The sequence below is a fragment of the Molossus molossus genome, unplaced genomic scaffold, assembly GCF_014108415.1.
Source record: "Molossus molossus isolate mMolMol1 unplaced genomic scaffold, mMolMol1.p scaffold_m16_p_18, whole genome shotgun sequence".
Taxonomy (NCBI): Eukaryota; Metazoa; Chordata; class Mammalia; order Chiroptera; family Molossidae; genus Molossus; species Molossus molossus.
In genome coordinates, this window is record NW_023425353.1 from 43,584,518 (window position 1) to 43,656,606 (window position 72,089).

Consider the following 72,089-nt stretch of genomic DNA (forward strand, 5'->3'; position numbering starts at 1 on the left):
TTTTCTAAGAAGTAAAATATCTAATTTTTAATGAGAAAGAAATTAAAACATACCCCTTACAGTAAACTAAAAAAAAAAATTGGAGGAGGGCAAGCATGCATATTCTATTCTATTGGTTGAAATTCAGAACACTGGCGTTCTGAATTGGCTAAGATAGTTGTGATAAATCCATGAAAAGGCGAAATATACTGCCTTATTAAAGGGGAAAAATTGTGCTTCACTCAGGATACAGCTTTGAAAATATTAGAAACAGAAACAGTAAATAAATGTTAACATAAACATGTATGCAGGGGAAGGAAATTATTTGCTCTATGTGTTAGAGTGCCAAGGATATATCTGATTTACTCAGATTATCATTGCCACTAGAGTCACTTGGAAATCACCACTATAACTCATATTTACTAAGCAAAGCAGGAAGTTGAGAGGTTACAAATGCAATAATATAAATTCACCAAACCCTTAGGGGTTTGTTATCTCCAGTCAGGCTTTTGAATGCATGTATACTATTTGAAAAATATTAACCTATTTTCAGGATGAGAGATTTTTCATGTTTGTTTTTATTATTGCCACTGACTATTAGTTTAATAGAATTTCTGTTTATGATCTTCAAAAGACTCTTGCATCTTTATAAATGACTTCTCTCTTAACCCATTCCAGATTACACTTCCTTAGCAGCTAGTCATTTCAAAGAGCTTTGGGAGTTCTAGGTATTTTGAGGATGTTTCTTAACAGCGACTTTGTTTAAATTTGTTTTACCAAAATGATCTTTGTATTCTGCAGCAAAACTAGCCCCTACGTGTCTAAAGGCTTTGACCCTCCTTGTTTGCTGGCAAGGCTTTGCCCAACTTTCAAAACTCAATTAGAAGCATCACCTCTTTCGTGGAACTTTCTGAAGGGGACGGTGCTCCTTTTCAGGGGTTGCTCGGATGCCCATATTTTAAATCAGCGCCTAACCTACAAATGCGAAGATGCAAATTTTCTGGAAAGTTGAAATTGGGACATAATCCCTGTTCGGATCTCAAACTCAGAGATGGCATAGAACCAGAGCAGTGATGGCTGCGCTTGCTCAAGTGCAAATGCAGCAGGCAAAGTGACCAACAGAGGAGCAGAAGGCAGCCACTCTGGGTGAGACCCAGAGAGAAGAGCCAATGAAAGAAAGAGATTTGCTTCTTTAATTCTGGGTCACCTTCCAGAACACAGGCCACTGTGTTTGGAGTTGCTGTACTTTTGCCCTGGGTTTCATACAAAGTGCTTCTATCCATCCAATAAAATGTTTTGTTCAAGCTAGCTTGAGTGATTTTAATATTGAAAGCAAATTATCTCTCATCATCTATTACATATACAACCTAGTAGAGGAAGTGCTTCTGCAACTCTGCTATCTTAATAATCTGTGCTTTTCTCTATTACAATATCATGCTATAATTCTTCACTAGTCTTCTCTCCTATTAATCAATGGCATCCTAAAAATATCAGAGATCACATCTCATTCCTCTTATATTGTCAGCATCTATTATAGCACCTGACCTTTAGTAGGTATTCAATCAATATGTGTTGAATGAATGAATAAATGCTCTATTCAGTCTACAACAAATTTTGTGTTTGAAGAATAACAATAATAGAGGTCTATAATGAATCACAACTCTATTAACTCAGCAAAGTGGCAAAAAGCTTTTGAAAGTACTTACTCTTCTTCCCTGACTATTCTCAAGTTCTGAATGCTTATATAGTTGCTCAGTAGAATTCTTATTGTCCTTCTGTTGGTTTTGAAATTTCTGTGAATGAACTTTAGCTGTCAATGTTATCTCCTGAACTTCCTGATACTAACCCGCTTATGTATGCAACCTGCTTTTTTAAAGCACAGTGCAGAAATATGTATGGTAAAGACCTTGGAATAACAAAGGAGACGATAGATTGGTATGGAAGTCTCCTTCTGCATCCCTTTAAAAAACACAGTTCAGTGGAAGAGATTGGAAGTCTTCTGAAGGATGCAATATTTGTGTGAGCTTTTCTCTCTCAGGTGGGTTTGGCCTGGGACATTTTCTGAGGCTTATGACAGTGGGCAGGCCATAGACCAATAAAAATCTCGGGTTTTTATCAGATAAAAAGCCTGATGCTCCCATCCTCCTTTTCCTTTCTTGTTCCTCTTGTTTCTTCTATACTTATTATTGTAGTATAATATGTAAATATAAATTCATCTATATCTGAAGTGCAGAACTGAGTGACTTTTTACAGACTGAACACACTTGTATGACCAACATCCAAGAAGCCCTCCTCACTCTCTTCTTGTCGCTATTACCCTACCCTCAAAGGACAACATTCATTCTTCTAACAACATAGCTTACTTTTGCTTAATTTTGTACTTTATATAGATAGGATTACACAGTATATACTCTTTTGTGTCTAGCTTCTTTTGCTCGATGTTATGAGGTTCATCCATGGTCTGATGTAATTGTGCTCATTGCTATATATTACCCTTTGTTTGGATACACGGTAATTCATTTATTCTACTATTGATGGACATCATAGGGCTATTATGAATAATATGATATAAACAATTTTATGTGTTTTGATGCCTCATTTAAAAGAATGTATCTGCAGTTCCCAAAAGGCCTGAACACTTGAAGTCACCATAATAACAACTGTAAAGAAGACGTGAATTGGATAGTTTTCTAGAGTCTTCTGAGTGAGATTCTTTGATTAAGGAAAGCTTATATCTCATATCTATCTCAGTCAGGGAAAAATTGTGCTCTGACCTCAGATTCTAATAGGCCAGGGGAGGATTCTGCTACTGGGATATCACCCTTGCAGCTGATGTCCAAATTGATAAGAGACAAAGGAAGTGCTTCTTGAAAAGCCAAATTATCTGTGGTTGAAAAAGCAGCATATGACAGTTAGGAGGAATAGGGTTTTAGATAAGGGGATAATCTGTGACTGTTCTTTTTGCTACTGGAGAGGAGCGTGAGCTCTGTCTCCCTTCTCTGTCATTATCTCTCCAACTCCAGCCCCATGCATCAATGGGCTTCTGCAAAAACAAATAAGAACTTTTTGATGTTATCACACTTTGCTTATTATGAATCCCTCGTTCAGCCCCTAACTGGGTAGAATTTTAAACTCTTAGAATTAGCTTATGGGAAGAGGGTGCATTTAAAAAAGGAAAAAAACACAAATATAACATTTGAAGGTAGAGTCCTGCAATATCATTCTAAATGAGGTATTACAGCAGGGGGTGCTGGAGTTAAGTCTTTCTACAGAATCCTCTGGGCAATGTATTCAAGGTATAGATTCTGGGCTTAATTTCACGAGACAGGGCCCCCATGTTTCTAGAACTGTCCTCTACCTGCCACTGGGTCCTCTACTTCACCCAGCTTAGGCATCGCTAAACAACACTATGAGGAAGAAATATAATGTGAGCCACAAGTATGAGCCCTATATTTAATTTCAAATTTTCTCATAGCCACATTAAATAAAAACAACATTAATTTTAATAATATACTTTATATGACCCAATATACAAAATATTGTCACTTTAATATAAAATCAATATAATATTACTGATGAGATGATTTATATTTTTGTATTTGTAACAAGTGTTTGAAATCTGGGGTGTATTTTATACTTAGAGAATATCTCAATTCAGACTAATTGCATTTTAAGTGTTGAAGCCACACATGTCTACTGGTTATTATATTGAACAACATAGGTAATAATCTAATAAATAGTCTATATAATTAGATCAAATTATCAAATTAGTTGATTCTTGAATAAATAAGTAAATCAATGCAAGTAACTTCTCTCAGGTCCTGCTTTCATTATTTATCCTCTCTATATCCTTCTTCTTTTTTTTGTTTTTTGTTTTTTGTTTTGTTAATCCTCACCAGAGGATATTTTTTCCATTGATTTTTTTCAATAGAGTGGAAGGAAGAGAGGGAGGGAGAGAGAAAGGGAGAAACATTGATGTGAGAGAGACACATCAACTTGCCAGGGATCGAACCTGAGACCCTTCAGTCCGAAGGCCAACGCTCTAACGGCTGAGCCAAACCAGCTGAGACAATCTATCCTTATTTCTGATGTTTAGGTGTGGGATGTACATTACAGGTATGTGGAGGAAAAGACAATGACAAAAGAAAAAATGTAACCAAATTTTCATTCTTTCAAACTTCTCTAATCTGTTGACATTTTTTTCTTGATATTTTCTGTAATAAATTAAGAAAGAGAGAAAGAAAGATGTAAAAAGAAGAAAAGAGAGGAAGTTTCACTAGAATTGGAGGCAGACTTTATTTACTTCAGTTTAATGAGAGCAGTTGCTTTCCATGGGCAGTGTGCCCCTCGAACACCTGGGGAATGTACTGAAGTGCAGTGTTGTGAGCCCCAACTCAGAAAAAAATTGATGTAGTAGAATTGGGATAGGCATTTAAACAAATACCCTGGAAAGTTTTGCTGTAGATTCCATAGGGCACAATTTTAGAAACATTAGGTTAGAGATGAGCCCTAGGATTGGTCCACAAAAAATCATAAATCTTCATTTATGTTGGGCTATTCTGTGGTGATGGCAGGTGGCAGTCATTCTGAGTGAATTAACGAGCCACAGTCCGAGGGAGACCAACTGGACATGGTATTACTTGGGCAAACAAACCTTGAAGAACCAGATTATGCTTGTTACTGCCTTGCAAATGCACTCAGGAAGCAAAGTTTTTGGTGAGATATGTTTGCCGAAGAAATGTCCTCGGAGCAAATGCATTGATTCCATGGTCTGACAGAAGAATCAGGAGGCACCAACAGGCATCATCTTTCCTCTTTGGAAATCAGCGGAAAAGGTTTCGGTGTACTCTGGTCCTGGAAGTCTCAATCTGAGATATCAAAGGAAGAAAGCTCTGCACCTCCAAAGATCAATGAAAAGCCTGGACTTCTGGATGCCCACCAACCAACACTGGCTCCACACAGCCATGCACTTCATAAATGCACATGCCACTGAACTCACTCTCTGTCCCGCGAGAGAGGCAGCCAGTGGTGATGTTCCGAGGACAGGAGGAGGCTTAGGAAGGCTCTCTGGAGTACATCCCACTGGAACTGTGCCATGGGGGTTGAGAGAGTGCCATCAGGGAAAGACGGGGGGATGTTCCACGGAGAGGTTTGGCAATGGGGAAATGTATGACTATTCTCGGAAAGGCGGTCAGTGTTAAATGTTAACTCACTACGGGATAGTCATTGATTTCTGTCTTGAGTCCATATTTGGGTAAAGGTGTTACATATATAAGGAGACGATTTGTCCCAGACCAAGCTGCTTTGTGTTCCTTTTCCTGGTGAGATTATTAGTCACGCTCCCTTCGCTGTCACAAGAGTTCCAGTTCAGGTGTAAATTACATGGTCCCTCTACTGTAACGTGAGGGTTTTCTCTCTGGTGGTGACTCAGGAGGGTAGAAAGAGGGAGAAGCTGGTGACTTAGCCAGTGAGACCTAAAATACATGTAACACTCATATGATATGTGTATCTGCCCTCTTATCACCTAGAAAAAGGAGCTGATCCTTTTTTTTTAATCCTCACCCTAGGACATTTTTTTCATTTTTTGTTCAGATAAGAGTGGGAAGAAGAGGGGGGAAGAGAGAGAGAGAGAAACATCGGCTTGAAAGGTACACATCGAGCGACTGCCACCTGCACGACCCATCCAGGGCCGGGGACAAACTGCAACCGAGGTACGTGCTTGGACCGCAGGCCGACACTCTAACCGCTGAGCCAAACCGACCAGGGCAGGAGCTGATCCTGTTATAAACACTTTCCAAAGAGAAATTTGTTTAACTTCTGTGAATCAATGTTCTCATCCTTAAAGTTGGGATAGTGAGACTATTTCAGGCCCATAATCTCTCATCCAAAAACCTTGAGGAAAGGCGGATTTTGAAATTTAGCATTTGTCAGATTTTAGCAGGGTTATTTATAGATCCTCCCTTCCCAGGATATATAGCATCCTGCAATCATCACAGTTCTATTTCTACAGCAAACATATTCGCACCAAGTGGAATAAATAAGAAAGTACGTCTTTTATAGCTTCAGATCAGTTCTGGTCATGCTTTGCCACAAATAGGCTTGAAAGAAACTTGTTGGGACACATAGTTATTTTTTTTTGTTTTTAGATTTCACTGGATATCAGAATTGCTGATAAGGGGTTGGTCTCAGAATTGTGTTTCACTCACAGTGATAAATATATTAAATTAGATTTTCCATGTAGCGTGCTCATCAGAATGACTAAGGCATGTAAGCCACTAATAATGATGAGTAGTAGTATTTCCTAAAGAGAACAGAGAAAAAGTTGTGCAGGTTGACCTGCGGTGGTCCCCGGTGTTGAGTATCACTCTGTCTCGGCTCAGAATCACAGCCTTTCCCTCCGATGATCCCAGTCTCACGGCTACATCATCCATCAACCAGGACAAACACTGACCCTTCGTTGGCTCTGTGAGTCCAGACTCTCTAATGCGATAAAGTGAAAATAAATAAGGCCCTATGCAAATTTGATTAAAATCCAATCAAGGAAAATAAACTGCAGACATCTGCTCTTCTCTGTCAGTTCCATGTCATTTGAATACTTTCTCCTGGTCTGAAAGCAAAAACAAGCACAAAACAAAATAAAGAATTAAAAAGAAGACTGCCTATTTTTCTCGAGTGCCTGCCAGACTGGCGATGCAGCCCGTGATCCACTGAATTGCTGTTTGGACAAGAGCAGAGGAAAGGTACACAGTTAGTGAAGGGCACACAGGCTACATATTATATAGTTCTGTTTCTCATTCAGAATATATTGTTCAGGGAGCTCACTCTTCCTTCAGATAACAGTAAAAACAGTGCTTGAATGGTAGTTCAGCTACGCTTCCGAATGAATCAGTCATGATGGAAATAAAAAGTCCATTTTGAATGTCAAAAAAAGAGAGAAAACAGCCTGACTCAGTCTGCGTGGGTGAAGTAAACATCTGATCAGTTTATCTGTGGTGGCTTTTCCATCTAGGAGAGGCTTTTGTTCTGTTTCTTCTGAGTTCAGCCTGATATGGTCCTTGCGTGATTTCTTTAGCCTACAAACAAGCAGCTATCCAGGGATGTGTGGAAACTACAACCAGCCACAGAGCCGGGCATCAGAGTGGGAATCATGCCCAGTCGAACTTTGGAGGAACAACCTGCCTTAGTCAGTTTGAGCTCCTATGACAGAATACCAGAGATTGGGTGGCTTAAACAACAAGCACTTATTTTTTACAGTTTTGAAGGCTGAAAATCCAAGATCAAGGTGCCAGCCTGTTTAGGTTCTTAATGAGGGCCCTCCCTGCTTTACAAACGACTATCTTCTCATTATATCCTCACTCGTCAGAGAGCAGAGAGAGAGCTGACTCTCCTTCTTACAAGGACTCCATCACAGAGGTCCCACTTTTATTAACTAATTGCCTTCCAAGTTCTCACTTGCATCTATTACCGTTAGAGCTTCAACGTATGGATTTTGGGAGGACACAAACATGCAATTCGTAACACATCCCAGTTACCTTGGACCCAGCAAGCTTCTACATAGTGCTGGCTCAGTCATACTGGCAACTCCGAGCAGACTGTCCAATCCTGATTGGTTACTTCTGAGAAGCTGAACACTCTAGCCAGACTATGACCCAGAGATGCTGCTGTTCCAGCTGTATTGTCCATTCTGGGCTGAATCTCCATTCAAGACAAACTGACCACTTAGGTCATACCAATGGACCAGATATATAGACCAGTGTGTACCAGTCACAACTTTCCTAATTCCAATGTTTCAAACTAGTGAGCAACAGCCCGGACACACCCATCTCTGCAAACTGTAACGAACAAGACTGACGTTCTGATGACAGCCACGTGGACAACTGAGACACACACTATTACAGATACTCCAAGGATGTTGGCCCATCCCATTCTTATCACCAAGATCAATTGACACTGGGCACTCATCATTTAGACCCACAAATCACCTTCTCCCGTCTGCTCACTCTTTCACCTCTGGACTCCAGGAGACCTTTGCTAGTCCAGCCTAAGGTATTCCCTAAAGGGAAGGAATTGAGTTAAGATAATTAGGAGTTCCCAGTGGCTATATTCTCTTATTTACACACCCAAGACTCAGCTGAGATAACTGAACAAAATGCAACCCTTTATTTATAATACTTACATGAGCTACTCAGCCTGTCACAGGCACAGATGTGGACCATTTTGTATTTTATTTTAAGGGGTTGATCATTTAACACATTAAGTGTTGTGTCTGGGAAGAATGGGATTATGAATTATATTCATAATGAAATATAAATTAATGAAATGGTGATATTTTAATAATTGTTAGGACCTTCTCAGATGGCTTATGCTGTGCTGAGTAGAGCTAGTAAAATTTAATAACAGAATATGGATAAATCAACAACATAAAAACACCAGGATTTATTTAGTAGTTGGCTTCTGTTCTGCCCAAATTGTTAAATTACTTGCCCCAGTTCACCAACTGGCTTCTTCTGTGTAAACATTCTTTGTCAAAGCAAATGGTCTGCCAAATTGTGAATAGTTATAAATCCATGTAACAAAAATCCTCTGTGAGGGTTTAATAACTAGTTTCCCTGATTGTTCATGCCACTGAGGAGAACAGCCCTCTTCTCTTTCAGTCCTCCTCAAAGCTCTGATTTGGTACTGAGGGAGTGTATTTTGCACTCAGGAGATATCTGGCGATGTCTGGAGACATTTTTTGGTTGTCATAATCAAGGGATGGGTGAAGGGTGCTTCTGGCCTTTTACAATGCACAGGACACTCCATATAACAGTTATCTGGCCACCAACATCAATAGTGCCAAGGTTGAGAAACTATTGTACATAATGAAACAAAACATGTAAAATTCTTTAAACAAATATTCTGACAATGCAATGACCTCCATCTAATACATGGCCCTGAAGTAACTAGTCTTCTCAAAGCTAGAAAAGAGACACAAAAGAAAATACTGTACAATAGCAAAAAGTGTGCTGAGAAATTTGCAAACTCTCTCAATAATGCACATTACATCCCTGTGAGGAAGAGGACATTTATACCACCCCCCGAATACAAGTAAAGGAGCTGAGACTCAGGAAGATTAAGACACTTGCCAAAGTTTGCTGTAAGTAATTGGTAAATCCTGCTTTTTAAGAGCATGCCTTCACTCATTACACTGTTTTGCTGCACAAGAACAGGGAAGACAGAATTACTGGGCTCCGACAAGATGCATGATCGAGATGCTCCAATTTCCAAAGCAAAAGGCCATTTGTCTGATAGCCTATGGGATTATGAGTACTTACTTTTATTACTTTTATGAATGAGGAGGAATCAATAATCATATATCACCCTTTGGAAAACTCGGCCTAATGGCCAACATCATTAAAAATCATCCCTTTGCGCCCGGGCTGGTTTGGCTCAGCAGTTAGAGCGTTGGCCTGCGGTCTGGAGAGACCCGGGTTCGGTTCCCGCTAAGGGCACGCACCTTGGTTGAAGTTTGTCCCCGGCCCTGGTTGGGTTGTATGGGTGGCGACCACTCGATGTGTCCCTTTCACATCAATGTTTCTCTCTCTCCCTCCCTCCCTCCCTCCCTGCCTCCCTCCCTCCCACTCTATCTGAACAAAATGTCGAAGAATGTCCTCGGGTGAGGATAAAAAAAAAAAATCATCCCTTTGCTATTCTTTCCTTCAGGTAGAGTATGTGTACAGAACATATAGTATAGGATGCCATAAAACCAATTTCAATTCTAACTCTACTACTTATTTGACCCTGGAATCATGACATTTAACCTATCATAGTTAACTTTTTTTCTTTAATCTAAAAATGGGATATTGATGATAGTTTCTGACTCAGTAGGTCTGGGGTGGACGTTGAGAATTTGCATTTCTAAAATGTACCCAGGTGATAATGGCACTGCTGGTGAGGGGAATCCCACTTTGAAAGCTACATTGACTTAAGACACGAGGGCTTAATTCTACCACAGAACCTCAGCTGAGAACTCTGTAAATTCTAGCTAGATTTTCTTCAATACATTTTTACCAATCACTTTATTGTGTTTATTTCCTGCCTTATTGAAGACATTCGTTCAATACATTAGCCTCTAAAGCTTTTGTGGTTTGCATGTAAGGTGGCTGTGAATTTTGGAGTTGACGCTGCAATTTGTCTGCATGGTGCTGCCTATTTTAGCTTCAGAGTATTTCTCTTGTGTTGCTCATTACCAATATGGAGTATCTATGGTCTGCTTGCCAGGCCACCTGCATCTTTTTCATAGTGATTGAGGCTGACTATAGAGTGTCCTTGTATCAGTTGCCCAGTCTGCCTCCAACACTATGCCCAGAAGCCAAAAAAGCAGAAACTACAGAAGGCCTGGTCACATTTCAGTGCCATATATGTCTTTAGTGCCACTGGCCACCTGTTTTTCAGAGAGGAAACAAATTCCTCTTCTGTTTGCACTAATAATCCCTAAGTAGGGAAAGAAAGATTCATGCCAGAATGCCTTCCCTTTAGTTGCCTCTTTGAAAAAGGTCTAACTTGATGTGTTTTTCTGTTTTTGTTTTCAATCATAGGAAGGATTCGCTACTTACATGAGCCGTGAGTATAGAGAGAAAGGGCTGAGAGCTGCTGCTAAGACTACTCAACCTCTAATTTTTTTTTTCCTTGTCATCCACCCAGTCCTTCCAGATCCAGCAGCTATCCCATGATACCTGTATTAATTAGGATCTAGCCAGAAAAATAAAACCAGCATGCCAAGTCATTCAATAGAAGGAATGCCATAGGGGAATGAGTAATAAGGTGTTAGAAGAGCTGAACAAGCACGCAGGGAAAGAGAAAGCAGTGCAGAAAATAACAATTCCTAGAACTGGTATCAACTACAAGGCTGGAGGAACAGCAGGAGGTGGTATAACCATGGGTTACAGCCACTTGGCGGAAGCTGAAACTGTGGCGGACCAGCCTGATGGGAGCTGGAACTCAGTGCAGTCACAGGTATTAGTGGTGCTCAAAGAACAGAGATATGGTTCAACGGAGAGGAAGAGAAATATTCTGGCTCCTCTCTTCATTTCACATTCTCTCCCATCCTCCACTAACGAGTACCTTCCTTCCGGTGGGCCAACCTATGCAGAAAAGGAGTCTGGGAAATGTAGTTTGCGGGGTCAGCCCTCTGTGATGGAAAGTAAGGGGAGGATCTTAATGAATCTGAATGTGAACAGGCAAATACGTGTGATAATACCTCACCCTGTCAGACTTACATGTACCCCAAGTTAAAAGTAGCATTTATTATTAGTTATTTCATTCTGCCTTGTGATCAAGTTAACTGGTAACTTATCTATTTCCCGTTAAGTTTTCATGAACTACAGCAGCTCACATTTGGATATGAATTCCCCCTCACCATTTACTGGTTCTCTGATTTTGGTTGGAAGATCTGTTTGAGTCTTAATCTCACCATCTGTAAAACTGAAATAATACTATTATCTCTATCATAGGGTTATGAAATTAAATGAGATAATGTTTATCAGGCAGTTAGCACAATGTCTGGCACACGAGAGGACTTATTTTTATAAGTGAATGGACCTCATCCCATTCATTTTATGTCTCTTACAGCATCTCACGTATCACAAAATCTCAAATATTTATTGAAAACACAAGTAAATCTGTCTTTCTGCTTTTCTCACTATCTCTATTTGTTTTAAGCTATTTGATAGTTCCTTATTCAGAGAGGTTGGAATTCAAGCGCATCGAAATGTTTCCCCCGGTGCTTCAGAAATGTGTTACACTTAGCCATCCTAGCCCAACTTTAGTGCTAAACTTGGAATTTTTCATGGTGAGCTGGTCTTTGATGTGGAGCCTTTACAGCAGTTTCTGTGAAAGGTGCCACTTGGATACCAATTATGTTGTCATTGCTGTTATTACTTTAGAAGAAGGAGTCAATTTGCCTTTTGTTTGCCCAAAGAAGTGCCAGCAGGCCAAGTGGGTCACAACTTTGTGTTATTTTGTACGAAAAATCCACAGTGAGCCTGTTTGTGATGTAAAACTATGAGTGCTTCTAATTTCAGCATCTTATTATCTTAGGGTGTCTAGGGTCATGTCACTTAGGCATTTAAGGGTGGCTTTCAGCTTTAGAAAGGATTAGACCCCCTGCTTTACGTATACAGAGATACATTAAGAGCAAGAAGGATCGAGGGGTCACCTAGCCTTTGTTTAGGTTCTGGCAGATTCTAGGGTCCTCCATTTAGGAGCAGGTTGGAGAAAAAGCCAAACTACTTTTCTTGCTCTGTGGCCAATCATCGGCAGCATATTGGTAAATGGATGGGAAAATGTCAGTACAAAAAACAAAAGAGTAGAAGTTGAATTTTAGTTTGTTGAATTGCAGTTGTTTTAAGATGAGTGCTGTAGCTAAAACAATTTATTTTCATTTATTTTATCATATTCATCTAGGTCAAAGGCTTGCTTTTATTCTCAGCATAACATTTTTTAAGAGACATATTTGGCAGATTTAGAGAAAGGTCCTTTTCAGTTGAGATAACCTGCAATTTAGAGAACACACTGTGAGAAAGATACATAAAAGTACAAACACTTGATGCCTTGAATTTAAATCTAGTATTGTATTTTATATGTCATTTAGAGAGAGCAAATGCCTATATTTGACCTTTGAGTCTACAAAGTCACTCATTGCATTATTGTGTTGCCTTTTCAAATCTTTATGTGTTATTTTACCTCAAATAGACTGTCAGGTTCTACATGGTTTGGGTCCAAGGTTCACAAGGCTCAAAGTAGACTGAGTATGTTTTGGTTACTCAGGATGTAGATGGTGATGCCAGGAGTTCTGTTTCCTCTGCTAAATCATTAAAAAATTACCTTAGGGCGGGACCTTAGGGTCTTTTAGAGAATGCTGTACTCTTTTGCCATGTACAGTTGAATCAGTGGAATTATCTTCACCAGTGCCAGATACTCTTATTTTCACCAACATTGATCATTTAAGGCTTAAATTCTTCTGGGAAAATAATTGGCTTGTTCACAGGAAAGTTCACATTAAAAGGCTGTATTCCTTGGAAAAACTCAGTTTACCCTGTTTACCCTGTGTGTGTGTGTGTGTGTGTGTGTGTGTGTGTGTGTGTGTATACACTAATATCTTATTGGTTATGACTTAGCTGGTATTAGACTTACCAGAGCTTATGCTATACTGAGCATTAAGGCTTATACTTACCCTAAGTCTATTTAGCCCTTTACTGTCATGCATTTATTAATCTAAGCATTCACTCATTTACATGTACATTAATTAATTAAACAAGTGTTCATTGAACCCCTTTAAATGCCAAGTTCTCTAAGAGACTGGTAATAGACTTAGTATACTCTGCTTTTCAAGCAAAGCTAAACACTGTACCTGTCCTCATGAAGCTTGTATTATAGATGACATTTTTTTTCTAGACAATCACACATATGAATGTAAAACTATAGCTGTGATAAGTTCACAAGGAGATCTTTGTGGTTATAAAAACCTAGAATGGGGGAATGTGACCTATCCAAGGAAGGGAGAGATATTCTTACATGCTTTAGATAAAAAACAAGTGGGAGTGAGAAATAGAGTGTCTTGAGCATAATGCAAGACCTTGTAGTGAGGATAACATGTCTTGGTCAAGGAACTAAAGGAAAGTCAGTGGCTACGGCACCAATGATAACAGAGAATACTGGCAGATAATGATGGAAAGAAACACATGGGTATGACCAAGAGAACCTTGTGGACATCTTGGTAATTTTGGTTGTTATCCTAAGAACAATAGTAAGTCATTATGTGATTAAGCCAAGGGTTGTGGAGGGGGGAGCAGTTAGTGTGGGGTTAAGAACTTAGGAGGGTGACATATTTAGATCTATATAGTTAAACCTTGGTTCTTGAATGTCTTCCATCTCGAACAATTCACTTCTCAACCCAACAACCCTTTCATGCTCATACCTGTATGATCAGTCTTGTGTGTCTCAGGTGACAAAGGAGGCAATGTGCCAGTATGAGTCATTTTACCTCTAAACCTCCTGTTGTTAACATCTCAGGAAATTGTGCTGTGAATATTTTTGTGTTTTTTGCTTTTGTTGCTGCTTATTATTATTATAAAAATTTTCATTTCCTTTTTGTTAAATTTTCATTTACATTTCATATCCTTTTTTAAAAAAAATAAGTTTTTATTGATTTTTTTAGAGAATAAGAGAGAGAGAAACATTGATGTGAGACAGAAACATCGATTGGCTGCCTCCTGCAGGCCCCCTACTGGGATCAAGCCTGCAACCCAGGCATGTTCCCTGACTGGGAATTGCACAGGGATCTCTCAGTCAATTGGATGACACTCAATCCACTGAGCCACACCAGCCAGGCTCCTTTTTGTTTTTCAAGTGTTTATTTATAGATTAAACAGTACATTAGATATATTCTGTATATAAGAAAGGTTAGAGCAGAGAATCATTTGGATTAATTCAATTTTTATCATTTCTAATGGAAAAATATGATTTTGTTTTCAAACAGCCTTCTGGAATGAATTAAGTTCAAGAACTGAGGTTACACTTATTTCAAAAGGATCATTCTGAATGTAGTGTAGACTGTTACATCAATGTGAAAACTGGAGTAGTAGTGGAAGATGACAACTTGGATAATGTGGGGTGGGTTTCAAGAAACAAAACCATGAAGTAAATATGGTGAAGCAGGGAGAGGACAGAGTTAAGGATGTCTCTGGGGTTGTGGCTTGTATAACTGAGTGTGTGATGGTACCATTAACTAGGACAGATAGCACTGGATAAGGACTAGTATTATTCTGCTTGTCTGCCTACCCTGTCTATACGGTATATCCAGCCTAGTAGCATGTGCTTGTTTCTTTCTACAGAACATTAAAAAGGCAAATTCAATGACCACTGATGTACCATACAATTGAGACTCACTTGTTTCACTGGTATTGGTGATGCTGCTGAAAAAGAGTTTAATCTTCATAACTAGTCAGACTAATGTAGTGGAAAGAGCATGAGCTTTGCATTTTAGACATGTTTGGCTCTAAATCCTGGTTTGCCACCTCTTGTTTTGAAAGAGTGGACAATTTAATTTAAGGTCTCTCAACTTGGGCACTACTGACATTTTGGGCTAGATGATTTTTGGACATGGGGGCTGTCCTGTGCATTTTAGGAAGTTAAGCCATATCCCTGGCTTCTACTCACTACATGCAAATAGCCCTGTCCCTTTGTTATGATAAACAAAATGTCTCCAGACAATGACCAAGAGCCCACAGGAGTCCTTTAGCTGAGAAATCCTTTAACTCCTTTGAATAATTGTATCATTTGTAAAACAGCTATGATCTACAGTTTCTTGGCTGATCTTTTCTTGGTACATACAGAACTCAAAATACACAATTCAATATGAAAGCAAATATTTATACTAATCAAGTAATCATAACCTATACATTTTAAAATCTGACAAATATCATTAATATTAAAAAGGATAAAAATATTTTACTTTTGGTAGGGCCCCTTTCAGGACCTTGAAAAGAGGGTCTTTCACAAGAGAAGAGACCTGAAACCCCATGACCTTCACAGAAGGCAGGTCTCTGAACAGAACTGATCACATTTGTAGGATGGAAATGGGCTGGGAACACAAGTCATTGACACCAAGCCCTACATGGGTTCTCCCTAGCAGGGTTTACTCTTGACTCAGAGGTAAAAATGCTCTTCTATTCTTTTCCTCATACCGGGTGCTACCAACATCCACAGCAAAAGTCTTCTCATTATTACAAGTACTTACCACAAGTTAGGAGAGAATAAAACTTTTATTATCCAATCCGTCTTTGAAAAAGTACCTTTTGTTATTTTAATGCATTACCTAATTCTCAAGTGACAGTATAGGCTCGCCTTAAAAGCCTGTTGATTGGAAGATAGATGGTTCAGTGACTGAGGAAGCAAAGGACCAGGCTGAAAACATTATGGGCCTCATTCTAAAATTTATCACTGATGTTATTACCTTAGAAACAACTTCCTCTAAAGTCTCTTTATGGGATTCATTGAAGCAATAATTGCCTGTTTGGAAATCTATTGGAATTAGCACAGGTATCTAAAGATCTATTAAGAGATTAAGGTTTCAAGATCAGGCAGATAGTGGCTACCTTGCTTGTTTATGGAATTCATATGGTGAGAAACTTGGCTACCATGGAAATGACCTCTCTCTCTCTCTCAATCTCTCTCTCTCTCTCTCTCTCTCTCTCTCTCTCTCTCTCTCTATATGAGAAATTGTGCTTTAGAGTGTTTTTCCTTTAGATCTTTCTCCTTTTGGAACAGTAAGATTTATGATAGCCAATTGCATTAAAAATGTGTTTTGGCTCAATAAGATCTACAGTGAACTCCAATCTTCAGTTGTCATTTTAAGTTCATATAAAAATGATAATAGCTAATGTATTTGTTTGCTAGGGCTGTTCTACAAAATACTAATGATTGGGTGGCTTAAACAACAGAAATTTATTTTCTCACAGTTTGGGAAACTTTGATCTCAAGATCAAGGTACCGGCACGGTTGGTTCCCTCCTAGGCTTCTCTCCTTGGCTTACAGACAGCTGTCCTCTTGCAGCCTACTCACGTGGTCTGTGTGCTCGCCTCTGTATGTCCTAATCCCTTCCTATAGGGACACCAGTCAGACTGGATTAGGGCCTACTCTGATGGTCTCTTTTTTTTTTTTTTTTTTTTTTATCCTCACCCGAGGACATTTTTCCATTTTTTGTACAGATAGAGTGGGAGGGAGAGAGAGGAAGGGAGAGAGAGAGAGAAACATCGATGTGAAGGGACACATCGAGTGGCTGCCACCCGCACGACCAACCAGGGCCGGGGACAAACTGCAACCGAAGTACGTGCCCTTAGCGGGAACCGAACCCGGGTCTCTGCGGACCGCAGGCCGACGCTCTAACCGCTGAGCCAAACTGGCCAGGGCCTGATGGTCTCTTTTTTATGTAATTAACCCTTGAAAGGCTCTATCTCCAAATATAGTCACATTCTGAGATACTAGGGGTTAGAGCTTCAACATATGAATTTGAAGGGCACAATTCAGCCTATAAAAGCAACCCTGTAGATTTAGATGGACATTGACTGTTTATGAAATATGTTTGAATATATTAATTATTTTAATAGGATAAATATTTTAAACCTTTCAGCAATCATGACAGAGAATAAGTTCATGTTCTCTGCATTACCTGGGAAAAATTAATTACTCACATTCATGGTTTAATATAATGCAGGCTCAGGGCATGTGTCATGGAGCTGAATCTGTTTAGAGAATGTAGGCACTGGTTAGTTCATTCCTATGAAACACATCTAGTTGCCTGTTGTTCGAACCTGAGTTTTCATGATGAAGGCAGCTTGCTTTTTGGTTTGTGTTGCTTTGTGAGAGAGATGGATTTTGGTAGTGACATGTGAAGAGCTATTATGACTGCCCAAACTTAAAAAAAAGTAATCAGAGTCTGAACTTTTCAGGTAAAGGTAAAGGTAAGGTATGAACCTGATCCCTTGCAATCTGAACTCTCATTTTCTGGACGTTGGATACAATAATTTGCAAAAAAAATTTACTGGAAATTACTCATCACACAAAATAATCTATTGTAACAAATGTGTATGTGTACACTACTGAAAACATTTAAGTTGCACAAGAGTTCCAGATGAGAGGATGTAGAATGCATTAAAGTCTTAATTTAGCCATTTTTCCAAAGGGATTTAATGTCTCATTCTTTTTGTTCCAATCTAATGTACATTATTGCTATTATTCTCCTGTATTCACAGGACTATATCTTTTGAGCAAATGGAAATGCTTTTGCAGAAAGTAGGTGAGCCTAAGACACCTAGAAAAGCCCATAGCTTCAAAGGAAAGGTGGAAATGATAAGAGCTATGGAGAAAAGTGTGAACATAAAAGTGATTGAATCAAAATAAATCTCAAATCTTGCTAAGGAGCTTGGATTTAGTGAAGTAAACAGGGAAAGTACTGAAGAACTGTCAACATCAAATAGTGAAGGAATCATCTCTAGATAATCAGTCGACGTGATGTTCATCCTGGCTCCAAGGAGGGGGAAGATGATAAGCAACCCTTATTCAAATGTCAAGTTTTAAAACAATTTTAGGAAGTGTATACAAAATAGTTGTTGTTGCAAGTGAGTGCGATTGTGTCCTGAGTAAAAACATCACATCCAAAAGTTTCCATTGTGAGGGTAGCCATGTGTTAACAGTAGCAAATGGAACAAAACATGTCTATTTTGAGGGTTTGTTGGTTTCTTTGGCCCATTGCTTCATAAATGGCTTTAGTCAAAAATTCATGGCCATTCACTTCATAGTCTTCAGAACCAAGAAGAGATTACCTCTTGTTCTTTAGATTCACAAAGCTGGTAGTTTACCCTTAGCCCTTGATTATAGCAAGTGCGACCATGGCATTTAGTCTCCTCTTCTTGCCACCAAATCTTACCAGGGAAACTCTTCCATATATGGGTAACCATTAAAATGTATGTGCCCAGCTGGTGTGGCTTAGTGATTGAGTGTTGTCCCATAGATGGAGAGGTCCTGGTTCTATTCCTGGTCAGAGCACATGCCCAGGTAATGGGCTCGATCCCTAGTGTGGGGCATGCAGTAGGCAGCCAGTCGATGTTTTCTCTCTTATATCGATGTTTCTATCTCTCTCTCTAAAAAAAATCAATGAAAAAAAACATACTTAAAAAATTTAAAAAAAAACAAAAACATGCCCTGGCCGGTTTGGCTCAGCGGTTAGAGGGTCAGCCTGTGGTCCAGAGAGACCTGGGTTTGGTTCCCGCTAAGGGCACGTACCTTGGTTGCAGTTTGTCCCCGGCCCTGGTTGGTCGTGTGGGTGGCAGCCACTTAATGTGTCCCTTTCACATCGATGTTTCTCTCTCTCTTTCTCTCTTCCTCTCTCTCCCTCCCACTCTATCAGAACAAAAAATGGAAAAGTTTCCTCGGGTGAGGAAAAAAAAATTTAAAACAAAACATATTTTACTAAGAGTGATTTTCAACCATAGTTACCTCTAGTATTATTTTAATATTTGTATTATAGTACTTTTTCAATGAAGTCCAGATGAAAAACATAATTATACCTGAAACTGTGCAGTATCCAGTTGTCTTTGTGTTAGATAATTAGGAATTGATATTTACTCTGCACCCCCAGTGTTTAGATATAGTAGAAGCTCATATTTTTGATGAATGAATGAATGATGAGCAAAATAGTCCTCTCTAACACTGCCAATTTCTAGGCTGCTTGGGAACTTAATCATTGTATGAAACTGTCTGGGAAGAAATGGATTCAAGGTTCCAAACATCTTCCACCTAAACGTTTGGGACACAGAACTAGAGTACTGCTCTATTCATACCAGAATTTTCCTGGTAGCGTTTTTTTTATAATTCCCTTTTTGAAGCACAATTCTGTTTCCTCTTACTACCGGACCTATAATTTTTCATTTCAGTATTTTGTACTTCAGATACTGACTTACTTTCCATCCAAAACATCTCCTTTGGACTGTGCATAGTGCGCCTACATGTCAAAAGATCCAATAGGCATAGCCTGAGAGAAGGCTCATGTGCAATTACATGCTGCACACATGGCTTTAGATGACAGTTATGACAGCAGGGCTCTTATTCCACTCACACTAGACTGAGTGCGCGTTGGCCACTCTGGATGTAGGCGGCGATGCCAGGAGTTCTGTTCCCTCTGTAAATCATGGAAAGCTACCTCGGAGTGGGACCTGGGGCTTTCTTTTAGAGAATGCTGCACCCTTTTGCCATGTACAGTTGAATCAGTGGAATTGTCTTCACCAATGTCAGACACTCATATTTTCACTAGCAATGATCATTTGAGGATCAAATTCTTCTGTTCTGGGAAAATAATAGGCTTGTTCGCAGGAACATCCAAATTAAATGGCTTTATTTCTTGGAAAAACTCAGTACTTCCGATACAGACTTACTTTTAGTTTCCATCTGAAACTTCTCCTCCGGGACTGTAATGTGTCTACAAGCCGAAAGATCCAACAGGCATAGCCTGAGAGAAGGCGCGTATGCAATGGCGTGCCGCACGATGACTTTGGATGATGACAGCAGGGCTTTGATTCACTCCACGGACTCGGCTGCTTATGCTATGGTTCTGCCACTGCGGTCCCAGGGCACACGCACAGGGACTGCTCACGAGAACAACAAACGCTTGTAACAGAGTGTCTCCTTTGTCCCTGGGGCTGACATTCTGGTGGTGTGTCACTTCATTTCCAGGTGCTGTGTCCTCGGGAGAATATTTCTGTGGCAGCCTGACTAGGAGGGTGTCCTCTTTCATGTCATTGCTCCATCTGGTCAATTCCTTCCTTCCTGTTAGGATTAAAGGTAGAATTTGTCACTCAGATTTGCAGTACAATACAAAACATATTCAAGGCTTTCTTGGAAAGGCTAATAGGCTGAATGTCTCAGGAAAATATGTGGGAATATTGACTTGTTTCTACATATTTATTTTTCTTTGGTTCCCAGGAATAAAAAGCCACCAGATAAGGGTTCTTATCAAGGCCATAACAAAATTATGTTTGTTGAGTATGTACTATATATAATTTTACTTTTTCTTTTTTCTGCCTTTCTCTCCCTCTCATGAACTTGGAAATTATTTTTTTATTTTAAAACATTCATGCAAAGTTGTGTATTTCTGTCCATTTCATTTCTATTGATCATTTGGACTAAGATTCTTGAGGAGTAAATAGAAATTTATAATTCTTATTTCATAAGGGAGAAAGTTTTTATTTTTTCATTTTTTTATCCTCACCCGAGGACATTTTTGCATTTATCTTCAGATAGAGCAGGAGGGAGAGAGGGAGGAAGAGAGAGAAACATCGATGTGAGAGAGACATTGAGTGGTTGCCACCCACACGACTCCATCTGGAGCTGGGGACAAACTGCAACCGAGGTACGTGCCCTTAGCAGGAACCAAACCCGGGCCTCTCTGGACTATGGGCCAGCGCTCTAACTGCTGAGCCAAACCGGCCAGGGCCATAAGGGAGAAAGTTATGTCAAATTGAACACAAATAACTTCTTATAGTGTCACTATATATTATGAAACTGTTCATCCAAAACAAAGAAATCCCTAAAGAAATTATGAAGTCACAATGATTAACAACAGTTGCTAGCATCACAAAAAGAAAAACAGCCAGACATGATGTGCCTCCAGGTCGAAGGACACAACACTATTTCCAAAATATTCTTGCCAAATGTTATATCTGAATTTGATGAAACCTATATCTAACTAGCATTTTCCAGAAGATACAGGGACAAAGGGACATGTTCACATGACAGAAATGCAATCAGTAAAATTTCATACTTGTTCATTTAAAAAATAAATTACAAGGAGGAACAAAAAGGAGTTGGAGGAAAATCTAGAGACTTAAAGAGACTTAAGAGACTCATCAACCCACCCTTGACTGGATTTTGAGAGAGAGAGAGATCTGGAATGATTGCCCAAATTCCTCGTCCCGCGGATGAGGGAATGCAGTCTTAGTAAGGACAACCAACGTGGCCTAAGTCGTACAGCTCTAATAACCCTGACTGCCGAAGCTCTTGTTGTCTGATGCCATATATCTTCACAGCAGCATGCAGTATCTTCCAATATACATATACGTCATAACTGTCAACTTAAATAGAACTCAAATAGAAGGTAAGTAATGGAATACACTTCTCATTGGTCATATAAGTAGATAGTAGTCTTTATTTTTCCTAATCAATTTGAATTTTATGATTGGTCATATGTAATAACTTCAGTAGTCTATCATATTCCACATTGAAAAAAAGAAATTCAGATAAAATGGAAACATGAAAACATCTTATAGTTCTTGTCCTCAAAGATTAAATGTACCCTTTCCAGGTGCATGGCCTTAGCTAGGGAGGATATATGTGTAATGCTGAATTTGCCTTTATGGCAAATGTTTAGCAAATCGTAGAGTACATACCAAAGACCAAAATAACTTCATTTGATTAGCACTCTTGTTCATGAGCTAGAATTAATATAGACCAGAACTTCCCTCATCCTTTTTCATAAGCATATTTTTGAAAGCTGATGTCATATTTGATTGTGTAAGGAGACAAACTCTCTCTGCATTTAACTGAATTAGGATAGAAATAAATTTCCCATACAAGATCTCATTCTTTATATCTTTTTGTGAGCATAAGCAACAGAAGAAAGTCATCCCTGGGAAAGTAAACATATTAAAAAAAAAGATATGATCTGTTTTGTTTTGCTTTTCTTTTTTAATTAAAAAAAAATATTTCTACATTCACATTTACCCCACATATGTAAGGTGTGGAAGGATTCAAGACGTGAATGAATAGAGAGGAAGGATTCTAAACAGATTTTTAAAAATTTATCTTTATTGTTGAATGTATTACAGATGTCATCCCTTTTCCCCCCATTGACCCCCTCCTTCCCTTTACCACACTGCTGTCTCTGTCCATTGGTTGTGCATATACGCATCTAAGTTATTTGTTTATCTCTTCCTGCCCTCCTTCCCCACTTGAGAAAGATTCCAATGCTTTGTCATAAAGGCAGAAAGAATATGTATTTCACAAATATGTAAAAGGGCACTTACTTATTTTTTTTTACCACTCTTTTCCCATTATTGCCATTCTTTCCTTAATTTTTGAACTTGATGAAATGTTCATGACTATATTCCAGTCATATATTGACAGTACATGATAATACCAGTGGAGCAGTCCAAACATAAGGTATATCTGCCTGTCAGTCTGTTGTAAAAGAGATTAACCAAAGAACTTATATGCCTATATTGTGCATGGACACAGCCAATAGGGTGGTGAAAACCCAGGGCCAGGTAGGAGCCGGTGGAGGGGTTCAATGGGGGAAAAAGGGGGGGGTCACCTATAATACTCTTAGCAATAAAGATAATAAAAAAAAAGAAATGGCTGCTAATAGATAGTATGCAGCCTCTTGAATATAAAAATACAATTCATTTATTGAATAATTTGGGTGATCTATCTTAATTTGTGACTTTTGAGCATTATAATAAGAAAATAATCACTTGATATTAAACTGCTTAGTAAAAAAAATTAGAGTTATTTTGAAGTAAGAAAGTGAACAAATTAAAAAAAAATGTTTTTATTGATTTTTGGAGAGAGAGGAACCTTGACTTGTTGCCTTATGCCCTGACTGGGAATCGAACCGGTGACCCTTTGGTGCAAGGAGGATGCTCAACCAACTGAGCCACACCAGCCAGGGCAGGAAATGAACAGATTTTGATAGAACACCCACTGTGTGTAAGATACAATTGCTGCTTATAGAGAGAAAAATAAGTAATATAACATTTCTAGTAAACATCATTAAACCATTTTAAAAAATTAACTGGACTATAAGAAAATGGATTCTCTTAATTTCTCATTGAATGCCAAGCACTTTACCAGAAACTGAGAATGTAGAATTAGAAGTCATACAACTTAATATATTCTCATTCCACATAAGATGTGTAGCAACTATATTTTCAGATTCATAATAAAATACATGATCTGACAACAGAATACAACAGTTGAACTCAGGAATTATAGACCTCATTACTTTGAAAAAAATTCTAGTTTAAGTCAGCTCACTTGTTTATTTCTTTATTTTTTTAGTCCATTTGTTTATTATAAATGTTGTCACTTTAGGACATTTTCAACCAAGAAGCATTTCAAGGATGAGACAGGGAGTCTGAGGTACTGTTTTATAAAGAAAACTGTGAGGATTATTTTCTGATTTAACTGTCATCTGTGTTAAGTCAATCAAAGTCTTTATCTTAATTTGCCCTGCTCTTGACGTATTATACTATATATAAAAAGTATATTTTTCTGTTATCCAGGCTAATAAAGGTTTGTGGTAAAATGGATAATCCCAAAGAGTAGATGATTATGGACCTTGCTCTAGCCATTCAGTAATTCATTTATTCACCCATTCACCAAATACTTGAATGACCTTTTTTAAAAAATTCCTCACCCAAGAATATTTTTCTATTTATCATTAGATAGAGTGGGAGGGAGGAAGAGAGAGAAAGACAGAGAGAAACATTGATGTAATAGAGATACAATAACTATTTGCCTCGCGCATGACCCAACCAGGGCTGGGGACAAACCACAGCCGAGGTACGTGTGCTTGACCCGGATCAAACCTGCGACTCTTTGGTCCATGGGCCAAAGCTCTAACTGCTGAGCCAAAACAGCCAGGGCTCGAATGACTTTTAAATGCAAAGTATTATATAATTATTCCTCTTTCTTCTTGTCTCTTCATCCTTTCCCTTTCTACTGGATTTTTGTTTGTAGCATATACATAATAAATTTATGCCTGAATCACTTTAAAACGTCCTTGAGTCTGTGTTCCCCTGTGTTCCTATCTCCCATTCTTTTTACAAACATTAAAATATGTAATCTGTAGTATTTCAATATTTGCTTATTTCCCACTATGCCAACCCGTAGCAGTCTGTATTTTTTCTTGATCACATCTCTGAAATTGATGTTGCTAAGGTAACCAATAACCTAATTATTGTTCAACTGAAGAGAAACTTAAGCACTATGTAGCATTTGTCATTATGAATCGCCTCTCTTCTTGACACTATCCTCCAATAACTTATTCATTGAAAAGGAAGGAATTAAAGCAATTGACCTAAGATCCATCCCTTACTCCATTACCAGGGAAGAGTGAGGGATAATGTGGGTAAGGAAATAAGGCAGATGACTTTGTCCAGTCTCTTTGTAAACATGATAAGCAGATGCTGTGCAAAAAGATTAATGATATTACTAGAAGGAGAGTCCTTATTTAAGTTCTTTTAGCAGGATGTTCTTGGTCTGCAATTGCTATGAATTAAAGACGTAAAATCTAGGCTACCTGGCTCAGTGGACAATATCACAGAAACTAGTTGACCATTTGAGATATAAAATGAAAAAGTTTTCTAACCTTAACTCCTACTGTGGGAAGAAACCTTTGTAAATCATTTAGGGTCCTTACTAATTTGGACCAGGGAGTTCATGTCTAATGTAGGAAGAACATAGCTGGGAGGCACCTTCAAAGTCCCAGACCTCCCCCTGCTTCGTTTGTGCCTCTTGTTTAATTGTATCCTTCAAATTATCTGGAAAACCCGATCTTGGACCAAAACCATGAATTTCTGCCAGTCAGACTTGCTAATCCAGTCGTGTGTGTTAGCTCACACATTTGTGTGTTTACCGGTTTCTCTCACAAATCTTTACAAGCTCTTCCTGTTTTCCTCAGAAATGTAGGCCTCCCCAGAGCCTTTTCCTTCTTGATTTAACAATTACTGGCGGCCGCTTCACCCCAAATGGCATCAAAAAGCCACTGAACATATTTATATACTCCCCGATTTCCCCCAAACAGCAAATGGCCCTGCATTTATCAAATGGTAGACAAAATCAGATTTTTTTTCTTCTCACATTCAGGAAGTCATAATAGCATGCTGTTCATATTCTCATATCACTCATTCTGGTCCTATCAATACCATTCCTGGTGTTACTAGTTTAGCTCAGGTTGGTCACTTCCTCCAGGTCTTAGTAGATCTGTCTTACAGCTAATTGTTTTCATGCCTCGAGTTTGGTCTCTCTGCCATCTGTTTCTGAACTGCTGCTGGAGCGGTCTTTCTAAATGCCAACCTAATCAGATGATCTCTATGCTTAACATTCTTTGAATGTAATTTATGGCTATCAATATTATATTAATGTAGGCCTTCCTGATACGTCTCCTGTTAAAACTCTTGTCTTCCAGAACTAACTTGCATTCTTATTGTCAGTCATTATACTTGCAATTCTACAAATGGATCAAGCTATAACTTTTTTAAATGCCTTTTTACCCTCTTTTGAGATAATTGTTTTATATTCTTTATACTTCTTGTTCTCTTATGTCTTTTATTCTATTAGCAAAAATTTGAATGTCACCACAGTCTTCCTTTAAAAAAAATAAATCATGCTTGTTCAGGATGAATAAGCATTTAAAATTACTGTTGAATTTTATTCATGTTTCCGTATGATTTTTTTGCATCTATGTTTATAAGGGAGATGGACAGAGTTGGTTTCCTTTAATTTTCCTATTATCGCTAGTTTTGGGTATAAAAATAACGCCATCCCGTTACATAAATTAAAAATTCTATTTTTTAATATTTTCTAATATTTATATTACTTTCAAGTTAGCTTTTTAAAATGCAAAATATGATATGTAGAATCTAAAGAAAAAATAGGAATAGACTCATGGATACAGAGAACAGACTGATGGTAGACAGAGGGAGGGGTCTTGGGGAGCAGTAAAACAGGTGAAGGGATTGAGAAGTTCAAATTGGTAGTTACAAAACAGTCACAGGGATGTAAAGTACAATGTAGGCAATATGGCCAGTAATATTGTAATAACCATGTATGGTGCCAAGTAGGTACTGGAAATATTAGGGATGGGGGCTTTGTAAAATATGTGACTGTCTAACCACCATGGTGAACATATGAAACTAATACAAAATAATATTGAATGTAAACTGTCATTGAAAAATAAAATTTAAATAAAAAACTCAACATAAAAGTGGTCTGATACTAAAGGCTTATTTGGAGATCACTATTTTATAACTTTTCCAATTTACACATGTTTTACTAATAATTTTTCAGAGCACTGCTTCTTTAGAAAAATTTTGTAATGATATATTTTTCAAGAAAATTATCTACTTCATGGATATTTTCTTAGCTTAATTAACACACAATTGAGAATATTATTCTCTTAGAATTTTTAATTTTCTCTCTGCCTATTGTTATATTATTTTTGTGAACGCTCTCTCTTTTTCTCTTGGTGAGTTTTATCACGAATGTGTTCATCCTTCTATCCCCTTAAAGGCAAGCCCTTGAATTTACTTATAATTACCAATATTTTATTTAGGTTTTAATAGTTAATTTTATCTTCTAATTTATTATTACATCCTATCTTTCTTTAAGGCTTATTTCCTTTTTTAATTTGCAAATTGAATTTTTAAGACAACCAACAAAAATAAAAACTGTGGAAAGAAAAACAGAATAATTAAAAAGGATACAAAAGAAAAAAATTTTATGAATAAAATTAATATATGTGTGTATATAAAATTAATATATGTGTGTATAGTGTATGGGGAAAAAGTATGTTTACAGTTATTCATATAGAAAAATATAATAATTAATAAATAATAATACAAGAATAAACTCTGTATCCCATACTCATAACTGTAAACCTACCTTTGCCCCACCCTATACACACAAGTATGTGCATATAAAGTAACAAAAAATAAAAGCAGAATAAACTCACTAGTTAAAAGGTAAATGTGGTCAGGTTGCAAAAAATATAAGGAAGGTTACAGACACAATAAAGCAAACGGATGGACTAAAATCGGGCAAAGGTTAACTGGTAGGAGGCTGGTTTAATTATGATTATCAGACAAAATGGCCTTTAAGTTAAAATAAGTATCAGAGATAAAGAAGGTAATTTCATAATGGTAAGAGTTTCAATTCACCAGGAAAAGTATAATCATTTGTAATTTGTATACACCTGATCTAAATTCAGAGTGGTAGACTGCAATATGCCTTGTAACTGATGGATCAAACAGATAAAATATCAGTAAGGATACGAACATGTGAACAGCACAATTAATAATCTTGATATAATAAACATAAATATCTCAGCAAAGTGACCAGGACCTGAGTCTGTAATTCCGTAGGTCAAGTCTCAGTGAAACTACAATTTCTCTGAACTAATCGAGCCTAAATATGGCATACAATGGGAAGACAAAGGTCAAAATAAAATAAAAAAACTTAAAAAGGCAATGAAATATTCAATTACAATACAGGAAAGCTCCAAAATGCCACTGGATTCACTCTTTTTGTTACAAAGGTCATTATAACCTCGGTGGCCTTTCCACTACCTGAGGGTTTCCAAGCATTTTTTCCCCTACAATGGAAAGCTTGTACAATAGGAATTACTTGGTTTGCTGCACTGTAATGCACACTCGGGGAGATTATTGAGGCGGTGCAATGTGTTCATAATTCTATACCTTCTGCAAAGGAATTGTACATGATATTTGCATAAATGTTAAACGCGGATGGTGAATAAGGACAACCAGCAAGTAATGAATCAGTTAAGTGTGTGTAAAATTCTTTAAGGAATTCCAGCACCATCTCACTCCAACATATGTTGAGCTCCTGTTCTGTGCTTTGTTAGGCATTTGTTAGGATGAAAAGGCTGGAATTCTTATTCAAGGAAAGTCACAGAAATAGTTAATGAAGAATGAACTATAATAAGTTATCCATTCTGGGATGAAAGTGTACTTAAGGTACATTGAGAAAATATATATATGTAGAGAGAGAAAATACATGTTCCTTTGAGGAGGGATGGGATGTTTATAAAAACAAAGAGAGGAAGTGATGTTTGAATTAAACGAGAGAAGTAAGATTGAGAAACAATAGGAATGTTAACATGAGCCACCTCATTTGGTTCTGTGTACAGATCCAGGCAGGTGAGCATGTGGTATCTTCATAAATACTTTACAGATGAAGAAACTTTGGCAAATGGAGGGTTTGTGATTTCTCACAGCATTTTTCTAAACAAGCATAAGAACGGGGACTAGAAATAGTGCTTTTTGTACGTCTTGAAGTTGGGTACTTTGTTCCATACCTCAACCGTTTGATACAATTTGTATCTACCCTACCCCCAGAAACTGTGAGAGACAATGAATGATACTTGGTACTGAACTCTGTAGTCAAGTAGAGGTATATATTTGTTCCTATTTAGATTATTAGAAGAGAAAATAATAAGATGGCCATAAACATTAAGCAACTCATTTTAGGTTGTTCTTTTTTTATAGATGTAACACTAGAGAACATTTAATTTTCCTGGGTTTTTTTGTCTTTATTGAATTGAAACATGTAGACAGAAATGCGCACAGATCTGTGATCAGCTACATGAATTTTTCACTAAGTGAGTATACATACACACCTCTGTGATAAGGACCTATAGCAAAAAAGCAGAATGTGGCTGGCACCCTTAGAAGTCATACTTTGTGTTTTCTTCTAATCACCAAGCTATAATCATTATAGTGACTTCTCACATCATAGATTAGTTTGCCTGTTTTTCAACTTTGTGTAAAAGGGATCATTCACTATGCTGTCTTTGGTCTCTGGGTTTTCTTCCCTACATTAGGTTTGTGAGATGTGTCCACATTCTCATTGCTATACAATATACCCTGTGTGAATATAAGTTATTTCTCTTCCTGTTGTAAGGCGCATTGGTTTTGGAAATGAATAATGGCACAGTGGACACTATTATGCTTTCTTCTGTTTTGTCTCATTTTATAATTTTATAGAAAGAGCTTTATGAGGTAAGTTAAAAAAAGTGTAAGTCAACTTTGCTACAATCTTTACAAGTAGTTACAAAGTAGGAATAGAAAGGGAAATGATTTTTAAAAAATTAGAAAGGAGAGAGAAAGGATAAAAAAGGATGCCATTGGCAGTGTTCTCCCTGATTTATAATTATTGTAATAATTATGGTAATAATCAGGATGGTCATGATAGTAACAATTACTGAGCATTTCTTAGGTGCTGGGCCCTCTACTCAATGTTTCATATCTGTTGTCTCATTTTGTCCTCAAAACAGTCCTATGAGATTTTGCAATAATTATTCACTTTTTTTTTTTTTTGTAGGAAGCTTTATACGAGGCTCACACCTATCAAAACTACTTGCTTAAATCACACAGTAAAAACAGATGGAACCAAGATTTGAGTTCTCCAGTTTGTCTCTAACTTCAGTGAGCTTAACCACTGTACTCTTAAAATGTAGGTCCCTGCCAGTGTGGCTCAGTGGATTGAACATCCCAATGGACTGAGAAATCCAGGTTCGGTTCTCAGGCAGAGCACATGCCTGGGTTGCAGGCTCAATCCCCAGTAGGGGGCATGCAGGAGACAACTGATCGATGTTTCTCTCACATCGATCTTTCTCTCTTTCCCTGCCTCTCTAAACAAAATCAATAAAAACATTTTTTAAAAATGTAGAGAATTTATTTCTGTTTTACAGCTGAAGAAACTGGCTCAGGAGGGGAACCTGCTCAAGACCACATAGCTAGGAAGTGGTAGACCCAAAATACAAAAGATTGACCTAGAAGTTCACACTTCATTTTTTTTTTTTTAAATCCTCACCTGAGGATATTTTCCCATTTATCTTTAGATAGAGTGGGAGGGAGGGAGGGAGAAATATCCATGTGAGAGAGGCACATCGATTGGTTGCCTCCCACACGACCCCAATCAGGACCGGAGACTGAATTGTAACCCAGGTACGTGCCCTTGACCGGAATCGAACCTGCGACCTTTTAGTTTGTGGGTGGATGCTCCAGCTGCTGAGCCAAACCAGCCTGGGCTAAAAGTCCACACTAAACAATACTTAACAATACTAAAACAGAAAAGGGGACAAAGAAAGAGATAGACGAGGATAGAAGTCACTAAGCACATTTATCAGTTAGTGTTCAACCTTGAAAATAAAAGTTACGCTAAGTAATTACAAACGGCTGAATTTAATTCAGGGAACGTGCTAGGCAGACAATGAGAGAGCCAAGCCAAACTGTGGATAGTGTGGTAGCATTTGGAGGAAACCAACCGCCATTGGTAGACAGAGGAGTCAGTGGTATTGAATAGCAAAGGTCCCAGTGACCCAATTAAGAACGACGGGGACCTGTTTTGTGCAACAGGATGGAGATGATCAAACATAAAATTGGACATACTGAATGGAGAAGATGCCCAAATTACTAGAGATACCTCCAAGGCTGAGGGAGAAATCTGGGTTTATAGAAGCATCTGATGTAAGAAGAATGTTTAACCAACTTACCCTGATAATAAAGACAGTATTAGGAAGAAATACCGAATGCCAGCATACAATCTTGGGCTATACCCCAGAGATTCAGAGTCACTAACTCTCAGGTGGGACCTCACAGATTCTGTATTTCTAATGAGCTCCAGGTGTTGCTGATAATAACCCATAAAAGGTACTTAGAGTATACTGGTCTTGCCTTTAAAAATGCAGACATTTGTGCCCTGGCCAGTTTGGCTCAGCGGTTAGAGCGTCGACCTGCGGTCCGGAGAGACCCGGGTTCGGTTCCCACTAAGGGCATGTACCTCAGTTGCAGTTTGTCCCGGCCCTGGTTGGGTCGTGTGGGTGGCAGCCACTCGATGTGTCCCTTCACATCGATGTTTCTCTCTCTCTCTCCCTTCCCTCCCACTCTATCTGTACAAAAAATGGAAAAATATCCTCGGGTGAGGATTAAAAAATAAATAAATAAATAAATAAATAAAAAATAAAATAAAAATGCAGACATTTGCTTATTGAGTGTCATTCGGTTGCTCCTTCAGATCTTATCACCTCAACTATGGAGGATATTATTATATCCAGTATATGTAATACCACCCACCCTCACCACAGCTTCCACAAATAAGGGTTGGTATGTGATAGAAGCTCATTTATTAGTTCAGTTACAGATAAATATCTCTGCTAGCCAAAACCTCATACTGATAACACTTTCACTTGAAAATGGAAGTCAAACAGTCGTTACTTCTTTTGAAAAGAGCATCTTAAGTAGTTAGAAATAGCATCTTTATTTTTCAGATTATGATATGGTAAACACAAATACATGACTGACCTAATTTCTTAATTTAGGGTTTGACACACGGCTAGGCAAGTGTTTATTTCCAGCGTTAGTGTAACGCTTCCCTGAGATACACCAACAGCATATTTACTACCCTTTATGTAGTAGTAAAAATCTGTGTGGTGATTTATTTTTTATTTTTTAATCAAATGTGTTTGGGTGATATTGGTTAATAAAATTATATAGGTTTCAGGTATACAGTTCTACAATGCATTGTCTGTACACTACATTATGTGTTCACCACCCCAAGTCAAGTCTCCTTCCATCACCATTTTTCCCCTTTTTCCCTTACCTACCTACCCCCACTCCCTGTCCCCCTGGCAACCACCCATGTGGTGATTTTAAATGCATGCCTGTTCCCTCTTCTGTACACAGCCATGGCTTTACTCATAGGGGTGAATACATACTGCCCAACTCTAATAGCCACACAGACATATCTTAATACACAGAGACAACTTATCCTCTGAGATTTCATTTTCTTGGTCTCTCAGAGCAAAGAACTATCTAATCCTCTATTCCTTTTAGAATGGCTCATTATTTGAACGCATTGATTGAACTTCTCTTGTCATTTGTTAAGGTTCTTTAAGAGATACGTATCCTGGTCGGTTTGGCTCAGTGGTTGGAGCGTTGGCCTGTGGACCAGAGAGTCCCAGGTTCAGTTCCTGCTGGGGGCACGTACCAAAAAAAAAAAAAAAAAAAAAGGATAAAAGATATGTTATCTATTTTGCGTCTGCAAGTCAAGATTTAGATTTCCTCTAAAAATTAGGTTGCTGTTTATCTCCTTCATCATAGGCTTTTTCCCAGGACTAACATCTATTTGTTTTCTGTTCTCTCTTCTCTGAGCCAAACTTTTAGTTTACTTTGTGATAGTGCTTGAGAGCCCAGGCATTGAAATATTTTTGTAACACATGTGTCATGCTGGAAACATTACCGTTCAATATGGAGTCATGTATTTTCAAGTTCAAGTTGTTATAGACAATGAACATTTAAAAAAGAGTATATCCACAAATATGATCATCCTTTACTGAAATGTTAAATGCCAGTACTCTTTCTGAGCCTTGACAAGTTCAGGAAAGGAGAAGAAAGAGGGATTATAAGAAATTTCAGCAGTCTCTTTCTAAAACAGCAATGTTCGACCTTTTTCATCTCATTGCACACATACACTAATTACTAAAATTCTGAGGCACACCAAAAAAATAGATTATAGTTTTTGGCGATCTGACCAAAAAAATAGGTATAATTTTGACTCATTCACATCAGACGGCTATTATTGTATTGACTATTGTCATTTTTTGACAGTCTTAAGAGTAAAGAGATCAGTGCCCCTGACAAAATGTTCAGGTATTGTATGTTTTAAACACTCTGGCCACACACCCATTGATAATCACTGTTCTAAAGGAATGTGCAAAATAGACACTTCAGCAAAAGGTACTCAGAGAATGTTGTAGAATGATTTTGATCTCCTCCAGGTCACTAAGAATTGCAAAGAGCTATAGTTCTCTCTCTCTCACACACACACACACACACACACACACACACAAAAACATGTTGAATTCTAGGGAAGACAATTCTCAGAAATGACTAAATCTCTTCCTGTCTTTAGGCAAGAAGATACCTAAGACAATTCACAGACATACACCTTTTCCCAAAATTAAAATTTCCTGGAAGAAAGGATGCTGCAGTCTTCCTTGAGACCCTTAGTCCAATATCTAGGAGCCCTCCCCTTTTTTGTTGCCCCTGTATTAATTTTCTGTCAATGTGCAAGACTGTATTGACCATACCTTATGAACTTTGTATGGCTGATGCTGAGAATTACATCGCCTCTTACCTTCCGTAACATAACTCAACTCTAAAAAGAAAAACAACACTGAGACTGGGATTTCAAAATTTTATGTGGAATAGATGAACAGGGTAGAACATGGAGAAGTGACACACAGGAACAAGAGTAGATGATTTTTGAGTAGGTGTCTTTGAAGGCTAGATCTCTTCTTTTAAGAAACCAGATAGATAATAACCAAGATACTCAGTGTGACTGCTGCTGTGTTTCTGAATTTTTTTTTGTCTGGGTTAAGAGATTTAGATGTTTTACATTGGAATCTGCCATATAATGGCAGAGTTTGGGAATAAATTGGGTTGTATATACTTGGCAGCTGTCTTATGGGCAATCAGCATGCTGCCCACCTCAACAAGGTCAGTCCTCACTATTGGCTAGGGGAAGCAGTGGACAAAATCCCAGAGTCGAAAAACAGTTGGGAAGTCTGGGAACCAGACGTGTGTGATAAGCTCAAAACCCTGGCTCACCTGCTCCTGCTCTGAGTCACGTCATATTCCCTTCTTCTCTCTGCACTGGCATGGAATTGGCTGAATCCTTTTTAGAGTTGGATATAAAGTCCATGAGTGAAGGAACTGTATCTGGTTCCATACTTCTGTACACCCATCATATAAGATACTATCTGGCATAATGTAGAAATCTGTTTAAGGAATCAGTTAAGCAAAAGGTAGAAACACTGAGGTAGCAGAGAAAGGAGTTTTGGATCAACTTCCCCTATACAGTACTGTGTTCCATTTTATGACAACGAGCAACACATTTTAAAAAATTGAGATATGATTCATATGCCCTAAAAATAACCCATTTAAGAAATACAATATAATGGTTTCAACGTATTCATAAGGTTGTATAGCCATCACCACTATCTCATTCCCGAATATTTTTATTACCCCGCAAAGAAACCACATCTCCTTAAGCAGTCATTCCTTATTTTCTTGTCCTCCCTTAGCCCCCTGCTATCACTATTCTACTTTCAGTTTCTATGAATTTGGAAATTTTATATTAATGAAATAATACACTATATGGCCTTTTAACTATAGCTTATTTAAGTAAATAGAATGTTTCTAAGCCCCATCTATATTGTGGCATATACCATTTATTGAAAAACTGTTCTTTTCTCATTGAATTATCCTAGCACTCTTGTTGAAAGTAAATGGACCATGTATTATGTGTTTATTTATAGACTCTCAAATCTATTCCATTGGACTATTTGTCTACACTATGCCATTAGTCCACAGTCTGTATTTCTGTAGCTTTGAAATCAGGCAATGTGATTTATTCAACCTTGTGTTTCTTTTTCCAGATTGTTTTAGCTACTATAAGACTCTTGCATTTCCATATGAATCTTGGGATATGCTGGTCATTTTCTGTAATAAAACCAGCTATATTTTGAAAGAGAATATGTTAAATTTATATATAAATTTGTAGAGTATTGCCATCTTAACAATGATAAGTTTTCCAATTCATGAACAGGGGATATCTTTATGTTTACTTAGATTATCTTTAATCTCTTTCCATGATGTTTTGAAGTCTTCAATGTCCAAGCCTTATGTTTCATATGCTAAATTTATTTCTAAATATCTTTTTTTTTTTTTTTTTCCACATCTTTATTGTTGGATGTAAAATGTATTACAGATGTTCCACATTTTTCCCCCATTGACCCCCTCCTCCCCACTCCCGCCCCCCTCCCACCTTTTCCCAAACTATTGTCCGTGTCCATTGGTTATGCATATAAGTTCTTTGGTTTATCTCTTCCCACCCCCCCAACCCCTTTCCCTTTGAGGTCTGTCAGTCTAGCAATGAATTTGTGCTTCTTAATCCCTTCACCTTTTTCACCCATTCCCCCAACCCCCTTCCCAACTGGCAACCAACAAAATGTTCTCTGTATCTATGAGAATGTTCCTGTTCTTCCTGTTCATTTTGTTTGTAGATTCTATTGTTGATAGATATGTATTCATTGCCATTTTATTTGTTCATACATTTTATCTTTTTCTTTAAAAAGACCCTTCATCATTTCATATAATAACGGTTTGGTAGTGATGAACTCCTTTAACTTTTTCTTGTCTGGGAAAGTTTTTATATGTTCATCGATTCTAAATGACAGCTTTGCAGGATAGAGTAATTTTGGTTGTAGGTTCTTGGTTTTCATCACTCTGAATATTTCTTGCCACTCCCTTCTGGCCTGCAAAGTTTCTTTTGAGAAATCAGCTGACAGCCTTATGGGAACTCCCTTGTAGGTAACTAGCTGCCTTTCTCTTGGTGCTTTTAAGATTCTCTCTTTGTCTTGAAACTTTTGCATTTTGATGATGATGTGTCTTGGTGTGTGCCTCTTGGGGTTCATCTTGTTTGGGACACTCTGTGCTTCCTGGACTTGTATGTCTGTTTCCTTCACCAAGTTAGGAAAGTTTTCTGCCATTATTGTTTCAAACAGGTTTTCGATTTCTTGTTCTCTCTCTTCTCCTTCTGGTATCCCCAAGATGCAAATGTTGGCACACTTGAGGTTGTCCCAGAGGCTCCTTACACTATCCTCATTTTTTTGGATACTTTTTTCTTTTTGCTGTTCTGATTGGGGATTTTTTGCTTCCTTATATTCCAAATCGATGGTTTGCTCCTTGGATTTACGTACTCTATTACTGAAGCTGTGTAAATTATTCTTTATTTCAGTTAATGCCTCCTTCGTTTCTAACTGTGCAGCGATCATTTCTGACTGGTCCTTTTTTATGCTCTTGAGGCCCTCACTGAGTTCATTGAGCATCCTTATAAGCAGTATTTTGAACTCAGCATCTGTTAGGTTGCTTATCTCCGTTTCGCTTAGTTCTTTTCTTGGGGTTTTGTTCTGTTCTTTCATTTGGGACCTGTTTCTTTGTATCCTCATTTTGGCTGCCTCCCTGTGTTTGTTTCTGTGTATTACTTAATGAGAGGTATGGGGCTCGCTGAGACCCGATGCTGCTCATTTGAAAGAACTTAGGAAAAACCTGAAGCAGGATCCAAGACAGGCCAATCCTATGGTTAAGCAAGTGGCAACAGCTTGGGTGGGCTTGAAAGTTGTGTGGGGCGGGGCCTCAGGGAGTCAGCAGGGCGGGGCTACCAGTGTGAGCCGGGTTGCTGGAGTCCCAGATATGGCTTCTGTCTGCCACCCCCGGGAAGGGCTCACCAAAGGAACAAAGGCCTCTGACAGCACGTTTGTCCCCGAGGAAGCCCCCTCTCCAGCCCTCGCTCCAGTGCCAAACAGCTCAGTTCTTCCCTGTATTTCTCTGGTGCCCCTCGAGCTGCCTCCCCTCCAAGCTTAGAGGGAGAGAGTCCGATAAGTCTGTGCGCGGGCCCTTTAGGGAGCTGCCTGGGGCTCCAGCCACCTCAGCTTCCCTGAGCCTCAGTTTCCGCTGGTTTTTCCAGCCAGAAGTTATGGGGATTCTCTTCCTGGCACTGGAACCCTGAGCGGGGCACCTGGTGTGGGACGGGGACCCCTCAATCCTCAGGAAGGACCTTCCCAGCTGCGGGAGCCTCCTGATTTTTATCCGCCACACGTGGGTGTGGGACCAGCCCGTCCCCTCCGCCCCTCCTACCAGTCTGGATGTAGCTGCTTTTTTTTTTTTTTTTTAATTCCGTAGTTGTAAGACTTCCATTCAGCTTGATTTCAGGCGGTTTTGGATGATGGTTGTTCTGTAGTTTTGTTGTAACTTGGATGTGGTTGTGGGAGAACATGATACTGCGTTTCCCTACGCCGCCATCTTGACCGGAAGTCCTCTAAATATCTTATTCTTTTTGATGCTGTTGTAAATGAAATTTTCTTTAGTTTCTTTTAAGATTATTCATTGTTTATATGTAGATATACAACTAATTTTTGTATATTGATCTTGCATTTTGCAATCTTGCTAAATTTGTTTATTAGCTCTAATTGTGTGTTTCTTAGGATTTTTCATATATAAGATCATGTCATCTACAAATAGATAGTTTTACTTCTTCTTCTCTATACTGGATGACTTTTCATTTTCCTGCTTAATTGCTCTGGCTAGAACCACTAGTACAATGTAAAATAAATGTGGCAAGAACAGACGTTTTTTATCTAGTTCATGTTTGATCACCACTTGTTAGATATCAACGCCCTAAAGATTTATGGTGCCCAAACATTTTTAGCTCATCATTAAGCTTTCTTCTCAGCTAACCAGAATGGCGGCGGAGTGAACGGAAGCTACACAAACCGTCTCCCAGAACCAAACTGGAATTACAACTATAACACAGACAAATCGACGGGAAAAACCAACAGAAAAGCAGCTTGCAAGGACCATATAACCAGGAACACTGATTCCATCCTGGTAGACTTGTGAAGGCGCAAGACGGGGGCAGCGGCCTTAGCTGGGAGCAGCGCCCTCGGGTAACACTCCCAGGTGGCTCCACAGCGCAGAGCCGGGACAGAGGCTAAAACAGCCACAGCCACTCACCTTGGGCTCTGGCAGAGGGAGGGCGGACTGGACTGGAACTGTGTGGGGACACTCGGGATTTGGAGGGCACTCAGAGCTTTTGCTGAGTTGCTGCCACACAGGACAGTGGGCATATTGCTCCTGCCCAGAGCTCTGGGGAGAGGCAGCAGCCCCTCCCTGGGAGATTCAACCCCACCCTGTGGGCCATTGAAATGCTAATTGAGGCTCATTAACAAGCAGCATCTGCCCCACCCTCCTGAAATCCCCTTATGCTGAGCACCTGAGGGAATTATTCAATCAAATGACAACCCAAAATTCATCAAGTAACCTCGAATGCTAGCCTCCAGGCAAAAAGCTAGAGGATAACAGTACCTTTCCTGGGCTACCAACTTTAACCAGGAAAGTAAGACTTGACAGTGGTGTTTAACAAAAGTCCTCCGGCTCATCTAAACCCAAGAGAGAAAGCCACAAACAGCAGAACACCAACACCCACGGGGAAAACTTGACAGGCTCCAAAACCCACTGTGATAGCCAAAATGGTGAAACACAGAAACAAAAGCCAAATGAAAAAGCAATAGACCTCCACCGAAGATGAGATCAATGTGGAACAGTTAGGCATGTTAACAGAGCTAGAATTCAGAGCCATGATCTGGAAGAAGCTCAACAGCATGAGTAAGGACATAGAGACACTGAAAATAAGCCAATTGGAAATTAAAAACCATCAAGAAGAGATAAAAAATGACATATCCGAAATGAAAAACACATTGGAAGGTTTAAAAAGCAGAGTAGAGGAAGCTAAGGACCGGATCAGTGAATTAGAAGACAAAGCAGAAAAAAATCAACCAATCAGAAAACCAAAAGGACAAAATGATTAAAAAACAGGAAGACAGCTTAAGAGAACTGTGGGACAACTGGAAACATAATAATATTTGCATCATAGGAGTCCCCGAAGAAGAAGAAAATGAGCAAGGGATAGAGAATATATTTTAAAAAATAGTGACAGAAAAATCCCTAATTTGGTGAAGGAAGAAGGCATTCAAGTTCAAGAAGCACAGAGAGTCCCAAGTAAGAAGAACCCAAAGAGGCCAACACCAAGACACATAGTATGAAAATGGCACAAATTAAAGACAAAGAGAGAATCCTAAAAGCAGCAAGAGATAAGCAACAGGTTACCTACAAAGAAAACCTCATAAGGCTCTCAGCTGACTTCTCACAATAAACACTACAGGCCAGAAGGGAATGGCATGAGGTAATCAAGGTCATGAGAAACAAGGATCTGAATCCAAGACTACTCTACCCAGCAAGGCTATCATTCAAAATAGAAGGTCAAATAAAGAGCTTCCCCAACAACAACAACAAAAAAGGCTAAGGGAACACATTAGCACCAAACCAGCACTGCAAGAAATGTTAAAAGGACTGCAGTAATTAGAAGGAGAAAAGGGAAGAAAAACAGAACCACACTAAACAAAAATGGCAATAAATAAGTACATATCAATAATCACCTTAAATGTAAATGGATTGAATGCTCCCTTAAAAAGACACAGAGTAGCTGATTGGATAAAAAAGCATGACTCATCCATATGTTGTTTACAAGAGACCCACCTCACAACAAAAGACTCACATAGGTTGAAAGTTAAGGGATGGAAAAAAATTTCCCAAGCAAATGGAAAGCAAAAAAAAGCTGGGGTAGCAATTCTCATATCTGATAAAATAGATTTCAAAGTGAAGGCCATAACTAGAGACAAAGAAGGCCATTACATAATATAAGAATCTATCCAACAGGAAGATAGAACCTTGATAAACATATATGCACCCAATATAGGAGCACAAAAATATATTAAAAATCTTCTGGAGGCCCTGGCCGGTTGGCTCAGCAGTTGGAGCATTGGCCTGCGGTCCGGAGAGACCCGGGTTCGGTTCCCGCTAAGGGCACGTACCTTGGTTGCAGTTTGTCCCCGGTCCTGGTTGGTTGTGCGGGTGGCAGCCACTCGATGTGTCCCTTTCACGTCGATGTTTCTCTCTCTCTCTGTTCCTCTCTCTCTCCCTCCCACTCTACCTGAACAAAAAATTGGAAAATGTCCTCGAGTGAGGATGATAAAAAAAAAAAAAAAAAATCTTCTGGAGGACTTCCAAGGAGAAATCGACAGCAATACAATTATAACAGGGGACTTTAACACCCCACTGACATCACTGGATAGATCCTCTAGACAAAAAATTAGCAAGGAAACAGAGACTATAAATGAAGCACTAGACCAAATGGATTTAATAGATATCTACAGAGAATTACATCCCAATCTACAGAATTCACATTCTTCTCAAGTGCACATGGGATATTCTCAAAGATAGACCACATGTTAGGACACAAACTAAGTCTCTACAAGTTCAAGAAGACTGAAATCATATCAAGCATCTTCTCAGATCACAATGGCATGAAACTAGAAATCAATTGCAACAAGAACATGCAAAGACATTTGAACACATGGAAGCTAAATAGCATGTTATTAAACAATGAATGGGTTCCTGAGTAGATTAAGGAAGAAATTACAAACTTCCTGGTAACCAATGAAAATGAAAACACAACAACACAAAAATCTATGGGATGCAGCAAAAGCAGTTCTGAGAGGGAAGTTCATAGCACTACAGGCCTACCTCAAAAAACAAGAAAAATTTCTAATTGACTGTCTAACCTCACAAAATAACGAATTGGAAAGCAAACAAAAAGAAAACCCCAGAGCAAGTATCAGGAAGGAAATAGTAAAGATCAGAGCAGAAATCAATGACCTAGAGACCAAAAAAACAATTCAAAGGATCAATGAAACAAAGAGCTGGTTTTTCGAAAAGATAAACAAGATCGATGGACCCTTAGCTAGACTCACCAAGAAACAAAGAGAGAGAACCCAAATACACAAAATCAGAAATGAAAGAGGAGAAGTAACAACCGACACCACAGAAATACAAAAGATCGTCAATAGCTACTATGAACAACTATATAACAACAAATTCGACAATCTATGTGAAATGGATAAATTTCTAGAAACACAGTCTCCCAAAACTGGACCAGGAAGAGACAGAAAACTTGAACAGACCAAAAACAACTAAGGAAATTGAAGAGGTAATCAAGACTCTCCCAGCAAACAAATGCCTAGGCCCAGATGGCTTCACGGGGGAGTTTTACCAAACATTCAAAAAAGAACTAACACCCATTTTTCACAAACTGTTTCACAAAATTCAAGAAGAAGGAAGACTTCCAAACACGTTCTATGAGGCCAGCATAATTCTAATTCCAAAACCAGAAAAAGACACTACAAAGAAAGAAAACTACAGGACAATATCCCTGATGAGCATAGACGCCAAAATCCTGAACAAAATACTAGCAAATTTGATTCAGCAATACATCCAAAAAATTATTCACCATGACCAAGTGGGATTCATTCCAGGGATGCAAGGCTGGTACAAATTTGGCAAATCAATAAATGTGATACACTACATAAAAAAAATGAAAGACAAAAACCACATGATCATATCAATAGATGCTGAAAAAGCATCCGACAAAATCCAGCATCCATTTCTGATAAAAATGCTCAGCAATGTGGGAATAGAAGGATCATATCTCGACATAATAAAGGCCATATATGAAGAACCTACAGCCAACATCATACTCAATGGGCTGAAACTAAAAACATTTCCATTAAGAACAGGAACAAGACAGGGATGTCCACTTTCACCCCTCTTATTTAACATAGTACTGGAAGTCTTAGCCACAGCAATCAGACATGAAGAAAAAACAAAAGGGATCCAAATTGGAAAAGAGGAAGTAAAATTGTCATTATTTGCAGATGACATGATATTATACACAGAAAACCCTAAAGACTCCATCAAAAATCTACTAGACTTAATAAATGAATTTGGCAAAATAGCAGGATACAAAATTAATGTCAAGAAATCAACAGCATTCTTATACACCAATGATGAACTCACAGAGAGAGAAACTGAAAAAAACAATCTCATTTGCCATTGCAGCAAAAAAATTTAAATACCTAGGAATAAACTTAACCAAAGAAGTAAAGGACCAGGACATTGGAAAAAGAAATAGAGGAAGATATAAAAAAGTGGAAGCACATACCTTGTTCATGGATTAGAAGAATTAACATCATTAAAATGTCCATACTACCCAAAGCAATCTATAGATTCAATGCAATCCCCATCAAAATACCAATGACATATTTCACAGAACTAGATCAAATACTTCAAAAGTTCATATGGAACCAAAAAAGTCCCCGAATCACCACAGCAATTTTGAAAAAGAAGGACAAAGTAGGTGGGATCACAATACCAGATATCAGGTTATACTACAAAGCTACTGTAATTAAAATAGCCTGGTACTGGCACAAGAACAGGCATATAGACCAGTGGAACAAAACTGAAAACCCAGAAATGGACACAAGGCAATATGCTCAATTAATATTTGACAAAGGTGGCAAGAGCATACAGTGGAGTAAAGACAGTCTCTTTAATAAATGGTGTTGGGAAAATTGGACAGCTACATGCAAAAAAATGAAACTAGACCCTCAACTTACACCATACACAAAAATAAACTCAAAATGGATAAAAGACTTAAATGTGACCCATGAATCCTTAAAAATTCTGGAAGAAAATGTAGGCAACAAAATTTTGGACATCATATGCAGCAGAATTTTCACTGATACCTCACCTAAGTCAACAGAAACAAAGGAGAAAATGAACACATGGGACTACATCAAACTAAAAAGCTTCTGCACAGCAAAAGAAACAATCATCAAATGGAAAGGCAACCCACTGTATGGGAGACAATCATTGCCAATGATATATCAGATAAGGGGTTAATTTCCAATATATAGAGAGTGCTCATACAACTCAACAAAAGGAAGACAAAGAACCCAATTAAAAAATGGGCAGAGGAACTGAATAGACACCTCTCCAAATAGGACATACAAATGGCTAAGAGACTTATGAAGAAATGCTCAACATCACTCATCATCAGAGAGATGCAAATTAAAACAACAATGAGGTATCACCTCACACCTGTCAGAATGGCTGCCATCAACAAATCATCAAACAACAAGTGTGGGCGAGGGTGTGGAGCAAAGGGGACTCTAGTGCACTGCTGGTGGGAATGCAGACTGGTGCAGCCACTATGGAAAACAATATGGTGTTACCTCAAAAAATTAAAAATTGAATTTCCATTTGACCCAGTGATCCCGCTTCTAGAAATATACCCTAAGAAGCCTGAAACACCAATCAGGAAGAATATATGTACCCCCATGCTCATAGCAGCACGATTTATAATAGCTATGATCTGGAAACAGCCCAAGTGTCCATCAGTAAATGAATGAATAAAAAAGCAGTGGTACATATACACAATGAAGTACTAGGCAGCTGTAAGAAAGAATGATCTCTTATCCTTTGAGACGACATGGAGGGACCTGGAAAGTATTATCCTAAGTGAAATAAGCAAAGCAGAAAAAGACAAATACCATATGATCATAATTATATATGGAATATAATGAACATAACAGTCTGAGGAATACAGTAGACCCAGAAACATGTAAGTAGGGCACAGACTGACATCCCTCAGAAGAGGGGGTGGGGGATGGGAAGAGATAATCCACAGAACTTATATGCATGTATACATAACCAATAGACATGGACAACAAAGCAGGGACGGGGTAGGGGTGGGTTGGGGAGCAGGAGGCCAATGGGGTAAAAAAAGGAGAAATATCTGTAACAAAAAAATAAATTAAAAAATTAAAAAAAAAAAACCTTTCTTCTCAACCAAACTTTTAATTATTATATTTTCTGACACAGAGCAGCATTCACTTGATAGCATTGAGGAGGGATATGTGATAAAATGTAAAACATAAAACTTGTCTTTAAAAACGTATCTCTTACTGAGGAAAGAGAATGTCTTCTGATAGAGGGCAAAAATAATACATTAATAAGACAATTGCAGGTAAAATACTATGGGCTTTCTGACAAGAGGGAGAGAAGGCATTCCACAAAAAGTTATAGAAGGTGCTGAGAAGAACAAAAGTTTTGATATGGGTCTAGTAGAAAAAGCAAGACTAGGAAATACGATGGTGACACATTTTTTAAAGTTTGGCAAATATGTAAACAAAACATGGAAGTAGATAATTATGAATCAAATGTGTGAACCTCTGAGTAATTCAATTTTGGGAAGCTTAAATTTTTCTTGGGAAGTAGTCAGAAATAAGGGTCAGGAGTTTCTGAGGAACTTAGATTATGAATGGAGTTAGTGACAAGGACAATCACTTTCAAATAGTAGGTTTGATATAAATATTGGGAAAGTAATAATAAGATATAGATTTCAAGGCATTTAATCCTTGTAGGGGACTGTTCCACATACTTTATGTGCTACAGAGACCCTTGGTAAGCTTTGACCGCTTCCCACCAAAGGTTGCTTTTAGATATCTCTGGCTCTCTGTTCTTGGGAGATTTTCTTTTGGCTGCAGGACACCACTAGTCACAGATACAGGACAAGGCAGGAGTTCTGGGGTATTAATAACCCTGGAAGCATCATGAACCAATGGTGGTGGAAGAACTGGTAGATAATAGTTGATAATAATTTAGCATCCCTGTTCTTGGTCAGAATAATTCTAAGCTGTGTTCTATAGAGTCTCCCACAGTTCTCCAGTGGGATCAGGGTCTAGCTGACCACGGCAGCAACCTACTTTATATCATGCCCTTAATTTTCCTTCTTCCTTTTCCTGGCTCATTTCCTGACTCCCCTGCTATGTTTCCTGGAATCATTTCTCAAATAAACTAGCTTCACTTGAATATTTTTCTCAGGGTCAGTTTATAGGAACACATCCTAGAAAATATGTGTCATCTCCTTTATAACTTACAATAACCCTCAAAGTGTCCTCCTTTCACAGATATGGGAACTAAGTTATAGAGATTTTTGGTCATTTGTCCAGGTCACAAAATTAGAAAACAATACAGAATTCAAATACAATCTCTTAACCTCTGTTGAAGGGTAGGTCCTTCTCCTCAGTGCTTTATTCATGTACTGGCTACATCTTTATTTTTTAATTAATTAATTTTTAATTTATTAATTTGTTTTCGTTACAGATGTTTCTCATTTTTCCCCCATCGACACCCTCCTTCCCTTCCCCCACCATCCCCAGCTTTGTTGTCTATGTTCATTGGTCATGCATACATGCATGTAAATTCTGTGGTTTATTTCTTCCCCCCAAATCCTCCCTCCTCTGAGGCTTGTCAGCCTGTGTCCCACCTCCATGTCTCTGGATTAATTTTGTTCAGCAGTTTTTATAGTTCATTATATTCCACAAATTAGTGAGATCATGTTATAATTGTTTTTCTCTGCTTGGCTTGTTTCGCTTAGCCGTAATACTCTCCAGGTCCTTCCATACTGGCTACATCTTTAATACTTTGCAGTGACTGCCATGTCAACAGGCTGAGGAAGAATAACCAGGGTGTGTGTGGAAAACAGTACAATGAACAGAACCAACCACAGAAGCTCACAGAGAAGCCATGTGTTAGCAGTTTCCACCAGAATATTGACTTCAATTTTACATTTTGTACCCACTGCTGATATGTCCTCGCTATAGTTCTGCCTTCTGACTAAAGGAAACAATGAGTGTTTGGGAGCCTTCTGGCTATGGCAGGGTGAAATTAGAAGGGTTGGTAGTGGCTATAAATTCTGGAAAGAACTGAGGTTTTGGAGCCAAGAATTTTTTTTTTTATCCTTACCTGAGGACATTTTTTCATTTTCTGTCCAGATAGAGTGGGAGGGAGAGAGAGAGAGAGAGAAACATCGACGTGAAAGGGACACATCGAGTGGCTGCCACCTGCACGACCAACCAGGGCCAGGGACAAACTGCAACCGAAGTACACGCCCTTAGTGGGAACCAAATCCAGGTCTCTCTGGACTGCAGGCTGACGTGGAGCCAAGAATTTTTAATGTATCTAGAATCAGTATGCTCTGTTGCACTTGGGACCTGTTTCAGGCTTGTGTATCGAGAGCAAACACATCTCAAAACTCACCGACAGGCTTGAAAATGTGCTGTTCCAAAGAACACTCTCATTATCTTGGTCAGCTTGATAAATCTGTGCTGCATATTCTTCATACAGAAAAAGGATGGTTAAGCGTTAGCTATTGTTGCAAGATCTGAGCATTGAATGTATTGTTGTTCAAGAATTATAAGACAGGGAAAGTAATAGCTTTTTTTCCCCCCCTTTTAGAGATGTTTCTCAGAAAGGGTTCCTCTCCATGCCAGTTCCAAGGAAAAATAAGAGAGAAAAGGATTCTGGGGTTAAATGAACCAGGCAAGTACTGCACACACTGTGACTGCTCCAGGGGTTTTCTGAAAGTGCATTAGCACAGAAGAGGTCCTGCAAGTCCTGTAGTGAAGAAACCACTCAGCCTGGTATTTACCAGATTTCCTTGGCCACAGAGTATTTTATTAATTTATTTTTTAACTTTTTATTAATTAATTTTTTTTGTTACAGATGTTTTTCATTTTTCCCCCATTGACACCCTCCTCCCCTCCACCCCCGCCCCATCTCCAGCTTTGTTGTCTATGTTCATTGGTCATGCATACATGCGTGTAAGTTCTGTGATTTATCTCTTCCCCCACAAACCCCCCTCCTCTGAGGCTTGTCAGCCTGTACCCCACCTCCGTGTCTCTGGGTTAATTTTGTTCAGCAGTTTTTATAGTTCATTATATTCCACAAATAAGTGAGATCATGTGATATTTGTCTTTCTCTGCTTGGCTTGTTTCACTTAGCATAATGCTCTCTAGGTCATTCCATGCCATCTCAAAGGATAAGAGACCTTTCTTTCTTACAGCTGCCTAGTATTTCATTGTGTATATGTACCACAGCTTTTTAATCCATTCACCTACTGATGGTAATTTGGGTTGTTTGCAGATCTTAGCTATTGTAAATAGTGCTGCTATGAACATAGGGGTACATATATTCTTTCTGATTGGTGTTTCGGACTTCTTAGGGTATATTCCTAGAAGTGGGATCACTGGGTCAAATGGCAGTTCAATTTTTAACTTATTTTATTTTATTATTTTTATTTTATTTTACTTTACTATTTTATTTTATTTTATTTTATGAAAGTCATTCACATTCCACAGGACTAATTTTCTGTGAATTCAGTTGATCCTTGAATACTGTGTGGGTTAAGTATGCCAACCCCCTCACACAATCCAAAATCCACATCTAACTTTGATTCTCCCAAAACTTAACTACTAATAACCTAATGTTGACCGAAAGCCTTCCTGATAAAACAACAGATGACTAACACACATTTTCTATGTTATATGTATTATATACACTCTATTCTTACAACAAAGTGAGCTAAAGGGAAACATGTTATTAAAATATCATAAAATAAGGAAGAAAACATGGATTTATAGAATTTATTGAAAAATTTGCCTACAAGTGGACCCAAGTTGTTCAAACCCATGTTACTTGAGGGTCGACTGTATATTTTAGGAAACTGAATTCCAGAGTAAATAACGGATTAAGAGTTGTCCTTAAAAATGAAAACCAAAACAGCAATGTGTTTCAAGTTCTTGAGCTATGGAGCATGGAAGCACAATTTGGTGGCTGCAAATGATTAGGAAGATGGCTTCATAAAAAACAATAGAGCGGAAACAATGAACACAGTGACTGATAGTACTCTTGCAGCCTCACCCTGCTGTCCTGCAGTGCCAGGTTGGGCCTGCGGATGTGACCCAGATGCCAGCCCTTTTCTCATCGGCGTTCACAAGGCTGTCTGTGCTGGTCTTCTTCCTGCTCCCGAACGCCTCCATGTCACAGCAGAATGGTGTTAGAGAGGAAAGCACTTTTCGAAAAATCGTTGACACTGTTGCAGATGTGCCCCCTTTTCCCACCCTCCCCCAGCCTTCACCACACTGTTGCCTGGGTCCAAGGGCTACACCTATGTGTTCTTTGGCTAATCTTGTCACTTTCTGTTACTCACCCCAACCCCTTCCCATCTAGGGAGGGGAGGGGCAGGTATTTATTATGCAATCCCAGCAAACATTTTTATTATTCCACAGCTCTTAGGTTGTGTCCTCAAAGGGGGTTCTTTTCCCTTCCTTTCCAGGCTTTCATTTCTTCCAGATTTTCCTAGAAAGCTCTAGATGTCTCTTCCCCCTACCATGGTGAAGATTCTGCTCTCTCCTTGCTGCTACTCCAGTATCCCCCAGTCCATCTCTGCACCTAGACAAACATAAAAAAACACCTGCGGTTACTGTGATGCTCCATGAGGCAGGTCGCTCTTTAGTGGTCTTCTTTGTCTATGGGGCAAGCTCTTTAGAATCTCATCCCATGAGCTTATCAAAGTTTGTTTTTTTTTTAATCCTCACCCGAGGACATTTTTGCATTGATCTTCAGATAGAGCGGGAGGGAGGGAGGGAGAGAGGGAGAGAGAGAGAGAGAAGAGAGAGAAACATTGATGTTAGAGAGACATCGAGTGGTTGCCACCCACAAGACCCCAACCGGGGCTGGGGACAAACTGCAACCAAGGTAGGTGCCCCTAGCGGGAACCGAACCTGGGACTCTCTGGTCTGCGGGCCGATGCTCTAGCCGCTGAGCTAAACAGGCCAGGGCAAAGTTTTTTTTTTTCTCCTCCAAACCCACACCGTGATATCCCCATTTGCACCATTCTAGAGAATAAAATTCAATTTTGTCTTTAAAATTAGGCCCTGTCCATGCTTCCACAATCTTCTCCTGTTGCTCACTTCAAGTCCCCGAAAAAGAGATTTTGTTTTGTTTTTTACATTATTTTTCAATAAAATAAAATTGAAAGTGTACTTCCACAAAAACTTTGGTGTCTCTAAGGTATTCTCTAGTTAAAATTTGGTAAATAAAAATATCCCTAGGGAACGTCTTCAGGAATTATACTGAGAAAGGACTCCTAACGAAGTTTTCCCGAAGTAATTTTGGGCCAGATCTCTATACTAAATATTTGACTTTGACAGCTCCTGGTGGAGAATGCTCATTGGGTATCTCAAAATGCAGAGAATAAGCAAGCCAGAATATAACCGTTTAAAAAATTAGGAGCCTCATCAGAATGTCCACTAGCATAAGTGGCTCATCACTAATACCTGAGTTCCTTTCCCCATGAACATTGCCATTGTTAAACTACAAGGTGCTTATGCAAAGCAGAAGTAATATCACAGCCCCTGAAACAAGTGATTTTCAACTGGCGGGCAGTAAGAAGTTTTAAAACATGCAACATCTGACTATTTAGTCAGGGGCAACCGCCCTAGAGAATGAGATTGCTATAATTATATATTTTTCTGTATAGTATATATTCATTTAAAACGTCATCTAGTGTATTGATACATATATATATTTTACTTAATAATCTTAACTACACCCAACCAATATTTCTGGCATAAAAATAGAGCCATATATGGTCTTTTAACATATATTTATCAGGAGTTGTATCAAAGTTTCTTTAATGAATACACATTAGAATAATAACAGAATCCAATATTATTTTCTTTCTTATTCTTTTTTTATTGTGCTCATGGGTAAACCTAGTGTAGGTATCATTTCTTCTCTAACCACTGGGGTCTGCCGTACCATAAACCAGTTGGTTTAACAGCAGTGGTGAACCCACAGGAACCAAACCGCAGTGATAGCGGCTTTAGCGTGGCTGACTTTCAGAACGGAAAGTGACTTTCAGAATGGCTTAGAGGCATGACACAAAGGTAAATCAAGACACATTCTCACCAGAGATTCACATAAGTATTTAGATTTTCAATTTCTACATGTCAGACTGTTAATATATTCCCTTTAAAGTTGTGTTCTAATCCCCAATGTGTCAGTCACTTTTGGCAGCTGGTGGGGAGTACATTGCATTCAGGTTTAACTTCTGATAAATAAATAGTATGAATAATTATACATTATGTGGTGACTCAGCTTTTCTAAAACTTGCCCAGTTTTTCTTTTCCAGGAAAGTTACTGGAGGCGGACAAAAGAATGGGTATTCTTTTGGATCCTATTGATGAATTGGATAATATTTTAATTGTATAGAAGTCATTTGTAGTTATTTATATATATATTTCATATGGTCCATTAGAGTCATATGTCCATATGCTAGATGAATATTAAATATACCCTCTGCTTAAAGAAATAAAAATATTTTTCTTTTGATATTCTCAGTCACTTTTTAAAAATCTTAATTGTTGAAAGTATTACGGATTTCCTCTCCCATTTTTCCCTCATTACTCCCTTCTACCTGGCCCTGCCCCACCCAAGGCCTTCACCATCCTATTGTTTATGTCCATGGGCAATGCATATATGCATATAAATTATTTTATTTATCTCTTCCCACCCCACCCCTCTGAGATTCCTTAGTCTGTTGCATGTTTCCACGTCTCTGGTTCTATTTTATTCATGAGTTTATTTTGTTCATTAGATTTCACATATAAGTGAGATCATGTGATATTTATCTTCCTCTGACTTGCTTATTTCTTCTAGCATAATACTCTCCAGGTCCCTCCATGCTGTCTCAAATGGTAATAGAACCTTCTTTTTTATAGCTGCATTGTATTCCATTTTGTAAATGTACCACAGCTTTTTTAATCCATTCATCTGCTGATGGGCAATTGGACTGTTTCCAGATCTTAGCTTTTGTAAAGAACATGGTTATGAACATAGGGGTGCGTATATTCTTTCTGGTTGGTGTTTCAGGATTCTTAGGATATATTCCTAGTAGTGGGATCACAGGGTCAAATGGCAGTTCCATTTTTAAATTTTTGAGGAAACTCCACACTGTTTTCCGTAATGGCTGCCTCAGTCTGCATTCCCACCAGCAGTGCACCAGGGCTCCTTTTTGTCCACACCCTCATCGGCATTTGTTGTATGTTAATTTATAGATGGAAACCATTCTGGCAGGTGTGAGGTGATACTTCATTGTTTTAATTTGCATGTCTTTCATAATAAGTGACATTGAGCATTTTTTCATGTATCTCTTGGTCAGTTATATGTCCTCTTTGGAGAAGTGTCTATTCAGGTCCTCTGCCCATTTTTTAAAATTGGATTGTTTGTCTTTCTTTTCTTGACCTGTATGAGTACTTTATATATTTGCAATTCGTTGAATTATGATGACTCCAAAGTGATAATTATTAGATTAAAAAAACCTTGAAGGAGAATTTTTGTGGCAAAAGATAGGCTTTGTCCTTGGTTACCTTTATTACTAAATTTAATCAATGATTCAAATGAGCATATAGAAGATACAATTATTAGATTTTCAGATGACGCATAAGATCTAAATAATAAAGTTTATGAATAAAATGTTTTGCAAGTATCTAAATAAAAAAGAATAATAACATACAAAACACAATAAAATAAATTATGAATAGTCTCAAATTTCTGGATTCAAGAAACCAACCTGCATGAGAACCCACAGAAAAAGACTGTACCTAGTTACAGGAAATGATTTACCAGTTATGAAATAACTACTGTTCCCAGTACTGCTACATTTTGTAGATTCAAAATTAACAGCATGATGTAGCTTCCAGGGAACTTAATATTATTTTATGTTGCATTAATAGATGTTAAGTTATTCAGAACAAAAACATAGTTTAGTTTTTCCTCCTTAGGAGAAAACAAAATTATGTTTACTTGGAGATATCTTATCGCAAGGGGAACAAAATAGGTTTTTTTGCTTCCATATTAGAGTGGAGAAAATTGAAGACAGATAGGGGTTAGCTAAGTAAACCACAGTATGATAATCTTGCGGCATTAAGACAGAATTTAGCCTGCCAAAATCAAGGATCTGTCAAAAGCTGAAATTTTAGGGTTCCAGTCCCTGAACCGGGACTTAGGAAAAGGATTAAACCATTGTATGAGATTAAAATTCTTTCTTATTTTTCTAATTTGAGAGAGAGAGAAACATCAGTTTGGTGTTCTACTTATTTATGCATGCATTGGTTGATTCTTATATGTGCCCTGACCAGAGATCAAACCTGCAACCTTGGTGTATTGGGATAATGCTCTAACCAACTGAGCGACCCGGCCAGGGCTGGAACTCTTTTCCAGTAGTCAGGGACAAGACCAGTCATGGTTCTGGAAAAGCATGTCAGATTAGAGGAATCCCGAACCTCTCAAAATACTCAGCTTTTTAGGGCTCATACCAAAGACCACCATATATGTAAGGTCATAGCAAAGTGACTAATCTCAGACTTCACTTACTAATGGGACTGGTGCTCTTAAAATATTGGCTTCCTTGCCCAGCCGGTGTGGCTCCATTGGTTGAGTGTCATCCCATGTATCAAGAGTTTGCCAGTTCAATTCCTGGTCAGGGCACATGCCTGGGTTTCTGGCTCCATCCCCAGTAGGGGGCATGCAGGAGGCAGCCAAACCATGTTTTTTCTCTCACTGATATTTCTATCTCTCACTTCCTCTCTCTCTAAAAATTAGTAAAACATTTTAAAAATATATTTGCCACCTTGGTTAGGGTTGGATGGAGAAGGACGCTAAATTTATACATGTTTAGCTTCAAGGACTCCATCTGAGTGGGCAAAGGAGAAAAGGAATTGTTTATATTCCTGACTAAGCATTAAGGAGCAAGATGCTTTTTGCGGACTTATTCAATGAGGATTTTTATGACCACAGAATTTTGGTTTTGAAAAAAATTAATGTTGAATGTATGAACATTAGAATGAGATGGATATCAAGACAGCATTCAACTTTATTCTTTGATTCCATACTCATATAGTAAGTCTAGCTCTTACATATAGGCAAACCTTGTTTTATTGATGTCTTTTATTTGCCCTTATAGTTTCTCGTTATCCTAAGGACTTTGCCAATACTTTTAGACAAGCCATTTCCTAAGCACATAAGCAGGAGGAAAATTTCTTTCTTTTTTTCCTTTAAAGAGTTACAAAATGACCTACAGCACTTGACCAGCACATGGTTTCTGGCACAAAGTAAATTCAAAGAGTTTCTGTGAATAGCACAATGCAGTCAGCTGGGGATGAAGAACAATATACTCTATAGAATACCCAAAAACCAGATAGAAAAGGAGTCAAATGGAATAGTTTTGATCTCCTTGGTACACACAGCTGTGCTCAGAACAGATACCAGGAGAGCATTGGGTCCGAGAAGATAAGGTTGTTTTCCTTTTATTAAGCAGTTCTATTGTGAAGGCAAAGTAAAAAATGCTAATAAAACAGCAAAAAACCCGAGCCAAATTCTATAGAGTACAAGGGCTTGTTCTTGGATGCTAATTAGTGTTATTATAGGAGATAGCTAAAATGAAAATATTACCTACTTGTAAATTAATAGGATGTGTGGAAACATACCACCAGGCAGGATTTGTCTATGCTAATGTAGTATAAAAGAGATCGCCCCTGGCAAATGGTTCTTGGTAAAGACTTTTCTACAGTATGAATACACTTTAGGAGATATCATTTAATGTATGGCATGAATCTTTAATTGAAAGAAAAATCATTTGCACAGGGTAAAGTATGATGGCAAATGCACATGTCCTTTTATATTATCTATACCAAATGTTGCTTGTGGGCCATTTGAAAAGAATATGCTGCACTAAATTATTATGTTGTGATCAAGTCAGCTTTGCAACATAGGTGTCTATATGTACTACCGAAGTCAGCAGGTTGTCTCTGTCCTCGGGGTTGCCATCTTTGGACTGTAGTCTAATTGCTAGCTGCAGTTACATGGAACTTAAATGAGGTTGATACATTGATGTAATTCCAGGGAAAGCCAAGAAAAATCTATTTCAATGATTTTGGAAGTGAGACCTCACTTTTGTTTATTATAAATTCATTTTAAATTTTCCTGAAAAGGTGACAGTGGGGGAGAAGTTCTTGATAGGATAGAGAAATGAAAAGAATGCCAAAAAACAAACAAAAAGACAGTGGTAAGTGAAAAAGAAATTTGCTCTTGCAGCAATATTTAGATTGTGCCTCAGATCTGAAACTGAAGCATGTTCAGGTAAATACACTAATTTTTCAATGGTTATAACCTATAGAACTCATCTATTAGTAATTATAGCAAAAATAATAAGCATATACCTTTCTATTGTCTTCTCAGTCTCTCATATTCCAAATTTATGAGATGATATTATTTCTAGTTTGTTTTGTTTTTGTTTGTTTGTTTGCTTACCCTATATTTTTTGTTGTTTAAATGTTCTGTGGTTATTTTATTTTATCATTATCCTCGACTTCATTGTTTTTATCTCTGAAAAAGTCATCAAACTTTTTCATTGTCAGTTTTGATCAGCAGCTGATTTTCCTCACCTTACCGAACTTCTCTCTGGCATTTATTTGTCTGCCACTGTTCCCGTATCTTACGGCTTCCATACCTATACGCTTCTGAATTTCCTTCCAATTTTTTTTCTACTTTTTCTATGTAGGAAGATGTATTTTTTGAGTACTTTTTAAATATTGGAATTTTAGCCGTGGGAGTTTGGCTCAGCAGTCAGAGAATCAGACCTTGGACCAAGGAGTCCAAGAGTCTTCTGTCAAGGGCAAGTACCTCCGTTGCATTTTGGTCTTGACCCTGGTCAGGGTCGTACCGGAGGCAACCAATCAATGTGTCTCTTTCATGCGTATATTTCTCTCTCTCTCTCTCTCTCTCTTTCTCTTTCTCTCTCTTTCTCCCTCTCCCACTCTATCTGAAGATAAATGAAAAAATATTCTCAGGTGAGGATTAAAAAAATAATAAATAAATGTAGGAGTGTTGTTATTTTTTAAAATTAAGAATCCTAGTCCTGCCCTGGCCAGTTTGGCTCAACGGTTAGAGCATTGGCATGCGGTCCAGAGAGACCCAGGTTCGGTTCCCGCTAAGGGCACGTACCTCGGTTGCAGTTTGTCCCTGGCCCTGGTTGGGTTGTGTGGGTGGCAGCCACTCGATGTGTCCCTTTCATGTCGATGTTTCTCTCTTTCTCTCTCTTCCTCTCTCTCCCTCCCACTCTATCTGAATAGAAAATGGAAAAATGTTCTCGGGTGAGGATAAAAAAAAAAAAAAGAATCCTGGTCCTGCTCTCTCTTCTCAAGCTACATAACTCCCCAGAGAAAGCTTCTAAAAATCCTATGTCTTTAGTCACCTGTAGGAGACTAATATCTCCTAAATATTTATCTCAGGTCAGATTTATTACCTAAACTTTGGACTGGCAAGATTCACTTGCCCTGTGCTCAGACATCCCAAACTTGTCCAAAATCAAACACATCGTTTCCCCCCATTTTGCTTATTCTGTGAGTTTCAGAGCTAAGTTACTGGCCCATGCTCTACTCAGTTCCGCAAGATCCACACCTCAGGGTCATCTATGAACCCTTCCTCCCTTTACCTTACCATCCAATTATTTTATATTCTGTTCATTCTGCACCTTCCAAGTATATCTCAAACCCTTCCATTTCTCCTCTTTACCCTAAAATACCACCTGTCATCTAGATTTTTCCCCTCATACATTGTGCCTCTCTCTAGTCTTACTCATACTCAAAATATTCACACTGCAGATTTTGCTTATATACAAATCTAGAGTAAGTCAGAGTCCTGCTTAAAAATAACCCTTCAATGAATCCCCGTGACCCTCAGATTTAAAAGTTCATTGATATTTATTCCAATCTTTTATTTTCTGTCTGCCATTTAACTTTCTGTAGTCTGGTCTTTTGCTTGTTTCTCCCCTGAAAATTCAGTCACTCTGACTTTCTTAAAGTTTTCCAAACATCTCACGCCTTGTCTGTTCTGCATGCTCCTTCCTGTTGCTAGATCACTCTGCTTTTATTTTTCTTCCCTTCTCTCTACTCTTTGCCTGATTACTTCCTAGTCTTACTTTCTCAACTTATGGGTCAATCTTCTGATCTCTATAACTGGCTTAGCAGTTCCTCTCTGTGGACACTGCTTATTAATCTTACAATAGAATTTTCTACTTACTCATTGATGACTTCTACTAGATTTTGAACACCTTGAGTCTAGGGAATGTGCCTTTCTGCTTTCCCTTCAGTGTCTAGTTTAGTAGCCAATAAATATTTGTTGAATGAATAAATAAAAACAGAGTCCTAATGATCTCAGTCCCCAAATTCCATGGACACTACTGGAATTTTACCTACCATATCAGGTCATCTACATTTTCAACCGAAATTTAGAATTTATGTATAGGATGACTCTACCTTCTAAATCCTATTCACTTCCCACTACTTCCTGACATTCCATCAAAAATATTGAAGTAGCTATTTGGGCCTGATAACTAAGAACTTGAACATGAACGCTGGCCTTCAGCCTGTCAGGTTCCTTATTAGTCTCTGAGGGTGACATAACCACATGACTCTTCATTCTTTAATTTTTTTTGTTTTTTTACTATGACACATAATTTGAAAGAGTACAGCCAGCTTACAGGCACATTTTAAAATAAAAATAATAAGGCAAAATTTTATGATTCAACCATATTGCTTAAAAATTAGAACATTATCCACGTCTAATTTGCTCTTTATCTAATTCATTGAGTTTCTGTACTCTTCTCATTCTAAGAAACTCTTTCTTTATCAAATCGACCTATTTGTGTTTTGTTGCTTCTAAATCTTTAAGTTTCTTTTTAAAACCTCTCCTCTTATAAAATAAACATATCTTCTGTTCTGTATAATTTTGTTTATGGTCTATAATCTGATTTGTTTCTTTGGGTACTTAATCATTTTTCATTGCAAGATGATTTTATTCACTTGCTCTCAGTATGTTAAGATGAGGCCTGGTTAAGGCAGGTTTCTCCAGGGAAGGTCATCCTTTACTCCTGCCAGGTTCCCAGAGGTTCTGCTCCTGAGGATCTCTAGTTTAAATTAAATATTCTTCTTTGGCTACTCAGAGGCACCCAAGTAGTATTAATACTGCCCTTTTACCAACATGTAGCTAGAGTTTTCAGGGAAGAACTTTTTCTTAACCAAAAATTAAAGTAGCCAAGTATTCTCACTTCCATATTCCATTTCAAACTAGTATACATGGCCCCCACAAGAGTCCTGATTTTATGTGTTTGTGTAGATATATTTGATTCAAACTTTCATGTTTTTCAAGACCTCAGATTTTGACTTTGTTCCAACAAAATCCTTTAATCCCTAGTGCATGGCCATGTCGAATTGGCTCATACCACAAAGGTAAATGCTATGCTAATAGTTTCTTCCTTCTTTCTTGGAGTTTTTAGTAAGCCATGAAACTCTGACCATACCTTTAATTCATTTAAGATCTCTAGGTGTCATGCTTTTCATCACTAAATGAAGGAAAGTTACAGTAGGTGATCTATATTATGATTCTTTCAAATATGTTTTTCAGTAACCACCTTCTCACTGGATATTTCAGGGATGGATTAGCTGGAGAGCCAGTGGTAGAGAGGAAGTTGGCATGCCAAATCTTAACAAGAGTGCTTTGGGAGACTTCAGTGAAAGGGCTGCCCTCACAGGCTAGTGACCAATGCTTGAGAATGCTTGCTTCATCCTGCAATGAGGAAGTCCACTCCATGGAATGACTTGCAGCTGTGTCATTTCATAACAAATTCCAAATGCTGACGAGAACTAATGTGTTGCTTCTCCCAGGTAACATCTTGCATATTAAAAAAAAAAAATCTCCCAGCCTGTGTGGCTCAATGGTTGACCCATGCACCTAGATGTCACCAGTTTGATTGCCGGTCAGGGCACATGCCCAGGTTGTGGGCCCAATCCCCAGGGGAGGGCATGCAGGAGATGGCCAATCAATGTTCTCTCTCATTGATGTTTCTATCTTTCTCTCTCTCTCTTCCCCTCTCTCTCTAAAATCAATAAAGAAAAATAAAATAAATAACTTCAAGGCAATGTCTTCACACAAAGCAGAGACTTAAAATGTGAAAATACCAGGCACTCCAGGAAAACTCTTAAGTCGAGAAACCTTACTTCCTGTTATTCACATTATGCCCACAGGGAACAACTAGGTCAATGCTATTGGTGCTGACGCAGAGATGCCGATATGTCTCCAAGGGAGGCCAACAGATGTTGACCCACTCTTTTAGAAAAAGTGCAGCTTCATTCTTGCAGCTATCTCCAGGAAGTACTGACCATAGTCATAAAAAACTATAGCACAATATTGATACATAAAAGAAATTTTAAATCAATTGAACTAAACAATCGCCATTGTGATCATTTTGTTATTCTCTCTCTGTAGACCTTGAATAAATAAAAATGCTTTCCTTCCTAGTCTGAACAGCGTGGCAGTGATGAACAGCTGTGAATGAATCAAGTACAGGGTAAATATACAAGACAGCAAATGATTTTGAAGCTCAATAGTCCATGAACAATAACTGTAATTAAACTCAATAAAGAACAAGAAAAGAGAAAAGCAGAGTAAAACGACAAAAACAAAAAAACACCACAATAGCAAAACCTGGAGAGACTGAAAGAAACCAACAGAGCCCCAGAGAATTGCTGAGACCACTTTGCTTTGCTTTCACCATAATTGATCGTTTTGTATGTCAAATATCCTCCCCCTCCCAAGGGATCTAAAGGCTAAATTCATGGTCAATATGTCCTTGAATATATTTACTGGAATTTTGGAGTGATAACAAATGACTGGGAGGAATAAAGCGTACCTTGAATTTATTTCATCTACTTTTTTGGGTAGTCATTTTAGCAGGCAATTTTCTGCCTTTAATAGAAACACAGCATCTAAAAGTGTCTCCACTAGGATAGTTTATCATTTTCCTTGTTTGCTCCCAGCTTCTTCTTATTTAACTAACCTTTGACTCTGACATTATTTATCTAGTGTTTTTCTCCTTGGTCTCATTTTTTTTTTTTTTTGTCCTTCTGTAATTCTTGGTGGGATGTGCCTTACAGTTCATTGATGTTGTTATAGACCCTACCCATTGTATTTTCCAGATGCAACATTTAGAGCATGTTGAGAAGTCAGAAGAAATATGTGCACATAGCAGTGTGGTTGGTTCCATAGAGCGCATGGAAATGGGAGATTAACATGCCAATTTCAGTAGCCACTTCTGTCTTATTAACATGAAAGAAAGAGCTTTCACGTTTCTGATTTCTCTCTCAAAAAGCATCTTCCTCAGTGTAAATCTGATCAGTTTCAGGAAGCTGTAATAATCCAGCTGCAGCTAATAGAGTACGAGAGAAAGATGTGAGCAAAAATCAAATCAGTGCAACGCAAAGGGTGATGACCCTATTTTGTTCACAAGCAGTGGGAAATATAAACCTATTTCTCTCTTTTGTGAAGTAAATCGAATAATTGAATAAAGTCATTTTAAATCAGCCAATGATAATCTCTTTCTGATGTGGCCATCACATTAGCTGAAATGATAGTAAAAAGGATTCAGTCCAAATTGAAAACAGTCTGAACCAACGAGTACTTTCCTGTCATTAAATGTACTGTTGTGCAAGAGGCTGGCACGGAGGAAACTCCACAGCTTTTTTTGGTCAGGGTTTTGTCATTTTTCACACATGATACAACAAAAAGGGCCAAGGTTCTCAAGATTCCAATTCGCATGGGACCCGTATGGCTGTAGTCAATTACTTACCATCTCTGAAATGCCTGTTCCAAAAATGAGGCTGACAATAACTGTTTAGGAGGTTTGTGTAGAGGATACAAAATCATCATGCAGAAGATACAAGACCATATCTAGTTTATGTACTATGGTTTTATTTAGCATATCATACATACAGCATGGCAAATTTCTTGGCACATATTCGGAACTCAGTATGTGTTTGAAGCACCAGGACAACTCTCTTTCCCTACTTGTATCTTAATGATAATTGCTGATGTCAGTCGAACACTTTTTATTGCTAATTTATCTTATAGTTCCTGTTGCTCAAGAATCTTGGCATGACTTGCCTGTACCCTCTGTTTTACAGTTACTCTCAGGTCTGCAATCAAAGTGTTGGCCAAGGGTCTGCTTTCTCACCTAGGAAAGGATCTGCTTCCTAATTCACTCATTGGTCGTTGTCCGTATTCAGTTCTTGATTAGCTGTTGGACTCAGGGCCTCAGATCCTCACTGGCTGTTGCCCAGAGGCTACTGTTTTAGTCTGAATTGTGCATCACCCCCCCCCCCCCAATTCATATATTGAAGTCCTAATCCTCAACATGCACTTAGAGATGGGGCATTTAAGGAGATAATTAAGGTTAAATGAAGTCATCATGATGGGCCCCAATCTAATAAGACTGATGTTTTTATTTGAAGAGAAAGAGACACCAAAGATATCTCCCTTTCTCTCTGCCCCCACAGAGGAAGGACCATGTGAGAACACAGTGCGATGGTGGCTGTCTGCAACCCAACGAGAGACGTCTCACCAGAAACCAACACAGATGGAACCTAGATCTCAGACATCCAGTCTCCAGAACTGTAAGAAAATACTTTTCTATTACTTGAGGCACTCAGTCTCTGGTTTTCTGTTATTGAAGCCTGGGCAGACTACTACCTTGAGCATTACAACTATATTAGCCTGTTCATCAAAGTGTACAAGCTGAGAAAGCAATAGAGTCTATTAGCAAGACAGAACTCACCATGTTAGAACCCTAATCATAGACGTGATATCCCCTTCAGTTTACTCCACTCTATTGGTGAGATACAAGTTACTCAAAAGGAGGAGATTCTACCAGGCTGTGAGTACCAAGAAGTGGGGTCCATGGGTCCCCTTGTAGAAACTGTCTACCATGCTTCCTGGCTGTTGGGTGACATGAATGCACTTCTGGTTATTTCTGTCACTTTGTAGCTAATGGCAGCTTTTGAGCACTAACTATTTTCTCTTTCTATCTGACCATATTATTATTCTCTCTTTGTTTACTCTTTTGGAATATCTTATGAAATTATATAGATACCTTTCCCAGAGGTCTCTTTCTTGAGTCCAGATGAGAAGTGAAGTAGAGGCCTGTCTACTCTGAGGATATCCCTTCTCCCATCTCACATACTTTATATTTTCCTTTATGACTTTGGCCTGGACGGGCAAGTTTCGGGCATGTCCTCATTCCCTCAGTTCTCATCTCCCCTTTCTCAATCTGTCAGGACTGGAAAGAGCTTCAATATTTTTTTCTTCTTCTTCCTCCTGTTTGAGAAAGAATTCTATTTTGTAAAATACTGTGGTCGAATTGCAAGAATTATCTCTTGATATTTTAATTGGGAAAAGATGCTAAGAAAATTAACATAACCCCTTAAAAAAAAAAAAAAAAAGACAATCCTAGTGTTCACTATTGTCTTGCTGTAACTTGAGATGCAGAAGCCAAATCTGAATTGTTTGTAGTCACGTTGTAACTGCTGACTTTTACTCTGGGACTACCCTAATCGTTGGTCTTGAAGTACATATATACCTCAGGGTCAGGAGGAAAAAAAAAGTCATATGGAAGAAAATACAAAGATAAAAAAGCACATTGATATTTTTAAAAAAAATTATTTGTTGCAGGGATTTTCTTACACAGAGAAAATAGAAATGTAAGGAATATATCTAATTCTTTGTATATAAAGCTTCCACGTAATAATATTGGTATGCGTTTAGGGCACAGCTTGAAGCAAAGCCAAACCACTCAGCTTCTGAAAATATGTGTCCGTACGTCTGTTCCCAGGTAATAGAGGGACTGGTGAAATTGTACTATCATATTCGAATCCATCGCAGTTTCTTAATCAGTGATTAGAAGAAGTGTCAGGATTTTAGCAACATGATTGCAAAGAGTGTTGGAGCACATGGCCCTCCAGGCCACGTGGATGTGAGCCAGAACCACCATGCTGCCTATTACCTGGGACATTCAGTCACCTTGGAAGCACAGATGCTGGGGCACTGAACCAACTCAAATGACATTGCTTTTGCATCTGCTTCCTTACAGATGTGGAGGCAGGCTGTGCATATATTGGCCCATAGTCTCAGGGGAACTGGACAGATTTCTCTGCCCAGAAACAGATCAAAATATAAATCATATCTTAGAAAGATCTTTGAAAGATTTATATTAGAGATGTGATATTTCATTACCTACTGAGTTTGAAACTTTGTTACTCAACTCAAAGCATCCAGGGTTTTGTTGAACCTCTGGAGCACAATGGAGAAAGGGTTCCTGGGGTCCAGGTTATGAGTATGACATACAGCTCCATGCAATAAAGATCAGAAATGATAAATCTATTTGCACTATGCCATGGAAATTTCACATAAATTATTATTATTATTCTATATTTGCATTCATGCAAGTAGAATTCAGTAGACTATATTTCTTTTTCTTGGGATGGGGAACACATCTATGTGGTATTTTAGATGTGCCAGTGGTATCATGCATTCTTTCAACCATTCAAGATTCAAGACACATTTACTTAGCAGTAACTACATTTCAGGCACTGTTGAAGGCAGTCAAAACTCAGGTAGATACGTAATGGATAAGAATTCTGATGGATCAATAGTAGAAATTCCCTACTTCTTCATTCAGAACATGATTTCCTACAGTGCAATTTCATTAAATGAATAGTTAAAGAAGATGACACTTCTGTTCATGAAGTTTTTTAATTTAATTATCTGATGTTGGCTATGTAGAGGCAGAAAATCATCATATCTTACAGTATTTTTGAATTATCAAGGGTTTTAAAGACCATTTACTTGAGCTCCTTAGAGAGCAGAATTCAGTGAGAAAAACTAAGCTCGCCTTATTTAATCCAATTATTGATTAGGCCCAGAACTGACATTACTGGAACAGTCAGTCAAGCAACAAAATTACCCTTGATCTATTATTCCCCACCCAAAAATATACCTCTCAGTGTCCACAGGAGGAGACAAAAAGGAGAAAATCAAGACAATTAAACTGCCCAGTAAAACCTCACTTAATCTAACTACATACAAAGGAAAGATGTTTTGATTGATGCTCTTCAAAGTTGTCCACCATCCATCCCTTTCCTCCTCACGTGCACATGTTAGTTGTCCTTCACATTAAAGGTGGAATCTGATTTCCCTTCTGGTAGATGTAGTGTGGACTTAGTGACTTGCTTGAACAATTGTCAGTGGTGACATGATGTTCTGGAACTTCCCAGGTCAAGTCATAGAATGTCTTGAAATGTCTGTGTCTCTTGAAGGGCTTATTCATGGTTTCTCCCTCTGGGACTCAAACACCATCCTGTCAGAACATATAGAAGACATGGGCCCAGTTTCTCTAATCAGGAGCTCAGCTGAACTTCCAGCCAACAGCAGGCATCAACTATGAGTTACTTGAGCTTTCAGATGACTCCATCCTCAGCTGCCATTTAACAGAAAATATGTGAAAAAAGACCATGTAAGAACTATCAAAATGAGTCAAGTCAATTCAGAGAACCATGGAAGATAATACTTAGTTGTTGTTTTAAGCCAAAGAGTTTTGAGGTTGTTATGCAGTTTCAACTGTGTCCATTCTGGGTCTAATCAATAGCTTCAGAAAACATCTAATGCTTCTCATTAAATCTCACAGAATCTCTTGAACACTGCTCTCCAAAGAACTAAATTACATGATCTTTAAAGTTACTTCCAATTCTAAGATTCTCCAACAAAAGATGATTTTCTGCAGAAATATCCTAATTATCAGAACAAATGGCTACTGCTCTTCTGGACTAGATTTGTCACGACAGTATCAATTGGTTAAAAATGCAATTTATTGTAATGGGAATTGTTCTTTTAAGTTTTACAAAAATGATCTCATGAAGATCTCAATACTCTGTGTGGACCCCAAAACATCACAACCCACAGATCATTCATCTGCAAGCAAGAATATGAAGTCACAGTTTCTAGTACAGTAAGAAGTAAATTTGAGAATTGAGAAAAATTATTGCATGTGGCCAACATTTGTTGTTAATGTTTCTTTCCACTATCGAACTCAGTACTCTCTGAAGGCCAGGATATCAGTTGTTCACATCTTGGTAACTTTTGAGTTACTTTTTTCTTTTAGACATGTTTGTTTTGTACTATTAAAGAGACAGCATGTGTGGCTCAGTGGCTGAGCATTGACCCATGTACCAGGAGGTCGCTGGTCTGATTCCCAGTCAGGGCACATACCCAGGTCGTGGGCCTGATCCCCAGTGGGGGGCATACAGGAGGTGGACAATCAATGTTAATATCAGGTCATCATATAAAAAGGGGACATTACTGTAAGACTATGATGTGAATGGGACCGAGAATCCAATTGGAAAATAGCACTATCTTTTTTGTTTTCCTCAAAGACTTCATCTCATGATATCATTGTTTATTACTGCCTTTTTAACTAAATTTTCTCCTGCCTGTTCGTTATTCTCTACATCATGTTCTGGCTGAATTCCAGAGGAAGCTAGCATTATTGGTTAAGTTAATGATAGTTTGCCTTCTGGAAACTCTGATCATTGTGATTTTTCCCCCATTCTGAGTTCATTTTACATGATCCCTAGTCCAGAGTTATTGTTAAATAAGCATCATTGAATAAATGAAGGAGTAAGGGAATGAGATGCTGGAAGTGGCAGAAACCAGGACCAAATTACTTGACATTTGTTACTCTTAACAAATTAAATAAAATAATTTGTAGTGTTCCAATTCTAGTTCTAGCACATGGCAGAGCTCAAAAGATCTTTGTTTTCCTCTTTACTCTTAAGTTATATATAAACGAATGTTGTTTTTTTCTATTTAAGAAATCATAGTAATAAAGAAAAAAGGTGTTTGGGAAAAGGAGACCTCCTGGTGCCTGTGAAATCTACCATGTACTAAGCCACCTAGTTTCTTAGAGAATTAAAAAAAAAAAAAAATAGAAAACTTCTCCTAACAAGGCAACACTGTTCAGTTTTGTGGAGAACGCTCTGGGAATGCCGAATTCGATGACTCTACATCTCTGTTGGCATTCACAGACATTCTTTAGAATATTGAGTATTGTTCATATTCTATAATATTTTTTCCTGGGGAAAAGAAAACAATAGCAGCATGGTATTCTCAAATATTCAGAATAAAATAATTTAAAACTTCACATTCTTGGGGTTGTGAATTCTCTTGTAATCTCCATCAGCAGGGTCATGGGAGGACTTCATGGTGAGGCACGCTGGTATAATGGATGGTCATAAGGTCTTGGTTCTTAGGGGGAGAGAATACACTTCTATTCTTTCTTTCTTTGTGGCCATAAAATATCTCCGAAGACAGCATCTTGGCCTTTAGAGAAATGTGTTCTCCCACTAGAGTTCTTTCATTCTCAAGAAAACTGGATTCTATTTTGCTTCTGGAATCTTCGCCAGAAGAAGTATCTCTTGTTAAACCAGTGCCGTTGCATTTGGATTTGCTCCTTTGGTTTCTACTATCCTTCTTGCAAAACTTTGCGACTGACTTAATGTAGCTTTAACAAAGTGCCAGTTTAATTGAGCGATTCTATGTCATTTGTAGTTTTGCTTCTCTCAGCATCATTAGAGACACAGGTACATCTCCATGGGACTGGCCAGCTTGTAAACCCTGCCCGAGCCCATTCTGTATTGGCACCAGGTGGCAATATGTTTAGTTGTGGTGAAGAAGATGGTGATGGGAGTCATGTGAACAGGGACTGGGATTTAAGGGCCACACTTTGGGGGTGTCCCAGGTCTACTTTCTTCCAGAATCCTGTTTACTGGAGGAAAAAATGAGAACATAATATTACGTATGTAAGCCATACAGTTGAGGGGAAAAAAGCAGAAAAGTCGACAAAACGTATCCACAGAAAGGAAGCTAAAAGAGCAACTTACATCAATCATGGTGGAAATGCTAATGCTTCTGTAACAGATGAAGAACTTGGCAACATTTCCAAAGCTAAGCAATGCACATGAAGAAGAAGTGAACTGACTCGAGTACCAAAAATAAAGGGATACCAAAATTTATTAGTAGCTGATCACACTAGTTGTATATCTGTCTATCTATTAAGCAAATTTTAAACCCAATAAAAACCTTTGAACAATTGGGGGAGGAGGGCTTGTTTCTTTGTCAATATCTGGTTTCTAATACTGGGGTGTTTCTTAAGCAATGTTTCACCTAGCTAATAGCAGTTTAGAGAAAGATGTAAGATGGTTGCATGTAGCCTTGCTGTTTTAGCAGAGCTGCCCCGAGAGACTGCTCATCATATGGCAGTAAGAACACCTGATATTTTCCTTTTAGACTTTCTATTTTCATAATGCTGCAGAATTTGGTGAGGAACTTGAGACAATCATTTTATAAGCTTGTATTACCTAGGATTATTCTGTCACTAGGAAGAGACCCGATGGAGAAATGGGCCCTCGAGTATTTTTTGCATCCCAGAAAAGCACTAAAAATATTAGTAATGTGTTGTGTTTCTTTTCGGCCTATAATCTATTGAGCCAGTTTATTTTCATATACAGCTATAGGACAGTAAATGTGAGACCAGGTACACAATGAATATTAGATAAAAAATTTGAGGGCCCCCCAAAATAAAACAACTATTATTAATGTGGAACAGGATTGCTATTCAATAAAGATTACTGAAGCAGAAAATAAGCAAGGCCTCAGCACATTTCTTCCAAAGTGGTTGCTATGTTTATTACATACTCTTATTACCACGAAGAAAGAGAAAAAGTTGATTTCCATTTTTGCAGAGTATTGGCGTCTTTACATCTGGCTCAGACCAGATCTAGAAAGTAGAAAGAAGTTCTTATAAAGGTAAATATAACCCTTGGTCTTTCCCTTATTGGACTGAGCCAGCAAGATGAGAGGAAGATACATTATAAATTCAGAACATTCTTTTCCATTAAGGTAGAGTTGGGGCGGGGTGTTTGGTGGTGGTGGTCGTTCTGGATCAGGCTGTGGACAATACTAAGTAATGCACAGAGAGTAACCCCAGTAAATTCTGCTTTTCAAAAATCACACTGCCATGTTGGGCTCCCAAAGAATAGGCCCAGAGATGGAGGTATATGTGTCTGAGGTTTATGGGGGGTGCTCTCAGAAACACCTGTGTGAGAACACAGGCTGCAGAGGGAGAATTGAACTGCAAGGCATTAGCAACCCGGGCCACAGCCAGTCTCCTGGGGGTACTCGGGAGTGGAAACACCCTCTAGAAAGCCCCGAAATTGAGGCAAGAGGGGAAACTTTGTGCTCTGCCTTTGCCCACCTTTGCTGCCCCCCCCCCCGCCATAGGGAGGGGGCGTGGCTTTGGTTGAGGCCACTCCCTCCTGCGGTGAGGGACATATATGTGAGTGCTCACGTTCAAACTTCCCGGACAGGTAATGAGAGTCTTGATTCTGAATGAAGGGAATCATGATAGCCCAGCATCCACTACACACCTCATTAAATTTTAGCTCCGTGGTCTATTAAGGGACAGGCCAAAGTTTTTACTGGTTTAGAATGAGTTCATAACTAAGGCGTGAGTGTATCTTAGCACCATTGTTTTGATTCTCAGTGCTTATCTTCATCTGAAAAGAGATGGATGTTTATAAGGGTCTTTCCTTAGCATGAATCCTCATCCTAAACGCTGGAACACTTTAGTTGAAGAGTCAATTAGATCAGTTTCAAAGTTACTTAGAAAAGAAACTTATAGTAGAGATACAGTCTGTTTCTACATGTATCGACAAAGATTGAATGCCTTTGTTTCCCCTCAAAGAGTTTTACTCTGTCTTTAATGATACATGGGAATTTTTCCCTCACACATTTGATAAATCTGCCTTCTGATAGCTTCTAAATATGATGGATATTATTGAGACACTATGGAATTAGACATACACATATACATTGTCAATCCTTAAGTCAGGCAATTTTGTGCACTTTATTTTTTTCCCTAACTCAAGATACACACTGGTCAGAAATGTATACTTGAACCTGATATGTAATTATGTCTATACAATGTATGCTGTGTAATATATATAGAATGACTTCTATCTAGAATGTTGTCTGTAATCATCACAATTTTCTCTTAGTCACATACAGGGTGGGGCAAAAGTAGGCTTACAGTTGTTTGTATGGAAAATAATACAATAATTAATAAATAATAATGTAAGAATAAACTCTGTGTTTCATGTACCCACAACTGTAACCCAACTTTGCCCCGCCCTGTAGTCCGTCTCCCCCTCTGAAACTCCCCAGAATGAAGATATACTCTGAACGCCCGTGAGTAACTCACATGTGAAAGGACTCTATTCCTAGAAGATCAATTAAAGAGAACAGTAAAACTACTTCGAAGGTGCTTGAAAGATAACTGAGTTTTGAGCCCTCCTCAATTAAAGAGAGTATTATGAGATGCTTCGAATTGAGACATAGTCGTTGGCCCTTCTGGATAGACCCTGGTTGGTATTTTTTTCCTGAACCGAACCTGTCTCAGGCTCATTGGGAAATTTGTTCTGGCAGGAACTGCCTCCTTTTCCAGTAATAGGAGCCAACATTTTTATAGGGCCTTCCACCGACTGTGCATTAGTAAAAGTCTTCATAAAAGCATTGTTAGAAAAGTATATAAAATAATCAAAGGTAAGAAATATACCTTTTGACACCATCAAAGAGAGAAAAGTATGAGAGCCATGCTTGCTGTGCAAAGTAAAGTAGGTTCTGCTTGCATACAAATAGCTAATTAGTGTGATACTCATTCCGTACATACTCCCATGATTCATCAGTGGATTACTTACAGAAGTAAGAGCACAGTAGCTAAGATCCTACATTACTCAGGAAACACTGAAATACCTATGTATATATGAGTGAGTATATTAATCTATCCAACTCTGTTTCCTAAGGCTAGGCAGTAACATTAACTTTTATCCACACCAGTAAAGAAAAATTAGGAAACACATGACCTATAGTTGTGTCTGCACTCCTTACCTGGACCAAGAAACAAATATGTCATTGAATGTTTGTGTGTCAGGCAGTGTGCTAAGTGCTGGCCGTTACTGTGGCAAGCAGGAGAGATTTAGTCTCTACGTTCAGGAATCTTTTTTCTTTTTTTTCAATCTTCACCCCAGTACATTTTTTTATTTTTTGTTCAGAGAGAGTGGGAGGGAGAGAGAGAAATATTGATGTGAAAGAGACACATTGAGTGGTTGCCACCCACACGACCCAACCAGGGCCGGGGACAAACCGCAACCGAGGCACATGCCCTTAGCGGGAACCAAACCCGGGTCTCTCTTGACCCCAGGCCGACGCTCTAACCACTGAGCAAAACCGGCCAGGGCATGTGTTCAGGAATCTTATAAGCAATGGCACTATCTTAGTTTAAAAGATAATAACCTTATAAAACTCTAACCAGCCAATAGGAAATGGAAACATTTCATAATTTCCTTTTTTCCCCCCAATTTTTATGAATTTATTTTTGTTGCAGATGCCCCTCCCCCTAGTTAATTTCAATATCACTTTTAGGAGGAAAAATAATTTACCCTTCATTCTTCTGAGTTCTTGGCTGAGACCCTTTGTTAAAAAAGACAGGTTAACAAGGGAAAACAAACAAGTTTATTAGCAGGTATACTTCTTGTATACATGGGGGAGATCAAGGGAAAATGAGCAAACTCCCTGAAATGTCCCAAGCCACTGCTTTAAGTACTATCTTCAGCTAAAGACAAAGGAAAGACGTAGGGCTGGGGAGAGGCTAGGGGTGGGAGGTTATCAGAAAAAGCACAGTGCGCAAGAATATGTACTCTGCAGATTTAACTCTCTGTCTTCTCCACTGATGCGTTTCTTTTGTTTGTTTTTTTGTGACTTACATCATGCTCTTCAGGGTACAGAAAGGGAAACACAAATGGAAATTGATTTTATACATGTAAATTTTTTTTTAATAAATAAAGGGTAACTTACACTGTTTTCAGAGCTTCTCCTGTGTCTGTTTCTCAAAATAATCATTTTAAAATAATTCAAATGAGGGAGTGATGGGAAGGATCTTTCGTCAAGAGGATAAGAGAAAAAGTGGAAGGTAGTCAGAACTCCTGAGATATCTTCCAAAGTGACAGCCCCTCGCCCCCCCCCCCCGTGACCCCCGCTCCCCTCCACCAGGCCCATCTACCTCCCATCCACCAGCTGCCTGTAAACTTCCGTGAACAGAGTTGCAGACTAGAAATTTTCTTGAGAAATGAGGACATGAAGGGGAAAAAATGCCCTTCCTCTTGATCAGGGCGGAATTTAGATTTTCTTTCTGAATTGAGGCACTAAGGGACACATCACAAACGTTGTAACTAAATCAATACATCATATCGAAATATAATGACTATATGACTCTTGTTTCAGAATCGCGTGCCTCTCTGCTTGCCCCTTCACAGCTCAGCCAACACTGCCTGTGGTTGTTTACCCCGACCCTTCACAAGTCAAGCATGACCAGAAGCATGGTTTGCAAATATGCTGCTCGTTCTTCCCCGTTGAGGACATCTGCCATTTTGCCCTTCACCACGGCATCCGTGTTCTCACACGGATGGGCCACAGCATGGGAGAGTCATTTGGTGCTTCTCCTCTCGATGGTCATGGAGGCTGCGTGGGACATTCAATTTAGCAGGAGCCATTCCTGCGTCTCATGAAGACTGCCAATGTGAACAGATGGGCCATTCTACAACTCAGGTGGTGATTCCTACACAGATGCAACTTAAAAGGTTTCCTCCTGGAAATGCTTGTGCCCTGCTTTCTGAAAAACTAAGTTTTAGGTGGGGACCTGCTGCAATTCAGGAGATAGACTTTGCTACAGTGTTGGTCACTGGTCATATTGATTTCTCTTTTTCCAGAGGAAGGACCCACCAGCTGTTTCATGTAGCAAATATAAAACAAAGAGAGTACACAAAAGGACAATAAATTTTACATAGGTATACACATACACACAAATGGATAACTTGAAGTACAAAGAGGTTTTAACCTCCCCCAAAGTGCTATTATTCTCCAAACTCTTGATTTAGCGCCTGATTTATAGAGTGACTTTTAGAATTGGTCCTCATTTAAAAGATTTTATTTTTATGAGGTTGAAGTGTAAGCATCTTTTTTTCTTCCTTAAAAAAGAAGGGTAGGGAGAAAGAGAGGGAGAGAGAAAAGGAGAGTGGGGGGAGAGGAAGAAAAAGGGGTGAGGGGAAAGAGAATGCATGAGCAAAGCTGTAGAGCTTCAGATTGAAAATATTTTTTACATGAAAATGTTTTGGTACTGAGAATCAGACTCCGGAGTCCTCAGCATGGGCTGGTCTGGATAAAGCACAAAGCTTTTGTTGACATCTATTTGCCAACTCACATAAGGACTTTGTAATGACATTCTTTCAAACCCATCTGGTGATTTAGCCAAGGCTGTCGAAAAGCTTTAGTCAAAATTCTGAAGAAGAGTTATAAAGCTGAGCTGTGTCAGAGGACTCTAGCAGCTAGTTCATTTTTTTGTTGGACTCTTCTGGGAAGAAATTATATGATAGGACTTGCTAGAAATTGGATTGATTTAAAAAGGGGCTGTATAATTTTTTAAACTAGATGATTTCACTTCTTGCCTTTTGTTTCCAGGTCTTGTCATGGACCTACAACTGACTTGTATTTTTGATGAGTCCTTCCAAGGATGCAATTAAAAGGAGGGTGGGCTGGATTTACACATGCCAATAATGTTATAGGATTCTGTAACCAAGTTTCCTCTGGCTTTCATCTCAAAATAGAAGAGAGAACATAGTACTTCATTAAAGCAAATTACAAAGCACGAACTACAAGGCTCTCTCTCCAAATTTCCAGCTTGACGAACCCTCAGTGTCGCTTATTAAACTGTCTCTGCCTCATACCAGAGCTGTGGTTTTGGAAACATTAACTCCTTTTCATATTCATTATTGTCAAAATATGTGTGAAGTTCAGGGTATGAGGAAATACTCTAACTCATAAAATAATTAGAAGAAATCGTTCAGCCTTAAATCTGAAGATTTAAAGAATAGCCCTTGAAGATCATGAACGTTGGTGTCAGTTGAGGAGTATTTGATAGCGACATGCAGAAAGTCGTCTCAGGCTAATGAATTCAAATGGGAGTTAAAATTTTGATTTTCACTTAAAAATTTATCTGTTGTCTACAATCTCAATGTTTCACCCTTTGCCATGTTTTTAGATGATTTTTGCTTCTACTTAAGGAGTAAATATTGGATATCAATATTTCTCTTTAACTATGCTTGATACCACTTTGAGGTTAGAGAACAAAGCACATCTATCCTTGGCAACTAGCACAGTATCTGGTAGGTAGTAAAAGCGCAATCAATAGTTGTTGAACTCCACAATCCACATATTTTTATGGAACACAGTTTATTCACAAGG